This window comes from Mytilus californianus, unplaced genomic scaffold, assembly GCF_021869535.1.
Source record: "Mytilus californianus isolate M0D057914Y unplaced genomic scaffold, xbMytCali1.0.p SCAF_7, whole genome shotgun sequence".
Classification (NCBI taxonomy): domain Eukaryota; kingdom Metazoa; phylum Mollusca; class Bivalvia; order Mytilida; family Mytilidae; genus Mytilus; species Mytilus californianus.
Window position 1 is genome coordinate 70,362,722 of NW_026262723.1, and position 72,089 is coordinate 70,434,810.

A 72,089-nucleotide genomic window follows, 5' to 3' on the forward strand; every position below is an offset into this window, starting at 1 on the left:
AAAGGATATTACCAATTAAAGACAACAGTACTATACCGCTGTTCAATAGTCATCAATCGATTAAGCAAAAACAAATCAGGGTTACAAACAAAAACCGAGGGAAACACATCAATTATAAGAGGAAAACAACGGAACAACAGAAACACTGAACTGCTACAAAAAAAAAGACAAAACAAAACGCCAACATACATATAAATGGACTATTTGATAACAACTGCCATATTCCTGACTTGGTACAGGACATTTTAAGAAAAAATGGTGGGTTGAACCTGGCAAAAATGGACAAAACTAGTAAAGGTTAATAATTTACTAAGACACATAGAGGTAATCCCATAATAGTGTGGACAACCATAATAGTTATGTTTTTAATAATACTGAATCATTTACCTTTAACTTGATTGTCATCGGCTTTCGATAATAATGATTTTACACTCACTCAGTTTGTCAGAGGCCTTCCAGCGAGATTTAAATAATAATTGTTTCACATTTTGTACATAAACATGATAAAATTAAACTTTCTTTCAACAAAATTTTAAACATTCTTTTTATCAACACAATAAATGTGCAGAGCTAATATCATAAAATTATGGGAAAATATATGGAATCTAAAACATGTCGATTTTTATCAGAAAAAAAGCTTCAAGTTTATGAAGTTATTTCACGAAAAAAAAATATCTTACATAGAAAAAAATACCCCCATGTTTTGAACATTTAAGAATAATCTACCGTTTATTCAATGGATACAATTTGTTTGTGAAAACAGCTCAGGATAATGAAAAACATACCTTCCTATCTTCGCATGGCACATCATTTGAATCGTTCGGTCATTTAGAAGACTCGTACGGTCAGTTTGCCTTGGATATTCAAACATATTAGACTACTAAATTGTCTCTAATTAAGTATATTTCTAAAGGTATATCTGAATAAGTAAAAGACTTTTTCTATTTGTATAATGCTTTGTGTAAAGGGGAAACTGGTACAGTTTATTAGTAGCAAAAAAACAGAAATTTGAAATGAATGAATAAATTAAAAATCAAAAGAAGTAATATATTAACAAAAAGAATTCTATTATTTTTCAATTTTTAGTCTATTTTACGGAAATTTTATAATCGCTTCCCCAATTTTACTAGATTACTGAAAAGTTCATGCGACTCCCGTTTTCGGAATCTGGATGCATCACTTATTTGTCTTTTGAGTTTTTGTGTCTCTGTCTTTGTCAATTGGCTGCTGATGCATGAACGAATATATTTAGTCTGTGTGTTCATCCTTGTGATTGTAGCTCGGGTATTTCGCATTTTCGTAAAATAATGGCTGAATTTTCTTTGTGTATATTCATAGTATAAGTGGCTATGGTTCGAGACACTTTTTTCTATGTAAAGTCAATATGCGTGAATTTGGACACAGAACAAAATATTGTGTATCATAAATGTAAACACAAATGAAGAAAAGATATAAAGATGAAATCTTTTTTCGGCAATGTGTTAAAAATTGTGTTCTCTTTCATGAATTGCAACTCATTCAGTGGATTGGTCGGTCAATTGCCCAGAAAAAAAGTATTATTTGTAAACAAACACTGATTTATGTAATTATGTAATGGCGGAAACAGTAGAATGCTAAATATTGCATATCCGTATAAGAAGTTCAGATTCAGATCCAGTATTTTGAAAATGAAAAGATGTGGGGGGGGGGGACTAGACAACTTTAGGAGTAGGACAAGTAAAAACTATATGCATTAATCATGTATGAAGCTTCATAAGGGGGAAGGGGGGGGGAGCTCACCTTTTGTTATTTCAGTCTGGGCATACAACTTATTCTTTATTAAACGTAGACACAAAAGAATAAAATGTGAGTTGCAGGTCACTGAAAAACGCACGTGTTTTCGATAAAGTACGTAGAAGTCCATCATGCATTGCAACCCATTCAATGGATTGGTTAATTCTCTGAGTCAATAAATATTGCTTATTATGCAATCAAACAATTATATTAGCGGGAACGTTAGTATGCCAATGAATGATAGTGTACCCGACCTGATTAAATGTATTTATGTTTCGGAGGGATACATACTTTTTTAAGCGGTCCTCAATCATTCAGGAAAAAAGGTGAAAAAAAAAATAATCTCAATTTTGAATTAGGGACAAAAAGAAATACGACACTGAGATTGAAAATTACTGTTCATGTATGTTCCTAAGAAACGAATATAGGCAACAGTAGTATACCGCTGTTCAATAGTCGTAAATCGATTTAACTGAAACATATCCGAGGAAAACACATCAACTATAAGAGGAAAACAACGGAACAACATAAACACTGAACTGCTACAAAAACAAACACCAACATACATAGAAACGGACTATTTGATAACAATTCCTTTTTTTCTTTTTTTTAACCAACTTCAGATATTTTATTTCACTCATAGTTGTTAACAATGTCCCTTAGTGTTACAGCAATGGCAATAAGGTTCCTCCCTGTATTGTAAATTACAGTGCAATCTGTCTAATCCGACACACTAAGGGGCCAGAGAATTGTGTCGGATTGCACAGGGTGTCCATAACAATATAATAAGTTATAGGATGAAATACATTTAATATAACACATATACCACAATAAATATTTTACACCAAATTTGTCGGAATACTCAAGTGTCGGATTAAGCAAGTTGCACTGTACTAGGGGATTTCATTAGCAAACTTCTTATACATCTATATATTATTACGTGTCAGTTTCAATTTACAGAGTAATTCTACAAACATGTATACTTTTTGGTGGCATATCGAATGAGATACTACGAATAAGAAAACGTAGCGTTTAGTTTCAGATTTTAGAAACGAAAGTAAAAGCATGGTTCTTATCTTTTGGATTGAAAGGTCAGTAAAATTTAATTTATCACGATTGTCTTATAGATAATATCTTATCATTCAATTACTTCAAACAAAGAATAATATACGATATATGGTATTTAAACAAAAATGAACAAAGGAGTAGTTCTTAATGAGCATTTTCCTTCCTTTGTTTCAATGATTTTTTTACTGTGGTACTAAGCAATCCAAATGCAAACAAAAGAGATAAAGAATCAAATTTCAAAGATTCTCTTATGAAATTTTCTCAAAAATGAATTTTTCGGATGATATAAAATTTGTGTTTCAATTTCATTTTTTAGGACTGACACCAAATTTACATATTTAGTTCTCTTTTCTGAAAAATAAATGCATTTATAAATCACAAAGCAAACAATTGTTATAATATGATTAATTATATTATATTCAACATCTTCAATTTTATATCCTATTACAAGATTTTTAAGACAAAAAACATGTTGACCAATATCAGAATACATAAATATTTTGTGTAATTATGTCCAATAGTTTTAAACCCATATGTATTCAAAGAAGAAATGGTTGTAATTATCAGATTTGAAACATAGCTCACAGTTTTAACTATTTACTACTTTCCAACGATACATATTATGGTTGATTGCTAAAATGTTTTGCAATGGTTTCCATCTAAATTTCTCAATCTATTATCTTTTCAAAAAATGAAAAGTAAAAGAAAGATTTTTCTTTATAAAAAAATTAACATTTTCACATGATAAATGGTTTTTCCATGAGAAAAAAACCTACTGGAAGCTCTTTTTTTAGACCTGATTATATTATATCATAAATTTCTTTAAACTTAAGTTTGTCTAGATTGTACTAAAATCCTTGACAAAACATTTTAATGTCTTGTGTTATGTTAATTTTAGTATGTTTTGATATATTACTCTTTAATTTTTCGTTCCAACTTTTGGGTAAGGCTTTTCGAAGAGTTCATAGTTCAGCGATCCAGTTTTGTTTCTTTTTCAGTTTAACTTATACTTTATGAGAAATTTCTCCTTTATCATCAATTACATCATTGACAAAAATTATATTTTCTCTTACCCAACGACAAAAATATAAACTTTTGCCATTAATATTTTTATATATATTTTCAAATATCACTTGTTTTCTTATATCTCTATAATTATCAGGTACTATTGTCTTTCCCCTCCATTTTTAATCCAACATTTTAAAATTTCAAAGTAAAAAGTAGGTTAATTATTTAGGTTTTCTAATGAGAACAATATTCATTTTAAATATCAAACTCCCTGAAATAATAGTTACTTCAGTTAATCTTTTAACCCAATTTATTTTGATAGCCTCAATGTATGCATCCAATATCTGTCCTTTTCAATCCCCCTTCAAACTTTTCTTAACACTGTGCGTTTAACTTTATCACTACCACAAACCAAAAATAATTAAATAAGAATTTTTAAAATTGGTTTATAGTCTCTTTGCTTAGATTCATCAATGAAGCAACATATGTTATATTTGGAATAACTAGTGTTTTGATTATAGTTATCTTTCCAATCATACTCAATTTTCTTTTCTTCCAATCGTTTAGTATTTTTTCTGTTTAGCTTTATTAAGTGTTTCACATTCTCGGTTGTTAAGGCCGAAATAAATGCCACGACTTTTCACTTTATCTTTCCAATTGATACTTTCAAATTTATCTTTGCAATGTCTAAGTTTACCTAGCCATATACCTTCTGTTTTGTTTCTATTGCTTTTAAGTCCAGAGAAAGATCCAAAAGTTTCAATTAAATTTAGTGCATGTCTTATTTCATCTTCTGATCTTAAAAAGAGAGTTGTATCATCTGCTAGTTGTGAGATTTTTAGGCTATGAGTTTTTTATCAATTTTTTTTTGTGTCCCATCCTTTATTCTACAAGCCAGTATTTCGACTCATAAAACAAACAATAAAGCGCTTAAAGGACATCCTTGTCTAATTCCACGTTGAATCCTAAAGGTTTCAGAGATCCACCCGTTATTTAACATGCATTCTTTTATATCATGATGTAGTTTTGACCCACTTTTGAAATGACTCATTAAATCCAGTTTTTGTAATGATTCCAGCATTAAGTCCCATTCTAGTGAGTCGAACGCTTTAAAAAAGTCTATGAATAGTATAGCTCCATCCATATTGAAGTTTTAGCATAATCTATAATATCTTGAATTTGACGTACGTTGAATCCTATATAGCGATTATTTACATAACCATTTTGATCTCTGTGTATGATTAGGGGTCAAAAAAATTTAAGTCTTTGTGCTAAAGTATATGTAATAAGTTTAACATCTGTATTCAACAAAGTGATTGGATGGTAATTATCTAGGGGCAAAGGGTAATTTTTTTTGGAAGATCAATGATATAATCCCAATCTTTTGCGTGTCAGATAGAATTTCTTTATCATAACATACGTTAGACACATTCAATACAATATGCCTTAATTTTGTCGATAGAACTCGACAGTTAAACCATCTTTGTCTCGAGTTTTGTTTAATTTCATATTATAAATAGAAGATGTTAACTCCTCTATGGTTAATTTACTATCCACTTGTTTGCTTTCACAAAGAGTTAAAGAGTGGTCAATGTGGGTATTATCCATATATGTCTTTAACATTTCAGTTTCAGGACATGTGCTTTTGTACAGAGATTTATAATACTTTTTACTTATATCTAAAATTTCACTTTGATCTACAGTTACCTCACCCTTTTTTGTCGTTTATTTGTTACTATATTTTTTAGCTTGTCTATTCTTTTCTAAGGATAAAAAGTACTTAGTATTTTTTTCACCCTCTTCGACTCATTTTATTCTTGATCTAACCTGGGCCACTTTTGCTTTTAAAGAATATATATCCTCTAGTTTTTTTTTAATTTTGTTATTTGATTAAAAAGATTATTTTTTTTTCCATCAGATACATTGTTTAATCTTCCATTTAAAGTTGTCAGTTTGTTTTCCATAACTAAAATGTTGTTTTTCCTTTTCCTTTCTTTAGTTTTAGATTCACAGTATTGGATAGTAGACTCTCTTATGTCAGTTTTGAGCAGATCCCACTGATTTAGGACATACTCAAAATTTTTTTTTTAATAAAGTTTTGCTCATACTTTTCAATTAACTTATTTATTAGTTATATGTACTAGGTATCAGTTAATATACTATTATTCATTTTATATAAAATAACCTTTTCCACGATTGTTTGCATAAATATCTAGTTTAATCGAAATAGCTAGGTGATCTGTGGATGAAATTTGTGCTGGCCTGATGTCAGCAGATACAGTATTCATGAGTACTTGTGTGCTTATTATAAAAAAAAATCTATTCTACTAGCCTCATTTGTGGAATTTTTCCTTTTCCATGTGTAGTGTTTTTTATCTTGATTTAATTGTCTTTAAATGTCTACCAGTTTATGTGTCTTAATTAATTGTTTCAAACTGTTTACTGTCTTTTTAAACTTTTTATATACTTTATTATTTTTTGTGTCTAAAGTTGCGAGTAATTTATTCATATCTCCCCCTACTATAAAAGCAACACACAGTGTGCTCTTCAACTAATCTACTTACTTTTTTATAAGATTGGCTTCTTGGATGAACGTCATTTGGTGCATACAAGCTTAATAAAGTTTCTTATCTTGAATTTCGATATTGATTATGATAATTCTCCCTTCATTATCACAAAATTCATTAATTAATTTAAAATCAAGTGAAGAAACATACTCTACTCGAGTTTGTTGTGCCTAGGCTATGAAGATGTTTGCCCTGGAATTCATTATTAATTTGCTATATCATATCATTCCACAAGTCAGTTTCTTGTGCCATTAAAATGTCACACTTCTGTTGTTGAAACCAAGAGATTAATCTTAAGCGTTTTTCTTTTCTCGCTAGACCTTGTTTTCATTATAATATTAAAGTATTTTAATTGTTATTCTGTTGAACGATCTATTTAAATCTATCAAAGTGTGAAAACCTATAGATTGCAAAAAACAATTATTTCCCCATAGGCGACAATAATAGTCTTTTTCGAGATACAGACTTTAGAAAGTTGATTTTTTTAACGAAACCTTGCTACAATTAAAGAAAATTATTCGGACAGTATTATTTGGTCCACAAAATATAGGTTCCCGTGGCTTTTCTTAACGTAATTTGTACTTATCTCCCTTGCCTATCAATTTTGCACTTAAAACACGTGTCTCATCCTAGCGTAGAAAAGACATCTAAGATCCGTTAGGGCAAAGGAAAATATATTATTTTGCCTTTGGTATAATGCAGAGTGCAAAAAGTCTCTAATTATAATTAAAAAAAAATACGGGTGCACATATCGACCAATCAGGATTAGCCATTCTCTTATTTCGGAATACTATGTTATCTTCATATGATGGCTTCGCCAATAATATTTAATGCAGATTGTAACCTATACTGTCTATCGTGACCCAGATAAACAAAGCTATTTTTAGACCTATAAATAGGATTTGTAAAGTTAATTTCTATTTTAGCCTCATTATTGACTTTCCGAAAACCTCTTGTATTTTGTAAACATAATATACATGCTTTGATAACCATCTCTTGGTATTAAAATTGTCATATGCTATAATTGTAATATCTCGGAAAATTCTTATGTATTTACAACTTTTCTTTTTTTTTTTTCAGATATGACATAAATTTGTTATTAGCAAAATGACTTTACTCGAAATGCGAATTTATTGAACTATGTGTGCAACGGAAGTGTGTGGGATGTAAAATTTCAAGAACTGAATAATGTTTTTGGCTGTTTCTCTGATGTTTAACATATGTATGTGGAAATGTATTAGGGATTCAGCATATATATTTAGATTGGTGATTTCAACTGATGTTTTCCGTTTTTTATAAGCTTGTCTGTTTACATCCTGAAGAAAAGGATATCTGGAGATTGACATTTACTGATATTGCGCCCTTACATTTAATGAGGACTGTCTGTTTTTGCTGGATTTCGTGAATCGCTTTTGACAAAAGAATAAAATACAGAAATGAAAGAAAAACTTCTAGATGACTATGGGAAGTAATTGTGATTTTTTTAACGTGGTTATCTTACTGGTCGTTAGTTCAGTGCTCAAATCAATGAAAAAAATATTATTTGTTTGAGATGCACGTGGAACAATATTTTTTATCCAAGCGGTTTTACAAACTTTAAATTCATAATCTATACATTTTTCATTAGCAAATTTTTTATATATGCAATATTTGAGTCAATATCCCTAATGGTCCTCAAAATGAGGAACTCAAAAGTTGTGTGTAAACAAAAAATCTCTGTGTAGTGATATGTGACACGTTTCTATGATAAATAAGTGACTGAGCTTAACCATTTGTGTTGATTTAGAAAGAAGGGGAACATAGAATAAATGTGTAAAAACTATGGAGCTATTAAATGTGTTCAAAGTATTAAATTTTCAAAGAACTTATTGTGTTAAAAAAGGGATTTTTACCACGAGGAGCCGCATCACGAAAGGATTTTCGGGGTTTGCTAATTTACGGAAAAAGTAATCTCACTTCGTACCCCGAAAATTTAACCACATATGTGAAAATGTCTAAGCTTCGAAACGAGCCATCATACATATCCAAGTTAACAATATGGACTGAGCAACTGAACAAAAGATTACCATTACCGCCTATGGAGAAACATTTGAGAACATTGACCCAATTTACAACGAGATATTCAGCAGCTCTCAGACAGATTTATGAATAATTGCACCTTGTACACCAGAGAAAATTGTGAAAATGAAGGTGAGTTGTCTTTTATATATACATAGTTATCACAGCTGGTTCTAGATAAACATTATCTATAAAGATCGGCCACTATTTCGCTTTTGAAATGCATTACTGGCACGCGGCTGAAGGCTTCTTTTAGGCACAATCAAATCTCTGTTTTCCCGAGAGATCCGAAAGGCACTTGTTATGACTGGAAAAAGGCATGAACGAACTTACAATATTATTAAATTGTAATTAAACATGACACAATAAAGTTATGTTTTGTAATTATCATTCTAGTCTACAGGAACTACTGATAATATAGGAAAATAACACACTTCATACGAGTAAAATTAGATACATCAGTCATTATTACATTTCGTACATGTGCGTGAAACCAATAATTTGACCCCTGGTCATTATAGATTATATGCGAATAAACAGACAAACATGTCATAAGAAAATCATGAACTATTCTATTTTAATGCACACAAGCAAATCACAAGATATTGTCTTTTTCTCAGTGAAAAAGGGGGAGGGTCAAACTTTTTGAAAACATAGTGCTGCACCTATTCAACTATTATAATTAAGATACTACTCATTGCTCCTCATATAAAAGGTTTAAATGAAGGTTAATAAGCCACAAGGAAGAAGCATCTCTCTTTTTTTGTGATAAAACTTTTAAGAATTAGATTTTTTCTCTCTCAATAATACTTATGTATTTATATCAAATGATAACACAGCCTGAGTAATTTTTTTGTCTTATTTCAGTGTCAGACATATCATTACTATTTAACCTGAGACGGCAAACTAGAGGTTTTAAAAAGTTCTGAATAACTGGTAAGCATTTTTTTTTATTAGGCAAGCTATAAATTGTTTATTTATGGTATTTATGCAATTGAAATTACAGTCAGTATGTTGAAAATATGCTGATATGAAAACTGTTGCTATGGTCTTGATATTATATAAAAATGCTTACTTACTGATCTTTTCGACTCGACATTTCGAGTTAAACCTTGAGGCAACTGTTCTTCATGTAGCACTGCAAACTGTAATTAGCATTATTTTGATACGTCGTTATTTAATGATGTCATAATGCGTGTGATGTCACAATGTTTCCTTTAAAACCTCATGTGCATTTCTCACTGATAAAGGGTTTTCACTGAAATACATCTAAAAAACCTTTTTTTTTAAATAGAATTATGTGAATGGACAAGTTTTGAAAATTTGTACTTCATTGCACTCTAATTATATGATAAAAATGACATTCACGGTAGTTTAGAGTGGATTCTATAGTTGAAAATACCAGATTTCCACTGGTAAAAATATTTAAGTATTTTGATGTCTTTTTTTATGAAATCTACATTTTTGCATAATTTCACAGTCAAAATGCACTTTTAGGCACCAGAAAATTTTATTGAATGCTTTAACAAGGTCTGTGTATTGTAATTTAAGGTTATCATCAGATGTTTTGTCCATATTATGACTAGTGAAGGTATATTGGAAAAAAAATAATTATACGTACACGTTGTATTTAAAATAAATAAATATAGCGATAAAAGGGTCATTGCCTTATAGTGCTGAAACAACTTAATTTTTTTTCAGAAATGGACAATAATACACAGATTTATTCAGAAAGTCATACCGATGAAGATCACACAAGAATATTTGGAAAAATTAGAACTATGGATTTCAATATGGGTCAATATCCCTAATGCGCCTCAAAATTAGGAACTCAAAAGTTGTGTGTAAACAAAAATCTCTGTGTAGTGATATTTGATACGTTTCTATAATAAATAAGTGACTGAGCTTAACCATTTGTGTTGATTTAGAAAGAAGGGGAACATAGAATAAATGTGTAAAAACAATGGAGCTATTAAATGTGTTCAAAGTATTAAATTTTAAAAGAACTTATTGTGTTAAAAAGGGATTTTTTACCACGAGGAGCCGCATCACGAAAGGATTTTCGGGGTTTGCTAATTTACGGAAAAATTAATCTCACTTCGTACCCCGAAAATTTAACCACATATGTGAAAATGTCTAAGCTTCGAAACGAGCCATCATACATATCCCCAAGTTAACGATATGGACTGAGCAACTGAAGAAAACGCAACCATTACCGCCTATCAAAGAAACATTTGAGAACATTGACCCATTTACTACATTTTTAAATAAACAAATATGTAGATAATTCTCTTTTGAATGTATGCTATCTACAATATAGACATCACATTCGCAAATTATGATTTTGTTCACCTGATAAACACAGTCTATGTTTATGATACAAAGTAAACAAAGATATATATACAATATATACAATATTAAAAATATGAAGATTTATAATTGGTAGTAATTTCCTTGAGCTTAAGATTTTGTTTATTTCACAGGCCTATCAGTAGGAGTACTTGCAGTTTATTACGTGTTGTTTGCTCTTTATTGGTTTTATGCGAGGGAGTTCTAAAGGCTTCTGCTAAGAAACGTTCCATGCTCGGCTGATCATTATATATATTGTTTGTCTTTTTTATGTTTTGCCCGTTTAGCTCTTTTGACATGTCTTTTTGCTTTTTACTCACTTTGATTTGATTGATCATCATGATTGTTCACGACATGTTTGTCTACATCATTACGTGACTGCTTATTGAACGTGAAGCTAAGTGTTTATGTTTGATTTTCTGCATCAGATGCTTGGTTTGCTTATAGCTTTTCATTTTGACTGCTTTCCGGATGGGAAGAAATGTCTGACTCCGACTCAGATTCTGATTGGCTATCTTCACTAGAAGAATCAGAGTCTGCGTTGCAGTATTTTTCCGTATGACCAGATTTCCCACAAGTCTGACATACCCTATCGTTCGGACAAGTAGTGCAATAGCTTGCTTTATGACTACTGCCGCCAAATGCTCTACACACGCAGTCGTTTGGACACTGAAATTATTTATGCCCATCTTGTAGACATTTATTGCATTAGATGTTTGTACTATTATCTACTTTACCCCGATGGAGAACTACAGCTATATAATTACCAATAGTTTAAGTTCTTGGCAAAGGATCGAGTATTTGGTCACATATCACAATGCGGTCACCAGTCTGACAATTTGACAAACGTTCGTCAACTCTTAACCTTTCACGGAATAACGTATGTACAACACAATTACACTCCTCAAGAGCTCTCTGAATTTTACCGACGTCCGCTGAGCAGGGTATATTTTTCACTCTTGCTCGAACATTAGAAGCAACCATGTGATTTCTTGCATATGTTTGTATTAGCTTTTACGAATAACAATACCATTTGTTAGTGTTTTATTTCGGTCTTCATGATTGTCAAAATATGATCTCCATAAACCTCTTACTTTTTGTAAGCCTTTTAAATGGCTTGGGTTCACAAGATTACCATCAGCTTTGTATAGCTCGACATTAGGTATTGGTCTTGTGAGGGCTTACTAGTCCCAAATAAATCTTGTTCCAAGATGAAGATTGAGATTGGTCTCCGAAGAAGCTATTTCAGCATAAGACTTAGACGAACTTTTTGGATCTGTCTTTGAATCCGCCATATTGAAAATCAAAACAACTTCAAAAGTTTCAATCTCTCAATAATTTACATCAATGTATAGTCAATCACCACTAAAACTTTATCTACGAAAGGCATATTGTCTATTCAGATCACAATACTCAAAAACGTTTGGAAACACTTCATTAAATACCAAAATCTAATTTTTTTTCGGAGAGCCCTGCCTACCGTAGTTATGGCATTGGCGCATTCAACGAACAATTCCTGTTTGTTCATAAGAAACGAACCAAGATTACCATCAGCTTTGTATAGCTCGACATTAGGTATTGGTCTTGTGAGGGCTTACTAGTCCCAAATAAATCTTGTTCCAAGATGAAGATTGAGATTGGTCTCCGAAGAAGCTATTTCAGCATAAGACTTAGACGAACTTTTTGGATCTGTCTTTGAATCCGCCATATTGAAAATCAAAACAACTTCAAAAGTTTCAATCTCTCAATAATTTACATCAATGTATAGTCAATCACCACTAAAACTTTATCTACGAAAGGCATATTGTCTATTCAGATCACAATACTCAAAAACGTTTGGAAACACTTCATTAAATACCAAAATCTAATTTTTTTTCGGAGAGCCCTGCCTACCGTAGTTATGGCATGGGCGCATTCAACGAACAATTCCTGTTTGTTCATAAGAAACGAACCAATGCCCCCCTCCCCCCCCCCCCCCCCCCAAAAATGAATTTAATTAGATTGAAATATAACGCACTCTCATAACAAATGAGTGGTATGTGTGTTATCTTGAATTCAGGAATACGGTTCTGCAACCAAACATGGGTTTTCATCAAATAAAGTGGTTAGTAGAGAGATTCCAGTTTCACATTCATCAAACTATAATGTATTATTCTAACTAATTTAGTCTAAACGCTGAGTCAGTCAGTAATTTGAATTTTTGCTTTCCAGTAAATAAATTTATTCAATAATTAATCATATCTAGATATTGAATTATGCAATCAAACAAGTATATTAGCGGGAACGTTAGTATGCCAATGAATGATAGTGTACCCGACCTGTTTAAATGTATTTATGTTTCGGAGGGATACACACTTTTTTAAGCGGTCCTCAATCATTCAGGAGAAAAAGGTGAAAAAAATAATATCAATTTAGAATTTAGAAAAAAAAATACCACACTGAAATTTAAAAATACTGTTCCTGTATGTTCATTAGAAACGAACCAATGCTGAGTCAGTCAGTAGAACGTTGGACCAAGTAATTTGAATTCTAGCTTTCCAGTAAATAAATTTATTCAATAAATAATTACATCTAGATATTTTAAATCACTTTTAAGTCCGAAAAAAGTTATTACTTGCACATTCATTACTACTTTTGAAGCGAGTGAAATTGTATTTTAATGTTTAAAGAACATGCGGTATGATGAATAATTTTATTATCGATTGTCGGTAAAGTATGTCAGAATATTTAATGTTAATCAATACATCTGTAGTAGTTTTTTCGAGTTACTTCTTTTCGGGCGTTGAGAAACCTCGTACTTTTAAACGTCCCTTGTAAAAACAACGTGTTAAGTAGGCGTAACAGTAACTTTTATATATATAAATGTAAATCAATTAGTTATTCAAGACATTTACATCAAAACTATTTGAATTGATAATTCTTTTGTTATAAAAAAATGACAGTGAATTTCAAGCCAGAAAAAATCTCTTTATTGAAAAACTATTAATTAGAGGATATAAACTGAAATTGGTAGAACACATTCTATCAAAAATCAAATTCCAAGACAGACAAGATAAATTAAAGAAAAAGAACAAATTTGAAAATAGATATAATATATCATTCATTACAAATTATCATCCTCAAGCAGAAAAACTTCAAAAAGTATTCAGGAAATACTGGCATCTGATTAAACACAGATTCTACAATAGGTGCCAAATTCCATAAAAACCTATCAATAGGATTCAAAAGAAACAGAAACATTGGTGAATTAGTGAGATATAATTCGCATCTAGATGGGTGGATATTGGATCAATTTCTATGAAATTATGTCTAGGCCAGAGACATGATTCGCACCTAATTGGGTGGATATCGGATCAATTTCTATGAAAAAATTTTCAATAGTAACTTTTATATATATAAATGTAAATCAATCAATTACTCAAGACATTTACATCAAAACTATTTGAATTGATAATTCTTTTGTTATAAAAAGATGCAAAAGTAATCACATCAACCCGCTTTACTCATAATATCAGCTAAAGAAACATTGTACAGTTTAGCTTTAGACGTAGCTGCAGATCTCACTAAATGAGCAATAAATTGTCGAGTGTCTATACCCGATGTTTGCAAAACTACTTTAATCCAACGGGAAATAGTGCTGCATATCACTGCTTTGTGCGGCTTAAAGTTACTAATAAGTTACTGATTTGTGTTAACACTCAAAAGTTCAGTACGTTTTATATATTCTTTTAAAAAAGTATATACACACAACCTCCTGTCTGGAGGCAAAGCTTTCTGTTTGATATCTGGATTCTTATATCCTGGTCTAGACTGTTTTAATAAAACATCTAAATGAAAAACAGATTCATCCCTCAATTTGTCCATACAGTCAACACTTAAAAACTTCAGTGTTTGTACACGAGTAGCATTTGTTAATGCTATCAACATAACGAGCTTCAAAGTCACTTCTTGTAAAGTTAACATATATACAGGTGAAAGTTTTCTCAAGTAATTCAAAACTAATGATACATCCCATACACAAATGTTCTTAGTTTTTGTTGGTCTAAGATTATAAACTCCTTTCATAAATCTGACTACTAGAGGATGTGCTCCTACAAGGACATTATCTATAACTAAACCAAGTGCAGAAAGAGCAGATCTTGCTGTATTTATGGAACTGTAGCCAAGACCATTTTCAAATAAAATATTCAACAAATCTAGCACTATATTTATAGAAATTTGAACTTTACTAATTTTCCTTTCACGACAGTAAGAAAACCAAATTTTTGACAAATACTTTGTACTGTTTTTTAGTGCTTTTTTCTCCAAGAGCATAATATGATGCTCGCAGTTTTTGTTGAAATTCTTCTGTCAATAAACTGTTTCCTGATACAGAAAATATCATTAAATTCATTGTTGTGTTTAATGGATGGACAGTGTCCTTGTAAGAAAGAGTCAGTAGATTTTTCCTTGCCAAAATCAGTATGGGTGTATCGATCAACATCTGCATCACCAGAGTAAACCATGCTTGATTTGGCCATAACGGCGCTACTAAAATCACTGTTGTCTTGTCTTTCAAGATCTTCTGTACACATCTGCCGAATGAACTGAAAGGAGGAAATAAATAACATTTAAAATCACTCCAGTCTTTGGAAAAAGCATCTATAAAACTAGCATCAGGATTAGATTTCCATGAACAAAACCTCTTTAATTGTGTGTTGAGGCGAGATGCAAATAAATCAATTTGGGATTCACTCCACAGTTCACATATATCACAAAAAAATCTCTTTGTTTAACTGCCATTTGACTTGATCATTGAACTTTCTAGATTCAGCATCTGCAATAGTATAACTTCATTTCCAGCAATGTGGCTAGCAGTGAGCCAAACGTTTTGTTTCTTAGACCAAAACCACATAGATTTTGCAACATAGTTACAACATATTGACTTAATTCCACTCATTTTATTGACATAGCTTACTGCTGTAGTATTGTCAGTTAATATTTTCACATGTGTAAAACATTTAAATTGAAATTCAAATGATTGCAAACCATACAAAATTGCAAGTAATTCTAAATAATTTATATGATATTTTTGTTCATCAGGGGTCAATCTACCACCTGTTTTGTTGTCATTAAGTACTGCTCCCCAGCCAGAAAGTGAAGCATCAGTTTGTAAAATAATTTGTGGATTATCCCTGTCCAAAACTCTGGACGGTGTATAAATATTACTTGACTACCAATGTATTTCTTTTTTCAGTTTATCAGTTATTTCCAGTTTGACATCAAAATTGCCCTTTGCCATCTTTAAGGCATGTATTTTTTTTCTATTTCAATATCTCTGTAATACAGTTGACCATAATCAACAGCAGAAAAACTTGAGATTAGCAAGCCTATAAACTAGCAACTTCTCTTATTTTAGAATTTTGTCTTGAAAGCAATTTCTGACTTTCTTCATGTATCAGTTCTTTTTTGTCTTGTGGTAAACATGTTAAAGTGACAATCATTTTTCAGAGTCTATCGAAAACCCTAAAAATTGTATTTTCTTTGTAGGTACAAGAATCGATTTTTTCTCATGTACAATGAATCCCAAATCAGAAACCAATTTTACAGTATCTTGATATTTAGACTAAACTCTCCAATTGTATCTCCTATCAATAAAGAATCATCTATATAACCTATGTTGATATGACCAGATCTCTGGAGTGTAGCATATGCAACTTTCATAAGTTTTGTAAATAAACGTGGTGCACTTGCCAACCCATTTGGTAAACAAGTGTACTGATAAATAGAGCCTTTCCAAATAAATCTCAAATATTTTTGATATTGCTCATCAATTGGCACTGAATAATACTCATGGCGAAGATCGACACTAGCCATGTAACAGTTTTGTTTTATCAAATTTAATGCCATTTCAAAAGTGTCCATTTTAAAATGGTGATACTCTACATGTTCTTTTAACGTTTTTAAATTTAGTATCATCCGATATTCACCATTCTTTTTAGGTGTCACAAATGTTTGTGAAATATATTCTTCTTCAATAGATTTTACCTTTTTCAATTACTTTGATATTCAATAAATTTTGAATTTCTGCATCTATAATTCTAGTATCATTATTATTTGCTACTATATTTCTAATAGTTGCTTGATTTTGAATTGCGTTGTCAGTTTATTTTCGATTTATGAGTTTAAATGTCCCTCTGGTATCTTTCGCCCCTCTCATATATAGATATAAGAAGATGCGGTATGAATGCCAATGAGACAACTCTCCATCCAAGTCAAAATTTATAAAAGTAAACCATTATAGGTCTTCAACACAGAGCCTTAGCTCACACCGAACAGTAAGCTATAAAGGGCCCCAAACATTACTAGTGTAAAACCATTCAAACGGGAAAACCAACGGTCTAATCTTTATAAAAAACGAGAAACGAGAAACACTTATGAACCACATCAACAAACGACAACTACTGAACATCAGATTCCTGACTTAGGACAGGTGCAAACAAATGCAGCGGGTTTAAACGTTTTAATGGTACCAAACCTTCACTCTTTTTCTGAAACAATAGTGTAACATCACAACATAGAAAGACACACTATAAAATATCAACTGAAATAGCTTAACTCAATCAAAGGACATATTAACACCATTGAACATACACTAAACAAATAAATTTGACCTATGATACAATGTAAATACAAAATAAATAAACTAAGGGAAGAATAATAAAAGGAACATGTTATATCGGTATGAAATGTTAAACAATTAAAGAAAAACAATATGCTCGAACAAAAATATCAGCCATTTGCAATAACTTTAAACACAGGTAAATGAAAATAATTTTGTTGTTAGGTATACGTGTACAGTTCCAATAGAGAAAGGAAATATTTTTACAAAATAAATAATTTTGATGTTAATAGTACGAAGTGAAAATTTATAGTAATACCAAACACTTATCAAAGCTGGTGTATAGACCAGATATAACCCTGAATAACATTAAATAACAAAAAAAGCAATACAATTAGTATCAACAGGTCAAATAAACAAGAAAGTACGATTTGAAAGTACTCGCAGTCACTGATAGCTAGTTAAAAGCCATAACAATTAAAAATAAAAAATCATGCACCAGAGACTAAAATCAACTAAAACACATCCCAGGGATTTAGTATTTTAACGTCATGGACAGTCAAAGAAGACATGACTTGTGCAATGCCAAAAATAAATGTATCGACAGACAGTAGGATAGTTAGGAGTTTAACCTCTTTATAGATCAAAACGAACGTGGGTGTGTCTTTATACATCCCGTTTGAAAAGAATACAAATTTAGTTGTGTTTTAATTTGCTGATGACAAAATCGATATTAGTGCCAATGTAAACTATATTCAAAGATCTAATTACAACATTGGTAAGATAACCTTTACTAATAAGTTTGTTTAAAGGTTCGATGAGTTTACACGGATCACATAGTGATTTCCGCGCTTTAAGTACAATATTACCGTAAAATTTAGGATGTGAAATACCGTTTTTAATCAGTTTTCTACAAGTACAGCCAAATTTACTAATAAAATCTTTGTATCTTTGAAAGAGCTTAGCAAACGTTTTACGTAATTTTTGGTAACGAAATCCCTGACTTAATAATTTACCAGTGTTGCATTGATTACGTTCGTTATTATACTCACAACATCATGTCCGCTTAACCATCAATAAACACAATGAGACATTTATGATCAATATCTTAAATATTACTTTCTGAAGAAATTTCTTCCCATTTATTTATAAATTTTTTTAATCTACCTGCTACAAACTTAATACTCATAACATCAAATTGTAGTATCTGTATTTGTTGTGAGTCCACCTGGAGAGTTTTGATTCTCCATTCTTATCTGAGCCTGCACGAGATGCTCTTCCACGGCCAGTGCCTCTACCAGAGATCATGAAATACCAAGGTCTACGACCTCCTCTAAAGCCACTGTTGAAGCCACCCCTTCCTCGGATTTTATTTGATATTCTACTGCACTTGCCAATATCATCAACAGTTTTGACCACATCACCACCAAACATGTTTTTATCATGAGAGACACTAGCAATCAGCAAATGTCCATATTCACCAATTATATCATATTTCATAAGAGTTCTTCTCATTAGGCATACCAATCTGTTTGCATGCCCCATAAGAGCGAGTGAATCCATACAATCGTCTAACATATTATTATGCTCAGTACACTCCTCTTTCTCCGACAGTATATCTATTGTATTTATCACTTAAGCCATAACAGTAGCTGTCTAAACAACTACAGACTGAATAGTTTTCATTTTATTATCAACTGTTTTTGTCTCAGGGCTTACAATATCCAAAATAACCTGGTCAGTTTGAACATTAACGAGACCGTCACAATTCTGGGGTCTCTGTAGTTTCTCATCCTTCGTGAGATCTGAAAATCTATCTTGGGAAATCCCATTTCTAAAAAAATATCAGTTATATTATTAGTCAACTGTTCATTTATTGGTGGGGCACACTTTTCATCAGACCTGAATTTCTTGCTCATGCTAGCAAATCTCGTCTCTTCACAAAAGTCAGATTTTTGTTTTTTTACTAGGGAGTTCATCCCTTTTTTTCATTGTCTGCTTGGACATCGTCACAAGCGTCATCATAACAATCAGACTGATTTTCATCAAAATCATATTCTTCATTACATTTATAAAGAGCGTCTATCCTCTTATTCATAGTATCAACCCTGTGGTTGGTTTTAGTCTGTTCCTACCAAATCTGCTTTAGAATATTAAGCATTTCATTATTATTAGCGTCACCACTGACACAAGACGTACTCGAGGAAGGGTGCTTACCCTGAGCAGCAGGCTTGGACGAAGCTTTGGAAATTTTCGACCTAGTCTTAGACTCTTTGGGTTTATCAAAGAGTAATGCGTCTTCATCATCTAGTCGTAGAAAGTCATCATCTATACTAGTTGCCTTCTATCAGGCGTACCCGGACTTTTTGTCACCACGAATCTGAATCATGGCGTCCGCCATTGTTTACCTTATAGAAATCTCAAACCCAAACGAGAATGAAATTAATTACTATAAAAATTATAAACTAGATTCAATCACATTATATCTTCAATAAGTGTATAATTGACTTCCTCGGAGTCATAAAAAAAATAACAAATCAATTTACGAGGTTCCAATACGAGGTTACTAACGCCCGTCAGTCACCAACGAAAGTTGACAGTACACTGAGGTTGCGGTTGCGCAGTGCTTTTCATCTCATTGCAGATGTGATTTGACGTAATAGAAATCAAATTGGGAGCTATTAAAATAAAAATGTAAACCACAGCAGGTAATTCTGTGGACTTTCTAATTAAGATTTGATAAGAATGCGTGTTGTTGATATAAAGTAAAAGTTTTTCAACAAATACCAGATCAATCATTTTCGACAAGTGATACATGCAATATAATTGTTATGTTGAGAACATGATACACTAGAAAAATCTTTGTGAAATCATTCATACTGGAAAGGTGTAAATAGTATCAACAATATCAGATAAACATTCTGCATAATAGATAGATATAATGTTACTAAATATAGATCGGATAATGCTGAAAAGGTACGAACAAGGGAAAAAGGGAAATAGAATATGGTATGTCTTGATTTTCAAAGTCTTACATTAAAGCTATTGGTATCAACGTTTACAAACAGCTGAAAACCAGTATATCTATATTTCTTGATAGGGAAAATGTTCGATTCTAACTAACATTGTTTATTTGTAATAACAATAAATTTAAGAATCAACCAAAACTAATGTATTCTCATACAAACCCTTTAAAGGTGCCTTCTGTATGATGCCATAGCTATAACTATTGTCATCACTAATGTACTAAAGTTTAGTTTTGTATCATCCCAGTTATATGACAAACAAAGATTGAAACCGTAAAGTATACATTTCAAGGTCTAATTTGGCCAAATTAAGCCACTATTACATTCTACTAGATAAACAGTATAATTAAGGAGCAACTGTACTTGGGGCTTATTTGGCCCTATGAATTCACAGAAAATTAACCAAAAAACTTGTTAGATTTATTTTTGTAAGCTTTAAAAGAAAGGGTACATATAGTTTGTTAACTTTGACGATGTCATTAAAGTAACGTCATATACGCTATTTTTCAAGACTTAGGTTAATTTTAGAAACATTTTGGCTATTTTAAAATGTACAAAGAGCACACACGTCGCCGAACCTGGTTTATTTTTTATAATACATGTAGATAAAGATAAATTGAGAAACTGTGGAAATGAATATTTGGTTGACGGTTGGCATCTTTTATTTTCTATATTCGCAAATCAAAAAATCAAAACTTTGTGCGCTTTACTGTCATGTTGTTGCTGTAATTCCCAAAAATCAAAATTTGCAATGTTTATTAATTATATATAAAGTTAATAGATAAAGTATTTGATTTTTCAGAGACAATGGAACATTTTATATGCATGAATATTGTAAATTCAGAAATTATCCGTGTATTTATCATTTTGATTATCAATGCGATATTATTATTGCGATTTCAGGAAATACTGCATAAAAACAGTGCTTTCGAAATTTTAAATGTGAGATGTTTGTTTTTGCAAACATATTCCGACGCAATTTTCGAAACAATAAAAACATCACAATTTTACAGTAGTAGAAATAGTTGTATATGTATACATTTAAACTTTTGAAATGTTTGCATCTGATTGTTTCTGATGAAGAATGTTAGAATGTAGAAATATAGAATGTTAGTTAAATTGAACATTTGATCCTGTCTTCCGTTCTTTCAACTTTCACCCGGTCTTGCAACCTGTAGAGTTCATGATATTCCCTGAATTTTTGTTTGTTATCTTGATTTTTATCTTACTATCTTCATTAATGATTAATGATATTTGAGAGAAACTAGTATTGCCTAAATGTCTTAGATTACCACTTAATCAACACACTATCATTTTGTGGTTAGAATTCCAAGAAGATAAGAACATTTACATTAAACGGAACAAAATATTACTGCAGAAGATGCGCATGTCGATAATTAATGTTTCTTTGAAGCTCGAGGCAAAAAAAGTTGAAAATTCAAAACCTTGTAGCTGATATGACCGAACGTTACTTACATCTGCATGATAGCCGAACCAAGGTTTTCCATTTAAGAGTTTAGCATGAAGGGTATAAACTCCTAAATTCGATAGGATTTCTTAAATTTTGTAACGTCAAATTTCAACAAAACAATATCTGTATTTCATGGTAACACCGTGATACAATATATCTTGATGGCATATATGTTCTGTCGATATATGCAAGTTAAAGCATCATATATTGACAGTTTCTACATTACAATTACCAATAATATTGCCCAACTAATGAGGAGCTTATTTTGCATGTTGGAATAACGGAGTGATGTTTAACATTATATTTCCTATCATGATTTCCTTGATAGAGTGTTGTTTTCACAAGGAAGCTATTAAACTAAGAGTTCCAAGTGGTGAAGTTGAAATCATCCCTTCGTAAGTTTTAGGGTCGCAATCACGAGTTGGTTGACCGTTATGGAATATCCGTTTCACTTATAATAGCAAATATGTTCCTAATGTCGTAAGTACAATCCCGTACCCCTTTTCCCGAATGCGATCTACCGAATTTGACTTATTACCGGGTTTGTACTAACATGAGCAACACGACGGGTGCCACATGTGGAGCAGGATCTGCTTACCCGTCCGGATCACCTGAGATCACCCCCAGTTGTTGGTGGGGTTCGTGTTGCTCAGTCTTTAGTTTTCTATGTTGCGTTTTGTGTACTATTGTTTGTTTGTTTGTCTTTTTCTTTTTTAGCCATGGCGTTGTCAGTTTAATTTAGACTTATGACTGTTCAGTGGTTGTTGTTTGTTTGTGTGGTTCATAAGTGTTTCTCGAGCGCTCGTTTCCTGTTTTTTATATCGATTAGATCGTTGGGTTTCCTGTTTGAATTGTTTTACACTAGTCATTTTTGGGCCCTATTTGGCTTGCTGCTATTCATATTATGAGTTTGAATGTCTCTCTGGTATCTTTCGCCTCTCTTTTACTGAAGACATTTGGCGAAGGTCTTTCATTTAAAGTTGTTTTTTAAAATTCAACAATGGAGTCGTATTTTGACATTTGGTATTTACCGCGGATATCTCTGTAGTTCATCATTAAGTTTTCATATTAAATATGTTCATTCATGACTATGAAAGACGTTACTGAAAATGCCTACATAGTCTGCACAAAATTATGCAGAAAATTATAATCAGGCTGGAATGTTACCAAATATGATATCAAATAACATTAACGGTACCAATGTTTCTACACCAGATGCGCATTTCGACAATAAATGTCTCTTTAGTAATGCCCAAGGCAAAACGTTTCGAATAAGTTTCCCTCATAGAATACTACCAATAAACGGGTTGATTCCTAATAGGCATGATTTTCCATATTATAAAAAATGTAAACAACAAATAGACAAATAACATTCTACAAATTACGACATAGAAAAATAAAGACTGAACAACACAAACCCCATTAAAAACCGGCGGTGATTTTAGGTGCTCATGTAAGCAGATTATGCTCTACATGTCGCAACCGTAGTTGCTCATGTAAAAACCAATTCGATGCTTAAAATTTTTTGGAATGTGGTTATGTTAACACATTCATCGTCATCTTTGAAATAAATAGTCCATAACAGTCATTCAACTCGTCATGAAGTCCGTAAATCTCTGATGCATAACTTCAACTTTATCACTTGTAACTCTTTGCTTAAATGTTACGAAAAAATTAGAAAAACAAAAATACCGAACTCCAAGGGAAATTCAAAACAGAAAGTCTTTAATAAAATGGCAAAATTAAAAGCTCAAACACATCTAACGGATGGAAAACAACTGTCATATTCCTGACTTGGTACAGGCATTTCCTTATGTAGAAAATGGTGGATTATACCTGGTTTTATAGCTTACTAAACCTCTCACTTGTATGACAGTCGCATTGAATTCCATTATATTGACAACAATGTGTGAGCAAAACAAACAGACATAATAGGTAAAAACATTAAAAATTGGGTCAACATTGTAATTTAATCTTAATCACTATAAAAAAAAACAAATAATTAATTCAACAAAGACACACAAAATGGCATATAGACAAAGTACAAAAGCAAAAATGGAAGACAAGAATTCATAATTGACCATAGCACAATAACAAAATGGCGGGATGTATAAGTACCGAGCCACGTCATGAGTATAATCAAAAATGGACTAAACAGTAAGGGTTAAAAATATACAAGGACAAAAAAGGGGAAACTTTAACACGTTATTAAGATCATAAACAACGTCACTACCTAGAATCTATACTTCATGACCATCATTCATTATTTGTGAAGTTGATATGGAATATTTATTAACAAGGTCTTGGTATTTCCAATGAACTTTTTAAGAAAAAGGACGAGACGTTCTTTGACATTACCTTGGCTCATCAACTTTCTACTCAGACACTAGTGACGTTTTATAAAGTCTGAGTAGCAGCTGCAAGCTCTTGAATAACGACTGAGTTGGGAAATGTATATCCCATATGCAGGTGAAGTTGGTTTATTACTGCTAAGGTGGGGAAAATTTATAATTTCAAAATTAAATCGTCTCGCTTGTCATAGATTCTGGTATTGAGATTACCGCTTATGTCAAATTCGAGGTATAAGTTTAAAAATGAGGCGGAGGGAGCCGTGTCTTTTGTTTCTTAGTTTCTAGTCCTGGAGGATATATTAATGGAACCCAATCAGAAAAGTTTGGATTGTTAATGGAAAGAGCATCATCAATTTATCTGAATGTGAAAATAAATGATGGGGCTTCTTTGATTTTCTTGTTTTTGACAAGTGTTTGAAGGAACGCACTCTAAAATATATCGCGATGGAGGTTTTCGCTTAAATCGGTGTTACAAAGGAACCATGTTCCAGAGTAAACAAGTAAACAAGTGTATAATGTTGACATGGATTGGAGGAGGTAAGGGAATATTACCGGAGGTCAACGTTATTGTGGATTTAAGATGAAAGGATTAAGACAAAAATACAGTTTAGGAGAGGAAATTCTACATATAAACTAGTGTAAATACTAGAAAGTAATACTCGCATGCATAGTTATAGCAAAGCGGGAGAACACGATTGAAGGTCTCTGATCATTTTTTTCTTAATCATGGTTTAGTTGTTGATTATACAATATTTTCGTCTATTTATGGCGGAAATGTTTGTCCTTGAATTACAAAGAAATGACAACAAGGATCCCGTCCTCCTTTCCTCCTTTGACCTACCGATTGAGTCTTATTTGTACTTATATGAGCAAAACGACGTGTGAAGCAGGTTGTGTTTACTCTTCCAGAGCACATGAAATGGGGTTCTTGTTGTTCAGTCTTTAGTTTTCTATGTTGTGGTTTGTACACTGTTGTGTGTCTTTTATTCGTTTGTTGCTTTTTTGCCATTGCGGTGTCAGTTTGCTTTTGTTTTATGAGTTAAGATGTCCTTTCGGGACTTTTTGCTTCGGTTTCATGTGCTTTCAAAAATTGTCGTAGTCAACTCAAAATAAATACTTACAAATAGCTCATAAGTTTCAAAAATACATAAAAACGATGATAGTAATTACGAAAAATACAACAGACCACAACAGAACGCAATATATATATACTAAAGGTGTGAGTTCAAATCCCGTTGAGGGAAAAACGTTTGTCAGTATAAAAATTTAATTCTAATACTGCATGGTTTAATTTCAGACTTGTATATATTTATATATATATATTAAATATTAAGACTTGTTTTATTACTGTTTAAATTATGTCTACAAAAATTAAGACATTCGATATTTCTTACATGTTCTAAAAATATATGGTTTTGTATATGATTGTATTATAAAGTGTCTGCATAAATATATTAGACTAAAATAAGTTTTAAGCTATAAAAAGAAAGCATTATATTATCAAAACTTATAATTAATAAACACACAAAAATATAAAGTATTAAAATTGATTTTATTGAAGAATAGTGGATACATTGATTTTCAAACAACCAATGGTATAAATACTAATTTATAATGTGTTTTAATACGATGATTAATCCTTTGCATATATTGTGAATCTTCTATGTGTATACATGTTTTTCGTTATTCCATTATTGAACTATTAATTCTACAAAACACTCAAAAATGAGACTGAAATTTACTGTTTTCATCATAACTGCTATTCTGTCATTTAAACACATTGCTGGACGTAGTAATACTAACGTATTTTATTCAAACAAAGGTTACAACATTGTTGGGATCAGCAGTCTTATATTCTACGTTTCAAGAAGTATAATTGAATGTGCATGTCAATGTGCAATCGAGGAAGGATGCCGGACTTCAAGTTTTGACAACTCAGCACAAAAGTGCTACCTTTATGTAACAGATGTGTGTCCCGAAATAAAAGCTTCACAGACAAGCTCTGTTTTAAATATTGGAAAAACAGGTTTGTTTTATTTCTTTATCCTTCTTGCTTTTCGTTTGAGTAGTTTACACTATTTACATAAAATGGCAGTTGATAAACAGCTGGGACCATATAGTGGGTTCTGGGTATTTTATTTTTATCTCATTTATAATAACTGACTGGACCTAACATAGACAAATATATATATTCTTTAAATAAAAAAAACTGACCCTCATCAAACCGCTTTCATTATTATTAAAACTTGACTGGTTTACACATTTATGTAGTCAAAAGCTTTGAAAAAGAATATACAAAATGACACAGTCCTATGTTGAACTGTTAAAACTGAGCAAAAGAAAGTAAGTATTTCAAGAGAATCAAGTGTTAAAATTCTAATTGAATCCAGTTGGATTTTGTAATGTTACAATAAAAGATTGTGATAATCTTTTGTTTTTGTCTGACATTTGAAGAGTTATAACACTCTGGTTGTACTCTGAATTGATACACATACAAATACAAATATCTTCTCTTCCAAAATATAGTGCCCATTCAAAAGAGAGAGTTTTTGCATGCACATTTAATTAATGACTTACCTCCTAGTTTAATTAGCCAATGACTGAAGGCAATTTTAGGTACCATTTTTGCTTAGACGAGTAATTTTCCAATACAGATAGCAAAAGATATGGCATTTCATATTTGTACAAATATTCATTAGAACAATAAAACTTTTGTTTCAAGTTTAAACGTAAACACCGTTTTGAGAAATAAAATTGTAACCTATTCATTCTTTATTTTAAACCGCCTTATATATGTTTCTGAGAAAAATACCTTCGTCATCTGCATGCAAAAGACAACGAATTCTGTTAATCGTCAGATCAGCAGGGTCAACATAAATCAAATGTTTCTGGCAGATCATTATAATAACTTAAAAATGTTGGGGCTTCTTACATCGGTTGCGTTGTCTAACTCCTATAAAAGATCTGAAAATATGGATTCATTAATTTTAACTGTGAACAAAAACTCTTCAAAGATTTACTAGGCTCATAATGTTGTACGCCAGACGCATGTTTCTTTAACAAGACTCATCAATGGCGCTCGAATAAAAAAAGTGTACATGTATAACTGTGCAAAATGCTTCCTTAAGATCTACAAAACAAACAAATTATAGTCCGACCTATCTATTTATCATTGCCTTATTTTCTATATCAGTCGGTTTTTTTTCAACAAATATGAAATAAAAAATTGTTGATGTTTTGGTTCTTATACATCCTTGACTTTCAAATGTTCGGCTTTGAGTGTTCCTAATTCACAACGTGTTGTTTTCATTTTTTTAGAGTCTTAGCAGAAGAGAGTTGAATTCTATGGAACCTGCACTCAAAAGTTTAGCTTGAATTCACCTAATCGACATACTTTTCCACATTTTAGTGGCGATATGGATTCAGATATTTCTTTTTTTGAAATTCAGTAAAAATATTTGTTTATATAAAAAACGTATACTTAGAAAGAAATGATTAATCATCTAAATTATGTATAGCATTTATCAACAAAATCATATATTTTTTCTTTGCAGATGTTGAGTGCATTGATCCTTGGAAGGCTTTCAAAACCAATTGTTATTATTTTGGGACGAATTCCCTGTCAATGAATGACGCTCAGGTAACTTCATTATTTCATAATATCTTACTAATAACTACTTACTATAGGATTAAACACATTTTTTTCTAGAGGACTTTTATGTAAAGTTTGTGAGTCAGCGACCCAACTTACACATCAATAACCTCTAGAAAAAATGTGTTTAATCCTTATAATTCTTAACCCAAACATTTGCAATTTTTGATTTACAATTTTAGGTACATTGGTTACTATTTACTATCAAATGCACAATTGACATTTCGTAACTAAGGAGTAAGCCGCCATATTGACTTTCTGAAATCCATTAATGTTCGATTAATGCAATAGAATCTAAAATGAAATAACACCTACCTCAAAAACTTCATTTCAATGACATATCATATAAATTTGAAGCGTACATGAAACGGAATAATCTTCATCTTGAGAGTTTTCATTCGTATGACGTCAAGTTTTCCCATGACGCTAATGCGCCAAGCTCATTCATGAAATTTTGCGAATTTTATTTTATTGTAAATTTATACATTTTCCAAGCTTTAATGTATTATTTCTTTTTATTATTCATTAGAATAGAAATGACAGTAATGTATTTAATTTTTCAATCTCAATTTGCTTGAACCCCTTAATCCCATGCATCTGTATCGCGCATGAATAAATCACAATGAAGATTACGAAAATAGTTTCGGCAACATAGTCTATTGAAGTGTAAACCAAGGGAAAAAATGCTAACGGACCAATCAAATTCAAATATCTGTAGATATGCAAATCATATAAGAATTATAGAGTTACATGTTTTGTTTAATCATGACTAGTCCATATAGTTAATTTGGCTGCTGGCATCACTTTGCGTCCTTCGTTAATTTAAATTAACATCACCTCCTCTAAAACCAAAACAGGCTTTTTCAATCAAACTTATCAGGAATAATATATCGAAGGTTTTGATTGTTTTTCTTCATGTCACTGATTGGATCTTAACATTTTGTTTGGATGGCAAAAAATGCGGCATTGGTAACACAATGTTATCACCAAAACTCTATGGAAAATCACATTTGCTTCAAATTGTTAAGTTGGAATGATGTATGGTAGATTTAGTACAATAATCCTCATGTCGTGCTCATCAGATGAAAAAAATAGTCGCTAGGGGTATTTTTTTATTCCAATTAACCATATATTTTTTTTTAATTTCACCCTATGAAATTTAACTACAAAGCGAAATGTTTGAAACTTCAGGGGTTTGATTTGAAGATTTTTTTTCTTTAAAGGATCATCTTTAAAAAAAAACAGATCTATATAGGGCATCATATAACCACCAATACACGACTCCGTCGAAATAAAAAAAAACCAGAGAGACAAACACAGTCAAACATTAACATAGAGCACATGGTCCAGATAGCATGACTTGGCATACAAATTGCGGAGTAAAACCAGTTTAAAGTGCACACCAACGCCCCTTTAGTCTCACTTTACTATATATCGTAAAAAAACTGAAGCATATAATAATATATCTGTGTGCACAGTGCTGCTACCAAAAGTATGACCACTGACTTGAACAAGGAACAAATCAAAATATAATTTCTAAAGCAGAGTAAAAAAAAGTGCGCGCTACTACAGCATGCTAGATAAAGTGATAACAGCAATTGGCTGAATACTGCAACAAAATGAAAATTAGTAACAAACTGGCACTGCCAACAAATTCTCCCATTTGAACCACCCCTCCACCCCAAACTGCACATTTATAACAGAAAGCAGAAATGAGAGCCATTTATGATTGTGTTGTATTTCAAAGGTACAAAATACTTTTTAGGATTGACATAGAAAAAACAGATATTTACTTCTTTTGGTATTTTTCTGCTTTATCAAATTTGCCACATTAATGGAACAAACAATAGAACACAATTGAAAATGACTAGACCAATCAGATTAATACGAAACACAAAACAACTGAACCATAAAAACATTCAGTACCTTAAAAGGAGAGTAGGTAATAACATGCACACCCCTTTACCTGTTTTACACGGGAAAATGTTTTGAAATTTAGGGGGATTTCGAATTTTCGGGATTGAAAACAAACCATACGCTTCTTAATGTCAAAAGTTATCTTTTCTTGACATGGAACAGAATGAATTTCTCAGGCGGCCGATAACTATGCACAATCAATTTGTAGTACATTTTGTTAGATCAATAAATGCAAAAACAAAATCCACCTGTATTTTCTTAATATGATTTCTACAGTGTAGTGCACTACATTTGGGACAAATTATATAAACATTATAAAAACGTCATCGGCTCTTACTCTATATATAAACAGTTTTATGGTGAGGTTGACTCAATAATACACCAGTGTGACGGTTCTTTGACTAAAGTGAACTAGCTTGACTGCTAATAGCGGAATGTTATTTCTTTATTCCGCTTCTGTAAATGTTTGAAACAAACAAAAATATATCTTTAAATCGAATTCATGATCATAAACTATGGTAATTTTTTTCTAATCAGAATTTTTGTGAAGCAATGAATGGGAAATTAGTGAAGATAGACAATTCAAATGAAAACGAATGGATTAAATCAATGGTACAAACATGTAAGTATGTTGTATTTTACCACGTGTACTCCGTGTAAACTTTAGTCATCAATTGGTTAACACTGTACATTATCCGTATGGCATCCACTAAATCATCTTTAAAACAATTTTATCAAGAATTTTACCTTAATTGCTTAATCAAGAAAAACACTAAATTCTCATAAACATACTGAAGGTGGATTAACTGTATATCATCATCTTGGATTGCTAAATAGCAGTTCACAAGTGGTCTTGTTCTTTGCTTAAATCTGCAAATTTTGAGACAGGTTGGCAATTAATGGGTAAGGCTGTTTAATGAAATAAAGACAAAGTAAATGTTTTATTGCATTATTCAGACTGATTTATCAAATACCAAATATTTGTGTTTGTTCGAATCAAATTGTCAACTTACCAATTTAAGGGGAGACAACTCAAATAATAAAATTTTTATAAAGGAATGATAGAGAAATTTTATAATTTTTACTTGTAGCAAGAAAACAAAGTCAGTGACACCAGTTTATTTAAAGCATATTTTATTTCAAAATTCTATCTCTCAGACTTTTTTTTTTATTTGCAAAGAAATGTGTATTTTCTTGAACAATCTATGCAAATTTGGGTAGTTTTGCACGACATATAGCTTGAAAAATAGTATGACTTATATAACATGATAAGAAATACAAGCCCTGGAAAATCGTATCAACTGGAAGATATATATATTCCGTATGCAGGCGCTGCTGGAATGTTGCTACATAGGAATGGAAAGTTCACAATTGGGAAGCTAAAATCATCTATTGTCCTGTACCAAGTCAGGAAAATGGCCATTGTTATATTATAGTTCGTTTCTGTGTGTGTTACATTTTAATGTTGTGTTTTTGTTGTGTCGTTGTTCTCCTCTTATATTTTATGCGTTTCCCTCAGTTTTAGTTTGTAACCCGGATTTGTTTTTATCTCTATCGATTTATGAATTTCGAACAGCGGTATACTACTTTTGCCTTTATTTATCATAAAGTTTTGTTTTCAACCGACCATTCTTGTTAATTTCTAGATGTAAGTCAAGATATGAGACAGAATAAACTGTATCTGATGTATCCATTATCTCAAGTTCGATGAGATAGATGCGCTCAACATAATGAGGAAACCTGTTTTCAATAACAGCACGAATCTCAAATTCATTTATAGCAGCAATATAGCAAATTTCTATTAGACAACGCAGTAAAAGTATTGATGGACTTACCAATGTTAATTACAGTAAATGAGATAGTGTTATAGCACAATTCTCTTTCTTCTTAAGTTTTGTGCCTACAGAAAATGTACAGCTTTAAGCATAACATCATTGATAGTTATTCGAGATAGTTAATATGTAAATGTGTATCTAAAATGATATATGGAAAAAATTGATGGAGCAAATTTTCATTCAACCAACAGCCGCAACCCGAAAAACATACCTCTAAAGAAAAAAACTTCATCCAGCTTTGACCTTTTCTCTAGGATCATCACTGATATTCCGTTGAAATAAAGTAAAAAATTAGCCCACCACTATTTAAGATTTTGAACATAACAAGGCAATGCTGTTACTGTAGCTTGCAGAGTAATTGGATTTGATCTCATTGCTTTTATTTTCAGATAATCATGCGACAAAATAATAAAATAAAAATAAAGTCCCTACGAGCTGATGTGCAACGGCCTGAAAACCGCCGGGTTGACCGATGTATGCTATCTGCTAATGTTGATAAGCGTTCGACGTATATTTACACGGGTTGTTGGCGTGTTTTCGAAGTAAAATGAAACCATAGCTGTCGGTGATTTAAGCAGCTCATTCGACTTTTACTTCTGGTTATGTAATATTTACCTGATCATTCAATAATATCTTACATTCGTAAAGCTCGGGTGGTAGGCGATTCAATTTACTCTACCCTGATAGATATTTATCAATACTGAGTATTTTTCAATACTCCTTATTCATTCTTTTTATATTTCGATGGCGTTTCGTCATCAGGGGAAATCATTGGAACTATACCTACTGTCCCCATTACTTTTGATAAACCTGTCATTGGGGTAGTTATATTTTTGAAACAACTAAAAATGAACTAAATGGCACTTACCTTTATTCGTTTTCGCTTGGTTGTTTTCCTCCGTCCTACGCAGCTCACATTAGTTAAAATTTAAAAACAAATCCTGGTCACACTGCACTAAATTACCATGTGACGTAATGATTTGTAAAGACAAATGTTCATATAAACTTTTAATAAAATGACATATAGATAAACATAAAAAACAATATGATATAAAAATGTCTCTTTGTACACGACAGAGGTGCGTAATAACATACACTCAGTAGCACAAATGTTTCTGGATATGAATTATATTATGAGATCTTACGTATTATGTGTTCCTTAAATGCAATTTTCATAGTGGTTTTTGATTGGCTTTGGCTATGATTTTGTCCTGTTCGTTTTAAAAGCTCATCATTTTTGATAATTTATGAATTTTCAAATAGTTTCACCTCGAGTATCACTGAAGAGACATGTATTGTCGAAATGCGCAACTGATGAGGTAAAATTTGTTCCGTTAATTTTCTTTTTCTTTTGGAACTGGGAGCACCAAATATAATGATTAAATCCTCTTGTGATGTAAGTAAACATATAAACATATTTTTCGTTAAATAATCAAGAATTCTCTAAATATACTGCTGAAATTTACCCAAAGGAACTTACATTAAATAAATCTAATATCAACAGCAAAAACTGTCCTTTCCTAGATTTAGATATTTCAGTATTACACCAGAAACTCTATACAAAAATTTACGACAAAAGGGATGATTTTTCTTTCCCTATTGTTAATTTTCCCTTTTAGGACGGTGATGTTCCTTTTGCACCGTCATACGGTGTTTATATATCCCAACTCGTTCGCTATGCTCGTGTCTGAAGTGACGTTTTGGATTTTAATGAGCGTAATCTATGTATTACTAGTAAATTATTAAGTCAGGGATTTCGCTACCACAAATTACTTAAAACCTTTACTAATTTCTTTCATAGATACAAAGATTTGGTCTGCAAGTTTGGCTGTACCTGTAGAAAACGTATTTCAAACGGAATAGTACATCCTGAATTTTACGGTGATGTTGTAAACCGAGCCCGGAAATTTAGATACGATCCAGGCAAACTTATCAATCCTTTGAATAAACTTATTCTTAAAGGTTACCTATCCAAGACTGTAATTAAATCTTTGAATATTGTTTTTATTGGTATAAATATTGATTTTGTTCTCAGTAAATTAAAACCATACTAAATATTACACATATGTACTTTCACGGTACTACAATCTGTCGTTACTTATAGTTTGGCATTGCACAAAGTCATGTTTTTCTCTGACTGTTAATGACGTCTTTACTACACTAAATCCATTGGATGCTGGATGTGAACTGATTGATATTTTAGTCTTAGATACATGATTTTTTCATTAGTTGTTATTGGCTTTGAACTAGCTGTCAGTAACTGCGAGTTCTCTCAGATCTGTACTTAGTGTCTTTTTGTTTTTGGGATGTATAGGTACCCGTCTACGTCCACTCTGTGTTTTTGTAAGTTGTATTTCTATTTGTACCCATCTGATGAGTTAAGCCTTTTTCAACTGATTTTTATAGTTTGTTCTTATGCTGTACTGTTACGCCACTGTCCAAAGTTAGACGGAGGATTGATCGCTCACAAACATGTTTAACCCCGCCACATTCAGTCAGGAGCCTGTAGTTCAGTGGTTGTCGTTGGTTTATGGCTGTCATATTTGTTTTTCGTAAATTGTTTTGTTATAAATTATGCCGTTAGTTTTCGCAATTGAATTGTTTCTTATTTTTTCATGTCGGGCCTTTTATAGCCGACCATACGGTATGGGTTTTTCTCATTGTTAAAGGCCGTACGGTTGCCTATAATTGCTTACATCCACTTCATTTGAACTTTGGTGGATAGTTGTCTCATTGGCAATCATACCACATCTCCTTATCTTTATATAAATATAAAAAGATAACCAGCACATGGAATTGGATTTACTAGCTTTGTTTGATTTCATATTATAGGTTGAAAAAATATGTTGATCATCGTTTTTACCTGTATAAAAATGATTTTTTGTGGATCGAACCAGTCAACAAAATTGTTCACCCTTGTTTCACTTTCTATGTTAATATATGTTAATAGCTGAAAGTAAAATAACAAAAATACCGAACTCCAAGTGAAATTCAAAACGGAAAGTCATAAAAATAGCTCAAACACATCAAACGAATGAAAAACAACTGTGGAACAGGCCTATTTTATGCGAAACTGATCTCTAGCTAGTAGAATCTTAAATGTTACGTGACTACAAATTCAATGATGTTAAAATTATTGACTTGCAAGTCAATAATACATCAGCGATGTTTTTGAGCTTATTCTGACAAATAAGTGTCAAACTGACTGCTTATAGTGAAATATTATTTCAAATTCCGCTTTTATAAATACCCCAAAAGAATCGTATTTTACAGTTTAAGGGGGCATTTTGTTAAAAAAATAGAATTTTATTTTTCTTTTTTTTAAGTCATCTGGTGAACCTATGTTGACACCTAACATCAGTGACTGCTGTTAGCATAAATTAAATGTTCATACTTTGTCGTTAGTTCATGTCTGTCATATTTGTTTTTTTTTGTTTGTTAACTGTTTTGTTATGAATTAGGCCGTTAGTTTTTCTCAATTGATTCGTTTCATAATTTTCATGTCATTGGCATGAATACACTTCTTTTTCATTAATATAATCTATACTAAATCAACAAGACTTTTGCATGGTCACTCAAAATATGACGTCCTACCGAAAAAATATAGATTGCACCAAAGGCATCAGTGTCATTATAAAGACGCATGATACGGTGCTTTTTGTCCGCAATTTGCTTTATGTCCGCTTTTGCTTTTTGTCCGATAATTTTGCTTTTTGTCCGACACTTTTGCTTTTTGTCCGTTGCTTTTTGTCCGTTTTGCTTTTTGTCCGATTATTTTTCTTTTTGTCCGACACTTTTGCTTTTTGTCCGTTGCTTTTTGTCCGTTTTGCTTTTTGTCCGATAATTTTGCTTTTTGTCCGACACTTTTGCTTTTTGTCCGTTGCTTGTTGTCCGTTTTGCTTTTTGTCCGCTGATTTTGCTTTATGTCCGGTATAAAAATGTGTATATTTTTTGCAGGTTTCATTTTAAACTTCGAAACACTATGCCCTTTTTGGAGTTTACAGACCATACTCACTTTATAAATGATTTGTACATGAAATATTCGTTTCTTTCACTAGATATAAGAAGATGTGGTATGAGTGCCAATGAAACAAATCTCCATCTAGTGTGATCAATATGTTCTGAATTTACTTACGTTTAAAATGATTCATTGGAAAAGTTTTAGAAGATGGTTATTATGAGCATTTATAATTTTGACATACATTTAGTTTCGCCTGAGAAGTGCGCAACATAATCACGGGTGTCATTCGGTTTATCGAGAGATATGAAAGAAAACCTTACGGTGGTCAAGTATTACGATCGGAAGCTTTTGTACAGGATCTTGAATTCAATCGTATCGAGAAGACATGTGCAAGGTCAATTAATAATCTGATATAATGAATTATACGGAAAAATTTACAAAAAAATAAAACTGTCTGTCAAATGGTTCAACATGATGGTCAGTATCTGAGAAAAATCAAGGTTTAACAGTAAACCGTTCTTACAAAACTACAAAAGGCAGATTGCTCCTCGACATTTCAATGACATTAAATATGTAAACAAACAAGATTTTTTTCATAATTCGAATGACTAAACAACTTTGCTTTGACAAATGTCATTCCATTTTAATGATTCAAATGGTTCTAACATTTATTTTGTGTTAGTTTAATCAGAAATTTTGCAAAAAATGGAAATATTTATAAAAAACTGATTTTTTAGATCGTGAAGATCGTGAACCGCTTTTTGAAGATCGTGAAAAGGATCTTGAAAGATCTGATGCTACGATAACGTTCCACTCATTATTTGATTATATGGTAATTTATATTTCTAATTGGTATAGCAAATATTGGATTTGCATGACTCATTCCGGTTCTCTTTTGTTGGTGAATCATTTAAATCCACTGGATCTGATTATCTTATAATACCAAACCGACTAGGTGCCTTATAACAATATCAGTCCTATTTTCCGTCCTCATAAGTTTTGATTTCTTATACAAATTTAAGATTGAGAATAGAACCTAATTTGCTAAATAACAGTTCAAGCTGGGCATCATGCACAATCGATCGCGAGGTACGTTGATTGGTAATTTCCCCCACTAAGTTGGTACAATGATATATAGTATTGTGAACAGACTGATCAAACAATCAAGTATAAATAATGTTTTCTTGGTACCTTTTTAGTTTATGTCAGCGCAGCCACGAAGTAAACAATAATTAGCCAATATTGTCATACGATGTACGCATGAACGATACTCCTTATTACTGAAGGTATCATCTCTTACACACACAAAAAAAAAGCAAAAAAAATAACGTACACATGCATATTTTTTCAGGGCGGATGCATTAAGCATTACAGATACATATATACTTTTATTTTACGCTTCTGCAGGTCCTTTTATCTTGGAGATCTACTTATCTAGACACGTTTTCAGTTATTTTAATAACTTTGAAGGAAAAGTGTTGAATTGAAAAAAAAGTGAAACAAAATGAAAGCATTAATGTCCATTCTTATCAAAATAATTACACGCTTCAGCTAGTTGCAGGTATATCAAGTGGTAAAAGAAATATAATTATTGTTTTCTGAGTATTTTAAAAGTCTGGTCCGGCGCGGGACGTTTGCGCTTTTTGACAGGACATTTGCACTTTCAAAAAAGGACATTTGCACTTGTTCAATAGGACATTTGCGCTTTCTAAACAACATAAAAATCATTAAATATAAAAAAAAAAACACACACACACAAAACACAAAACATTCATACATTTATATACAGCTAAAAGCTTCAACCTTTCCCCATCATGCTTTTGTCCATCCATTAAAGTTTTGTTTTTTCTATCGTTTACCGTCTACCGAGAAACCCATGCATTACATTGCACGCATAACCAGTACATTTGCGCGAAAAAAATCGTCACGTTTGCGCACAGCTTTTGATTACATTTGCGTGCATTCTTTTAGAGATAAACTCTGGTAAATAAGGTAGATACATATACTTATTTATTAATTGAACTATTGTTTTCGATCATGATAAGTCCGTTTTATTACGCACACGCACTTAGTCCTGGAACAATATACAGATGAAAAGGCAGAAAATATTATATCTGAAGATTAAAAGTACTTATTTCTCACGTCGTAACATGCTCAATACGTAGTACGCTTGGATTCTGCTGGATTCCCAAAGAATTGAAGGAAAATGGGAATTCGGCGAAATACCTTTGCAATTATTTACAATGCATCTCTATGAAATATCCCCTGACTTAAGTGTTTTGTCTATTCGGAAAGTAATTCCGTCGTACACCACTCTCCCCCTAATTTGTTTCTGACAAACGAAACTCCATGTGTGTGTCTTGGTGTAATTTTACAAACTGATTCAAATTATTCACTTCACTCTGAAATGTTCGCAAATGTAAGCAAAGGCTGCACGCAAACATAAACAGAAATTAAAAATCTAATAAGCCTTCAAAAAATGTATACTATATTCTTTATTATAAGTCCGGTTTACCCGATTATTTTTTTCTGAATTTCTCGTTTGTTCGGATGAACTTTCAAAGAATATGTGAACATCTTTCCATGACTTGGGAAATTTTCTGAAGATTACAGGTATACAACTTTATACTAGTAGTTAAAAAGCGCAAATGTTTTGTCAATTTTGTTCAGGTGTATCAAAGTTAAAAGTGCAAATGTCCTTTAGTGTTACAGGTAAAAAAATCAAAAAAGTCCTGCGTCTCTCTGGTCACCCATTGTCTTTCACGATCGAGGATTCGAGATAATGCGTTGCCCGATCTTTCACGATAAATTTTTATGAAAAATCAACAAAATTCAGTGTTTTTGAAAACAAAATGAAGGGTTTTAAGCAAAAAAATACTTTCATCTTATTGTATTATCGGTCACACCAAAGATTCAGTTTCAAATATATCATTGTATATTGAAATGTAGTAATTATAGGTACAAAACGTGTTCCTATTTTAATAAATCCCATAGACTTGTGTTGCGCCTTTTGTGTTTTCTCCTAAAGTACTGCATATTTTATTTATCTTATTGCATATGTAGTAATATTGAGCAAGTTGAATCATTTTGACAGACATAATTTTTTTTCCGGATTTGTTCCGTGTTTTGAAAATACAACAGATTTTTCAAAGATTTTGAAGTAAAATTTCAATAAATTAAATTCACGATCCGATACCAGATCTTTCACGATCCGATCGCAATGCTTGACTACCGTTAGGTATTCTTTCACGATCATTTCCCTCGATAAACCGAATGACACACGTGAAAATGCAAAATATGGGTATGCAAGTCCGACGTCATTACCTTTTATTATACTTCACGTTAAAATGCCATATTTTGATTGGCTAATACGAGGGTGTTAATTTACTCTATTACCATTCATTGAGACGCTTGATCAAGTGTGTGCTTTATTAAATACGACTTTATCCTATGGCAAATACTCTATTACCCTTCACGGAGACGCTTGATCAAGTGTGCGCTTTATTATATACGACTCTATCCTATGGCAAATACGGATGGTTGTTATGTACAAGACGTCATAGTTTATTGCTTTGAATTTGAAATTTAATCGACAGTAATAACAAAATATTCAGTATAATAAATTAAATAACACATATCTGAGAGGGTGATAGAGCAGATTGTTACCCCTCGAAAAGACATTGTCAACCTTGGCTTCGCCTCAGTTGACAATGTTTTCTCGGGGTAACAATCTAAATTTTGCATACTAAAGCTTTATGTTTCAATGACATCATTTTCAATTGTCCTTGATTTATTTTTCGTTGTTTCGTTTGTGTATAGTCTGATTGTAGGGTGCACATGTCCGACCGGTAGGTTTCAACTAACCTTTTGTCAATGTTATATTTTTATGGTTCGGTTTTTTATCTGATGGTTTTTAAGCAATGGGTCAACTACAATTAGCGTATGCAGGGCTTGTTATTTCTACTAGAATATTGAACGGTGTTCATCTAACATTGACCTTATTTTCATGTGCTTATTTTTCATGAGATTTTAGTGGGTTTTTTTAATAAACTCATGGTAGACCAAGTATATTTTCTGAAATGATTGTAATGTGAACATACTATTCGCAAATAGTATATCTGAAATTTAATACATTTTTATAGTTTATTTGTTTGTCTTAATGAGTGTGGTATCTTAGATAATAACCAATAGTTGGACAATATTGGTTGTATTGGATGATTGCAATATATAGATGTCTAATTGCATGTAAACTGACACTGCCCTTACTTTCGTCATTCATCGATCAATCATGAGTTTTCGACATAGGCTAGATTTAATTTATGTATGATTTACATATCCGACAAGAAGTGGCAATCTGACCTTGACCTCAGTTTCATAGTTCCTTGGTCAATTTTAAGTATTGGTGGTTATAGGTCTGTATCTCGGATAATAATTAAAACATTCATGAAAGATACCATGCAGATGTATAACTGTATTCTCCAAACTCGCGTTTCCCTACAAAGGATTCATCAGTGACGGTCGATTTAAAAAAAAAAATGGAACTTAGAATAATTGGTAAGATTGCCAAAGAAACCCCTCTCTACAAGAGACCAAATGTATTTGGTGATAGAGACTACATGACACCGTACGACACTCAACGCTTCACCTCATAGACAATCAAAAACGTGAAAATCGTCGGCATCATTTATATTGCATAAACCTAAAAACCGAAAAGATAGCGTCAGAATAGATATAAGAAGATGTGGTATGAGTGCTAATGAGACAACTCTCTCATCCAAGTCACAGTTTGTAAAAGTAAACCATTATAGGTCAAAGTACAGTCTTCAACACGGAGCCTTGACTCACACCAAACAGCAAGCTATAAAGGGCCCCACAAATGGCATGTGTAAAACCATTCAAAGGGGAAAACCAACGGTCTAATCTATATAAAAAACTAGAAACGAGAAACACTTATGAACCACATCAACACACGACTGAACATCAGACGTCTGTTTGACCTTGATCAATATTGTTATAGTCAAGTTTTTCCGATACTTTTACTAATCGGTAAACTTGACTTATTTTGTTGACCCATTTTCTTCAAGACTATTTTGCCGACAATAATAATAATTTTCCAATCATGAGTTCTTTGATAGAGGGTTGTTGCTCACAAAGAAGCTGTTAAACCAAGAAATCCAAGTGGTGAAGTTGAAATCATCCCCTCGTAAGTTTTACGGACGCCATCAAGAATTGGTTGACCGTTATGGAATATCTGTTTCACAGATGATAGTGGATAGGTTTCAAATGTCCTAACTACAAGCCCGTCCCGTTTTCCCTGAATGTGGCCTACCGAATTAGACTTGTTACCGGCTTTGTACTAACACGAGCAGCACGATGAGTGCCACGTGTGTAGCAGGAACTGCTTTTAAAAAAAGAAGATGTGGTATGATTGCCAATGAGACAACTCTCCACAAGAGACCAAATGACACAGAAATTAACAGCTATAGGTCACCGTACGGCCTTCATCAATGAACAAAGCCCATACCGCATAATCAGCTATAAAAGGACCCGAAATCACAAATGTAAAACAATTCAAACGAAAAACTAACGGCCCAATTATTATACAAAAAAATTAACGAAAAACAACAGCAACAAACACCAACCACTGAATTACAGGCTCCTGACTTGGGACAGAAAACATACATACAGAATGTGGCGGGGTTATACATAATACCCTTCCTGAGCACCTGAGATCACCCCCAGTTTTGCTCAGTATGTTATATTTTTTGTACTTTAAGTGTTTGTGTGTTTGTCTTTTTCTTTTTTAGCCATGGCGTTGTCAGTTCATTTTCGACTTCTGAGTTTCAATGCCTTCTTGGTATCCTTCGCCTCCCTCTTTTGATGGAATATTTCTGCTTGAAACCATAGATTTTCCATTTTCCTTATCTATCTGTAAGCTTGAAACATTGTGTATGGTTTTATCCTGAGAAAATGCAAAGCATCCTTCAATTTCGTTCAGATTAAGAAATTTTTGCCAAAGTTGAAGGACTTAGAATAAATAATTGCTCTGAAATGTCAATTTTACATCTTTTTTGTATCGAGGCATAATTATTAATAATTAATTTCAGTTTAAGATACAAGTATTGTTACGATTTGCATGCATAAACTAACGAACTCGTGGTTGCAAATTCAGAAAATGCCATTAGCGTTAAATATCGATCATTCCCGGGCTTGAGCGAGCTTTTTTCTGTGGTATGAGGTTTACTCACTGTTAAAAGCCGAGCGAAAACTGGTTTATAATGATCACATTTTTGATTATTGGCTTTACTGGAGAGTCATCTAATGTACAAATATACCATACAAGTTTTACACGAAACCATTGGATTGGCATGAAATTTCTGATGTCTTCTGATATTTTTAGTCAATAAGAAGTTAAACTTTTCGCTATACGGTATTTGCATGTATAGATTAAAATACAAACATAAGAAATAAAAGATTCTGATAAAAAAGTTTTAATTAAAGAAAAATACATCTTCCTGATGTGTAAAAACACGGTAAATACATTTTGAAAAGTGTCTTTTGTACCACCTTCAGAGGTATCTTTCCTTAAAAGTCAAAACGTATAGTCAAATTGGTAAGAAAAGAATTGTTAAAATTATATGACATTAATATGTGTTCTTAAACATACAAATTCCTCTTATTGTTTAAAATGTTATATATGTTTGAATGAATTGTACAAGTAATCCGTACCTTCACGACTACCCTCTGCCATTAAGGGCATACAATACAATTACAGGGAAGGTAATGGCGTTGCTAACGTAAAATGTAATTTTCGCGAGGTCAAACTATGACATATCAAGAAATGACTGGTTTTTTTTGTGTGATTTAAACTGATTTAACATGAAAACGAGTACATGCCCCCCCTTTTTTTTTTAATTTCATTATGTTTGATTATGGTTGATACGTATGAAGATTATTTGTACCAATTTTAATGAAAAAGTCAACATTGATTTTTTTTTTAAATTTGATAAATATACCGCAAAAATGTCGTTTTTCCTAAGATTCCGAAACTAAGTTAAACATTAACTATTTTCAAAGAATTGTTGACTGAGATACTAAGAGATGAGTAAAGAAGGTTTTCATAATTTTTTAACAAAAATCCGCTTGTGTTTATCTGTTGAAATAAAAAAGTTAGGTGTGTCTATCAAAAGGATAGAAATGTCCAAAAAACCGAAATTTTGACCCCTTTTATCTCTTAAAGTAGCACATGAAGGTATATTTTTATTGCATAATTGAATTGCTTAGGTGAAAAACTATAGCTTGTATGCAAATTTTTGTGAAAAAAAAGCATCATGGATCGAAACTGTATTGTATGCCATTAAAGAAAAACTATTTAATTTTTGAATGACCAGATTAATGTTAAATATACTTGAAAGTTCATTCACTTTAGCTTAAATGTTTTACATAGTATATGCAAATCCTTTTTTGATACCGGTAGGTGTAATCTACAAAATCCCACAAGGTAGTAAAATTAAAAATTTCTCCGTTTTATCTTCTTATGATAAGGGGTCCCAAAAAAATCTGATAACCTCTACATAAATCTCCATAAAAAGTAAAATTCGTAAAAGTTAATATTTGTATACATCATATCAAAAACTTTAAATGGAAAGTTAAAAAGTAACACAACTTCAAATAAAAAATGTTGAAATTAATTTAAAAAGCACCTCTGGCAAAAGGGAAACAAACTACTAGGCTGTACCAACTGGTTTGCTGCCTTACCTAAGGTATACTAATTGGTGATTGAATGGGGGCAGCAACCCAAAAACGCGTTGTCTGATGTGTCTGAAAAATTTCGAGCAGATATACCTTGACCTGATGAACATTTTTACCCCTTGTCAGATTGGCTCAAAATGCTTTAGTTTCAGAGATATAAGCCAAAACCAACATTTCACCCCAATGTTCAATTTTTAGTCCTCTGGGCCAGGTGAGCTAAAAAAGAAAAACGGACAAAAAGCAACGGACAAAAAGCAAAAGTGTCGGACAATAAGCAAAATTATCGGACAAAAAGCAAAACGGACATAAAGCAACGGACAAAAAGCAAAATTATCGGACAAAAAGCAAAACGGACAAAAAGCAACGGACAAAAAGCAAAAGTGTCGGACAAAAAGCAAAATTATCGGACAAAAAGCAAATGCGGACAAAAGGCAAATTGCGGACAAAAAGCACCGTATCAGACGCACACGTAATCACCTTGATGCACACTAAATCATCAGGCGTACACGAAATCACCAAGACGCCAGCTTGATCACCAAGAGGATAACTTAAATCATCAAGGTGGATATGTAATAACCAAACACACTGAATCAACGAGACACACACTAAATCAAGGCGCTCACGAAATCATCAAGGTACATAGTTAATCATCAAGACACACTGAATCAACAATCACCAAAACACGAATATAAATCATCAATATAATGAATCATCAAGTCGCATATCAAATCATCAAGACATACTAAATCAACCTGACGAATGAATCATTAACAAAGACTGTATCGACAAGACAATCAAGAAATTACCAAGACGCACACTCAATCATCAGAACACACGCTCAATCATAAAGACACACTGGATTAACAAGACGCAATTCCGCCAAATGTCAGTCAACCGGAACCGTACACAAGTTCAATATGTAAGTCACCATCTTACTCTAATGTACTATCAAAATCCCCTAAAATTCTGTAGGTATAACGAAAAAGTCAGGACTTGTATATTTTTGAAGAAAAAAATAACGAAACTTTGGACATGGCATACTTCGGATACGACCGACCCACATAACAAATCATACTCATCAGAGAATTGTCCATAGTCGATTTAAAATACGGTTCACTTGAGAACTAAAGATAAAAAAACCATTGCAAATTACCGTCACATCTTTATTATCAGGTATGGTGTTGTTAGATTTCATGAATTATATAGATAGTACTTGTTATTATCAAATGATGGTATTGTCAGCTTATATAAGTAAAGGTTGATGCAAATACTTTTTAGAAACATTGAAAGAAATTATTTGGACGACTTTATTTCATAATACTATGTTATTTCATTTCAGTGGGGACACCTTTTAATTATTGTATTGGTCTGCAGAAAGTCAATAGTAAATGGAGATGGCTATCTGACAATTCTATACCTGGTTTTACTAATTGGAATACTGGACAACCATCAGGAGACGGAAGTTGTGTACGTCTTACTAACAACTTTGCTTGGAATGATAATAGATGTGGAATTACAGCTAAATATATTTGTGAAAAATGTTAGTTTTGATACAAAGACTATGATTAATACACTGAGTGGCAATAGCAAAGTTTAATACAAAAATTAAAATTAATATATCGAATGTAAATAGGAAAAGTTGATACAAAAACTAAGAATAATAAACTGAGTGTCAACAGAAAAGCAACATCATTATTTTTCCATCTAGAAAGTTTTTACCAACAAATCGTCTCTGAGAATAGACTAATAGATGCAATATTTAAACCAACAGATCTTCTTTTATATGACAGGTGATTTCCATTCGTTTGATGTGTTTTCAGCTTTTGTTTTTGCCATTTGTAAAGAGAATTCAAATTTAGATTTTCCTTGGAGTTCGGTATTTTTGTTATTTCACTTTTGACTGTTGACCAATAGTTTTGTATGATGAGCAGGTTGAATGTTTCTAGCTATTTTTAGAAACTAACGTTGTCATAATCCCATTTCCAACAAACACAACCTGCACGTTGGATAAACATTTCTACCATAATGAACACTTCTAACAATTAAAATGAGAAAAAAAATAATATGACAAACAGCAACAAACGACAATCACTAAAGTAAAGGATCCTGATTGAAGAGAGGCACACATATAGAATGTAGAGGTGTTAAATATGTTTGTTAGCGCTCAATCTCACTAACCTGAAACACTGGTGTAACACCAGACTGTAAAAATAAGTTGGAAATGGCTAATCTTCAGATTGGAAAACACACAAAAGACCGATTTAACAGTACTGACAGTTACTGAGATCTAGTTCAAGGCTAATTGCAACTAAATTATGTTCTCCCAGACTTATGTATCAATGAGTACCGATAAAATAATATTCAAAGATTTTACTATGGTTGTAAATAGATAACCTTTTAAAATAAGTTTATTCAAAGTACTGATGAGGTTACAGGAACAGTAAGAACTATTTCGCATTTCCATTGACAAGGGGCTCAAATGATGTTGTTTGTTTTACTGCACTTTTTATAAAAGAATAAATATGCTCCGAAACAAAGGAATGAATAAATTCTGAACTTCTGCGCTTGTTTTGAATATATTGGTCGAGTTAAAGATTTGTTCGGAATTTGATGATATTTGAGAAAAACTTTATCTATTGTGTTATTGTGCTATAATCAATTTTGAGTTCTTGTCTATCATTTTTTGCTTATGTACTTTGTCTATATGACATTTTGTGTTTCTTTGTTGAAACAGTTATTTCTTTTTATAGTTACAAGTATTATCGTTTATATAAATTTACATTGTAGTCCAGCTGATTCGTGCATATTTTTAGAAGAATTGTGGGTTTGATGATAAAAGCATGAAACTTTGCACAATTGTAGATCTATATATGGTAGTCAATTTAAGCTATGGACCAGCTCTGAAAAATCCAATATGGCGGCAATTTTCAAGATGGCTGTCAATCAGTCAAAATTTCACCACCATGTATAAACTAAAGTAAATAATATTCAAATCAAATCTTTTAAAGGCGTATAAAATGTAATCCAATGTTTCTAGAAAGTCATGGCGGTATATTAGATATTAAAACGTTTTTTTAAATGGAGGAAAATTTCAAAATGGCCGCCAAAAAGTGAAAATGAACTAAAATAAACATGACTCTGCTGATATTCATTTCTTTCATAGAATTGCACTTTGCGGTTCATACGATGTTCTAGGGATTGGGTTTACCTTATACATCGATGCTGTTTGCAAGACAATTTAATCAAATATCCCATAAATGGAAACATTCGAACGTTTTTAGGACGCCTTTAGGATTTGTTTGACTGTGTACCATCTGAGTCACAAATGATAATTTATATGTTCCACTTCTCCTTGCTACATTCCTATCTATTTGCTCGACTGTGGATCAAGATGATCAATAAATACAACTCATCACCGACTTTCTACATGCAATGATTAACACCACTCGTGCTAACAGTTGGCCAGAAACTACACCCCCTTCTGGAACACCTGCGTTGTTCTTTATTTTTGAATGTCTGTTTTGTCATCCAGTGAAAGTCGTGTTTATCCATTGTTCAGACACGGAAAACCTTATTTAATTTTAAACTTTCACATTTGGTAAAATTTTAGATAATTTACATATACCAACATGTTTTAAATTTGGTGACTCATCAAGCTATTTAAACAATAGTACCTAGGCAGCTGACCCTTCTTGAGCACCTGATATCATCTCTTGTTTTATGATGGTTGGCGTTGCTCAATTTTTAGATTTTGTGTAGCGATGTCTTGACTGATGTTAGTCTTTTTGCGTTTTTTTATTTCAAGCTGTTGTCTGGTTTTGTTTTTCTAAAGATTGATGATTGCCTTGGTGTCTTCGTCATCTTTTTTATCATCTAAACAACAACATATTTCCACAGCAGTTTTCAAAATGTTTATTAATGACAGCCCATTTAGTCTTTGCACAACTCCTCGCCACATTTTAAACAGCACTGTGCATACCATCATTGTCCTCGCACATTTTTATCTACCGTTTTAATATCTTTCAACCATATTTTATTAACTCATTTCAAAATGCTGATACTTTTGTGATAAATGTCCAATAGGGTATATACCATCCGCATTTACTCGAAGAAGCACTACGGATAAAAGGCTGAACCTAAAGGTTCCATATGCTTATAAGGTGGATTGAAACTTTTTAATTACTATAGCCATTTCTGGACAAGACACCATATTTATAATCCGATTGCCCAACCTTCTCCTTTTACAAGTGTGTAATTCTACTCATGGCTTGATCTACATTTACCATTTTCAAATTACATTTGCAACACTTGAACTGTATAGTTAAATTGCACAATATCGCACACGGGTACTAGGAGCCATAATGTGGATGGGAACATGCAAAGAACCACTGCATAAGCAGTATAATGACACATATATATACCCAGATGGAACATTCTCTTAATGATCTCACATCAAAATATCAAGTTCAATTTTTAATGTTACAGACCACTTGTGGTTAAGTGCACTCAATTTCCTCTTATTAATCCATTCTTTGAATGTAACATAGTTTTGACCAGGGTCTCGTTCCTCAGCAAAAATTATGTTAGGATCTTTGTATAAGAATGAAAAGTACACCTACTGTAACCTCATGGAAATGTCTTGTTCATGATGCATGAGTGCCTCTAAAAAGAATCTGCTATTCATGAAGTACTATGTTTCCTTGATTGAACACTTGTGCAATTACTGTTTTCTAACCAATCACATAAGGTTTTCAATAATGCCAATCCTATATGAATACCTAAAGCAAAACTACTCTTTGTTGTGCTAAAATATGTTTGCCACCTTTCCGATTTGGCAACCGCAAAAAATCGCAAATGATAATTGATACCTCTCGGAAAACAATTAAAAAGTAAAATCACAAAAATACTGAACTCCGAGGAAAATTCAAAACGGAAAGTTCCTAATCAAATGGCAAAATCAAATAATTTAACACATCAAACGAATGGACAACAACTGTCATATTCCTGACTTGTTACAGGCATTTTCAAATGTAGAAAATGGTGGATTGAACCTGGTTTTATAGCGCTAAACCTCTCACTTGTACGACAGCCGCATCAAATTCCGTTATGTTGACAACGATGTGTGAACAAAATGTCACAAATAGGGATACCACAACAACACGAACCCCACCAAAACTGGGGATGAATTCAGGTACTCCGGAAGGGTAAGCAGATCCTGCTTCACAAGAGGCATCCGTCGTGTTGCTCAAGTTATTACAAAGCTGGTAAATAGTCTAATTCGGTAGGTCAAATTACGACATAAGGAACATATCCGATATCATCTGTATAACGGATATTCCATAATGGTCAACCAACTCGTGATGGCGTCCGTAAAATGTACGAAGTGATGTTTTCAACTTCATCATTTTGAACTCTTGATTTTTAAAATGAAAAGTTCACAATTGGAAAGCTAAAATCATCTCATATGTCGTAAACTTTTGTTTTCAACCGACCCTCATACTCAATTTCTAGATATGCCATATTCCTGACTTGGTACAGGCATTTTCTAATGTAGAAAATGGTGGATTGAACCTGGTTTTATAGCACTAAACCTCTCACTTGTATGACAGTCGCATCAAATTCCGTTATATTTACAACGATGCGTGAACAAAACAGACATAATAGGTAAAATAGTCACAATACACAATATGGGTACAGCAGTCATCATTGTGTCACAATCTCAAAACAAAAAAATATTTAACAAAAAAGCACAAAAAAAGTAAAATCACAAAAGTACTGAACACATTGCTGGATTGTTTTACGGAATGTCGAATCGTAGTGACAGATTCGATCTCTTCCTGAAACATTGTTCAATGCGGACTGATATATAAAGGCGGATGGCCATTTGTCGTGGCACCACATGCGTGGAATGATGTCCTGACATACTTAATGTTTTCATTGTCATCTGCTTCAAGCCATCTGTGTTATTATTTTGTTAATTTATGTATACCATGTATAGAGTTGCACAATAAACTAATTATACCAGGTTGTCGTACATGTATTTCTGGTTAGACAATTGACAGAGTGCATGTCCATAAAACGGTTATTACTTAGATGTAAGTATGAAACGCATGGTTGTATTTGGTTAGTGCTAGGATATATCTTAGTCTTTACTAATATTATTAGTTACTAAGTTATAGCAATAATACGAACAGTTGTGCTGGCGCGTAATATATTGGTTAAAGTATGAGAGAATATAAGAGAAATGCATATATTTTAAAGCATTAGATTATGACGAATTAGCCAAGTTAGACCTAAGAAAATGCTGAAATATGGAAATGCTCGTACTATGTGACGATTCTTTAGCCGTAGTTGAACTCCTGTTGTTGTCAATATTGTCCACGGCTGATATCGTAAAACCACCAGGATTCGCGGAAGGATCCACATATTCAATACTGAATGTTTCATAGATGGAATCTTCTATTACTGTAGCTAAATGGATGATGGATCATACATAAACGACCAATGTAAACTGTACATTTTGTCATTAAGTACATCCTGTAATAGTCCTAGCATCCAGTAGAAAGGCCATATACATTAAGAGATGGTTCTTGTTGAGTTGAATGTAGTATTGAAGAAGAATAAAATGAAGCAACTTCGAAATGGATAGCGTCGTATTTGCCTCAATGGAATAATTCTACTGCATCTAAATATTTGTCAAAACGATAATCAACTATTGTTTTTGAAGACTGTGGAAAAGACTCTTGCCTACATCATATTTTTTTGAACTACCTGTATGTGCAGCTTACTGTAAATTCAGAAATTATTGCGTGCATTTATTATTGCGATTTTGTCATTTTAGACTAAAATGCGATTCTAATTTTTGCGATATTGAGAACAATCCTGTTTAATTCATATAAGATATTTCAAAATGCGAGTTTAAATTATTGCGATTATAACCCTGTCGCATTTTTCGCAATAATAAAAACATCGCAATAATTTCTAAATTTACAGTATTCGCGTATCGTTGTCATACAAGCAGATTTTTGCGGTTGCCTGTCTAATTTCAACACCAACATAATCATTAAACAGAAGTAAGCAAATGCCTTGTTAATGGCATGGCAAGCCTCAGATTACTGGAATTTTGTTTAGATTTATTACAATGTCCTCTTCCACCTGATCATAAAGAAAACTGTTCGAGTCAAGAAGTTTTCATTTTAGTTGATATAAATAAGAAGATGTGGTACTAGTGCCAATGAGACAACTATCCATCCAAGTCAAAATGTGTAAAAAGTAAACAATTATAGGTCAAAGTACCGCCTTCAACACGGAGTCTTGGCTCACACCGAACAGCAAACTATAAATGGTCCCAAAAAGACTAGCGTAAAACAATTCAAACAGGAAAACCAACGGTCTAATCCATATTAAAAACGAGAAACGAGAAACACTTATGAACCATACAAACAAACGACAACCACTGAATAACAGGCTCCTGACTTGGACAGGTGCATAAAAATGCAGCGGGTTTAAACGTTTTAACAGGCGCCAACCTTCACCATAACCTGAAACAGTGGTATAACATTACAACATAAAAAGACACACAATAAAATATCAATTGAAATGGCTCGATCAAAAAGACAATACACGAAAACAAGTAAATATACACTGAACGAATAAGTTTGATCTATGACACAATATAAATAAAAAAGATGTTTCCATGTCAAAAAGACAACTTTAACCTAGGACAAAATGGTATTAAATAAAGTAACGTACACAGGTAAATTTAAATATAACAATAATAAGGAGTACAGAAACATTTTTTACAGAATACATTTGTTATTCATAGTACGAGTACAGAAGTGAAAATGTTTTCGTCATACTAAATATGACTACATAGAATTCAAATTAAACTTCAACTTTAACCAAGGTAAGCCTCGTTTAATTTAGTAATTCTATTACGTCATATCACTTCCGCAATTTTAAGATTTAAAATAACACTCAAAAATTATTATAATAGTTACTTTTATATATATAAATGTAAACCAATTAGTTATTCAAGACATTTACATCAAAACTATTTGAATTGATAATTCTTTTGTTATAAAAAGATGACAGTGAATTTCAAGCCAGAAAAAATCTCTTTATTGAAAAACTATCAATTAGAGGATATAAACTGAAATTGGTAGAACAAGTTCTATCAAAAATCAAATTCCAAGACAGACAAGATAAATTAAAGAAAAAGAACAAATTTGAAAATAGATATAATATATCATTCATTACAAATTATCATCCTCAAGCAGAAAAACTTCAAAAAGTATTCAGGAAATACTGGCATCGTAAAACGGATTCTACAATAGGTGCCAAATTCCATGAAAACCTATCAATAGGATTAAAAAGAAACAGAAACATTGGTGAATTAGTGAAACGAGCTATAAAATAATTTATATAAACCTCACAGTTCCTACTAAATGTTTAATTGTGCAGAACTAATTAATGACCATCGTGTAAACATCACATGTAAACTGATATTCTTATGAGGACACTTTCTTACTAAGAAACACGCAATTAATTCAACATTGGTTGAAAAAGTTAGAAAAACAAAAAATCAAAATGCAAATTCTAATTAACAAATTAAAAAATGTAACTATTAAAAACACAATTCAAAAACTATTTAAAAAATTACAAATTAAAACTGTAATAAATTAAAGTAAAACAGTAATAAAAAAGAAATAAATGAAAAAAAAACCAAAAGGGGTGGTTTCTGATTAAGGTTTCCCTGGAATAAACACATTTCCGAAATAACCCGAAACATTGCGTACATAGCACAGTATCAATGTAAGGCCAAAGATATGATTCGCACCTAAATGGGTGGATATTGGATCAATTTCTATGAAATTATGTCTAGGCCAGAGATATAATTCGCACCTAATTGGGTGGATATTGGATCAATTTCTATGAAAAATTTTTTAATAGTAACTTTTATATATATAAATGTAAACCAATCAGTTATTCAAGACATTTACATCAAAACTATTTGAATTGATAATTCTTTAGTTATAAAAAGATGCAAAAGTATTCACATTTGTCCAACCCGCTTTACTCATAATATCAGATAAAGAAACATTGTACAGTTTAGCTTTAGACGTAGCTGCAGATCTCACTAAATGATCACTAAATTGTCGAGTGTCTATACCCGATGTTTGCAAAACTACTCTAATCCAGCGGGAAATAGTGCTGCAAGTCACTGCTTTGTGCGGCTGAAAGTTATTAATAAGTAACTGATTTGTGTTAACACTCAAAAGTTCAGTACGTTTTATATATTCTTTTAAAACATTATATACACACAACCTCCTGTCTGGAGGAAAAGCTCTCTGTTTGACATCTGGATTCTTATATCCTGGTCTAGACTGTTTGATAAAACATCTAAATGAAAAACAGATTCATCCCTCAATTTTTCCACTTTTAAAACTTAAAAACTTCAGTGTTTGTACACGAGTAGCAATTGTTAATGCTATCAACATAACGAGCTTCAAAGTCACTTCTTGTAAAGTTAACATATATACAGGTTGAAATTTTCTCAAGTAATTCAAAACTAATGATACATCCCATACACAGATGTTCTTAGTTTTTGTTGGTCTAAGATTATAAACTCCTTTCATAAATCTGACTACTAGAGGATGTGCTCCTACAAGGACATTATCTATAACTAAACCAAGTGCAGAAAGAGCAGATCTTGCTGTATTTATGGAACTGTAGCCAAGACCATTTTCAAATAAAATATTCAACAAATCTAGCACTATAATTATAGAAATTTGAACTTCACTAATTTTCCTTTCACGACAGTAAGAAAACCAAATTTTGACAAATACTTAGTACTGTTTTTTTTAGCGCTTTTATCTCCAAGAGCATAACATGATGCTCGCAGTTTTTGTTGAAATTCCTCTGTAATTAAACTGTTTCCTGATACATAACATATCATTAAATTCATTGTTTTGTTTAATGGATGGACAGTGTCCTTGTAAGAAAGAGTCAGTAGATTTTTCCATGCCAAAATCAGTATGGGTGTATCGATCAACATCTGCATCACCAGAGTAAACCATGCTTGAGTCGGCCATAACGGCGCTACTAAAATCACTGTTGTCTTGTCTTTCAAGATCGTCTGTACACATCTGCCGAATAAACTGAAAGGAGGAAATAAATAACATTTAAAATCACTCCAGTCTATGGAAAAAGCATCTATAAAACTAGCATCAGGATCAGGTTCCCATGAACAAAACCTCTTCAATTGTGTGTTGAGGCGAGATGCAAATAAATCAATTTGAGGTTCACTCCACAGTTCACATATATCACAAAAAATCTCTTTGTTTAACTGCCATTTGACTTGATCATTGAACTTTCTAGATTCAGTATCTGCAATAGCATTTTCAGTTCTAGCAATGAGGCTAGCAGTGAGCCAAACGTGTTGTTTCTTAGCCCAAAACCAAATAGATTTTGCAACATAATTACAACATATTGACTTAATTCCACTCATTTTATTGACATAGCTTACTGCTGTAGTATTGTCAGTTAATATTTTCACATGTGTAAAACATTTTAATTGAAATTCAAATGATTTCAAACCATACAAAATTGCAAGTAATTCTAAATAATTTATATGATATTTTTGTTCATCAGGGGTCCATCTACCACCTGTTTTGTTGTCATTAAGTACTGCTCCCCTGCCAGAAAGTGACGCATCAGTTTGTAAAATAATTTGTGGATTATCCCTGTCCAAAACTCTGAACTGTGTATAAATATTACTTGACCACCAATGTATTTCTTTTTTCATTTTATCAGTTATTTCCAGTTTGACATCAAAATTGCCCTTTGCCATTTTTAAGGCATGTTTTTTTTTTTCTATTTCAATATCTTTGTAATACATTTGACCATAATCAACAGCAGAAAAACTTGAGATTAGCAAGCCCATAAACAAGCAACTTCTCTTATTTTAAAATTTTGTTTTGAAAGCAATTTCTGGCTTTCTTCATGTATCAGTTCTTTTTTGTCTTGTGGTAAACATGTTAAAGTGACAATCATTTTTTCAGAGTCTATCGAAAACCCTAAAAATTGTATTTTCTTTGTAGGTACAAGAATAGATTTTTTCATCATGTACAATGAATCCCAAATCAGAAACCAATTTTACAGTATCTTGGATATTTAGACTACACTCTCCAATTGTATCTCCTATTAATAAAGAATCATCAATATAACCTATGTTGATATGACCAGATCTCTGGAGTGTAGCATATGCAACTTTCATAAGTTTTGTAAATAAACGTGGTGCACTTGCCAACCCATTTGGTAAACAAGTGTATTGATAAATAGAGCCTTTTCAAATAAATCTCAAATATTTTTGATATTGCTCATCAATGGGCACTGAATAATACTCATGGCGAAGATCGACACTAGCCATGTAACAGTTTTGTTTTGTCAAATGTAATGCCATTTCAAAAGTGTCCATTTTAAAATGATGATACTCTACATGTTCTTTTAACGTTTTTAAATTTAGTATCATCCGATATTCACCATTCTTTTTAGGTGTCACAAATATTGGTGAAATATTTTCTCCTTCGATAGATTTTACCTTTTCAATTACTCTGATATTCAGTAAATTTTGAATTTCTGCATCTATAATTCTAGTATCATTATTATTTGCTACTATATTTCTAATAGTTGCTGGATTTTGAATTGCGTTGTCAGTTTATTTTCGATTTATGAGTTTGAATGTCCCTCTGGTATCTTTCGCCCCTCTCATGTATACCATCAATAAACACAATGAGACATTTATGAGCAATATCTTAAATATTACTATCTGAAGTAAAAATGTTTTCGAAAACTGAAATTAAATCCATGTAGGAAAAAGATAGAGTGAAAAAACCTCAACTTGTGTTTTCATAACTATGCAGACCATCACTTTATTAAGATTTTAATGGAGTTAAAGAAGTCGCCAAACCCATTTGTTTATACATTTCAAATGATTAAAAAAAATTTAACAGGTAACCACTATAAAAGCTCAAGAAGTTGAATTTTTTTTGTAATCCTACTTGTATAATGCAATAAACAGTTATGCTTTTTCGCAAAACATTGACTCATTTAATCCTCTGATAAATATACTTTTAGCGGAGGTAGAGATTTTGAACCAGCTTTAAAAACTTTCCAAGGCATTTTTCTGAAAGACGTAAACACAAAATTAACTGTGAACCTTGTTAAAAGTAAATTTTGTCTTTTTAAGTAGAATGTTTTTATCAAATTGTTGTCAAATTTGTTGTATAGCTATTTCTAGTCCTTTTGAGGAAATAGGCAACATATATATGTTCATAAAAATGTCAACATGCTTTCGATAATGTACAAGCTGTTTTACCGGTTCTACTATACATGCTATACAATAGTTGAAATTCTTCAAAACAATTCAATTTTCAAAAGGGCAAGATTAACATACGTAAGCCCATGCGTTTCATTTTATAAAAACAAATTAATGTCAAAATAATTATGAAAAAATAGAGAAAAGGTTTTGATTTGTTGTAAGCTTTATAACATGTATGCATTTATATTACAGTGAATAGAGGGTTACTTTCTACGCTTTTGAAACTGATACTACTCTATAAGATTTATCTGCCCGAACACTGTTGTTCTTGTGCCCAATACGTCGTATGCTTCAGATCTAATTCAAAAGTAAATCTCTTGAACTAAAAACATCAATCAAGCTTCGCATTGTTTCAAAGGCTGCTAATACGTTTTTCTTAATTTTCATATTGGATTAAATTTGCAAATAGTTTTACGCGCTCTACCCTTAAATAAATCGTAAGTAAAGAAAAAAAAATACACAGGCTTGTGTAGGTTGCATTTTGGAAGGCTGTTTCACAAACCATGCATTTTTAAGGAGATATATAATATTCATAGATATTTTGTTTTGTTTATCCAGCGGTTCCCAGATATGATCTCTATGTTTTATCTCATAGAGACACAACTTGGAAATTTTAGCAGTATAAATACACATGGATATCGGCCAAATTGAATTCTGAGGAAGACAAAAGGAAAGGGAGGGGTAGTACAGAATTTTAGTATAATTTTAAACTCTTAGAGGTTGCACTTTGCAAATACAGCTGTTTAACAAGCCACGCCTCTTTTGGGGAGATATATAATAGTCATAGATATGTTAATTTGTTAACGTACTGGTTCCCAGATATGATCGCTGTGTTTCATCTCATAGAGACATAACTTTGAAATGTTACCAGTGTAAAAAAAAACAGGTAGCGCCTAAAATTTAATTCTTAGGAGGTCCAAAAGTGGAGGTAGGGGTAGTATAGAATTTTAGTATAAGTTTAAACTCTTAGAAGTTCAGGGCATATACATGTTGAAAATATGCCGCACATATATTTTGACCCTTGAATAAAATAGTAGTGCATATCAACTTTCCGTTCTGGGATATAATTTTTCACGAAACTTCATAGTAAAAGTGGCACAGTTTTAGCCGCAAAGGGAGTTCCCATGGGAAATTGCATTGTCTATATTTACAGAATTGCATATATAGGGTGAAAAAAGAGAACATATAGAATTTACCATATCCGGTTTTCTCAGAGATTTGAATGAAATTAACTCAAATACAAAGTTTTATGGATATTTCATGGAGATTGAGAAAATCCTGGGCTTGACTATGATGACTCAGCATAAATTCACAGTTTATAGTATGCATAGTTTACGTAAAGACCTGAATTCAAAATAAATTCTTAATTTTATTAAATAATTTCCTTGATAGAGGATTGCTGCTCACAAGGAAGCTATTAAACCAAGAGTTCCTAATGATGAAGTTGAAATCATCACTTCGTAAATTTTACAGACGCCATCACGAGTTGGTTGACCGTTATGGAATAACCGTTCCACAGATGATATTGGATATGTTCCTTATGTCGTAACTACAATACCCTTCCCTTTTCACGAATGTGACCTACCGAATTAGACTATTTACCGGATTTGTAATAACATAAGCAACACGACGGGTACCACATGTGGAGCAGGATCTGCTTACCCTTCCGGAGCACCTGAGATCACCCCCAGTTTTTGGTGGGGTTCGTGTTGCTTAGTCTTTAGTTTTCTATGTTCTGTCATCTGTATTATTATTTGTCTGTTTGTCTTTTTATTTTTGGCCTTGGCGTTTGATACGGTGCTTTTTGTCCGCAATTTGCTTTTTGTCCGCTTTTGCTTTTTGTCCGATAATTTTGCTTTTTGTCCGACACTTTTGCTTTTTGTCCGTTGCTTTTTGTCCGTTTTGCTTTTTGTCCGATAATTTTGCTTTTTGTCTGACACTTTTGCTTTTTGTCCGTTGCTTTTTGTCCGTTTTGCTTTTTGTCCGATAATTTTGCTTTTGGTCCGACACTTTTGCTTTTTGTCCGTTGCTTTTTGTCCGTTTTTCTTTTTTAGCTCACCTGGCCCAGAGGGCTAAGTGAGCTTTTCTCATCACTTTGCATCCGTCGTCGTCGTTAACTTTTACAAAAATCTTCTCTGAAACTACTGGCAAATTAAAGCAAATATGGCCAAAATCATCCTTCGGAAATCTAGTTTCAAAAAAGTATCCGATGACCCCGCCAAATAAGATGGCCGCCATGTCTTAAAATTGAACATTGGGGCAAAATGTAGATTTTGGCTTATATCTCTGAAACTAAAGCATTTTGAGCCAATCTGACAAGGGGTAAAAATGTTCATCAGGTCAAGGTATATCTGCTTGAAATTTTTCAGACACATCAGACAACGCGTTTTTGGGTTGCTGCCCCATTCAATCATCAAAATTTGCATACAAGCTAAAGTTTTTCACCTAAGCAATTCAATTATGTAATGAAAATATACCTTCGTGTGCTACTTTAAAAGATAAAAGGGGTCACAATTTCGTTTTTTTGGACATTTCTATCCTTTTGATAGACACACCTAACTTTTTTATTTCAACAGATAAACACAAGCGGATTTTTGTACAAAATATATGAAAATCTTCTTTACTCATCTCTTAGTATGTTCAACAATTCTTTGAAAATAGTTAATGTTTAACTTAGTTTCGGAATCTTGGCATTTTTGCGGTATATTTATCAAATTTAAAAAAAATCAATGTTGACTTTTTCAATAAAATTGGTACAAATAATCTTCTTACGTAATCAAACATAATGCAATTTTAAAAAAGAGGGGTTCATGTACTCGTTTTCAAGTTAAATCAGTTTAAATCACACAAACAAAACAGTCATTTCCCGATATGTCACAGTTTGACCTCGCGAAAATTACATTTTACGTTAGCAACGCCATTACCTTCCCTGTAATTGTATTGTATGCCCTTAATGGCAGAGGGTAGTCGTGAAAGTGTGGATTAATTGTATAATTCATTCAAACTTTTATAACATTTAAAACTATAAGAGGAATTTGTATGATTAAGAACACATATTAATGTCATATAATTTTCACAATTCTTTTCTTACCAATTTGACTATACGTTTTGACTTTTAATGAAAGATACCTCTGAAAGTGGTACAAAAGACACTTTTCTAAATGTATTTACCGTGTTTTTACACATCAGGAAGATGTATTTTTCTTTCATTAAAACTTTTTTATCAGAAATTTTTATTTCTTATGTTTTGTATTTTAATCTATACATGCAAATATCGTATAGCGGAAAGTTTGACTTCAAATTGATTAAAAATATCAGAAGACATCAGAAATTTCATGCCAATCCAATGGTTTCGTGTAAAACTTATGTGGTATATTTGTACATGTTGATGGATGCAAATCGTAACAATACTTGTATCTACATATTTTCAAAGTTTCTTTCTTCAAGGGCCATAACTAAGGCAACTAATCACTAGTCTGAAACGAATTCAAAAATAAATTAAACAACTCAAATTAATTAATAATAATTATGCCTCGATACAAAAAAAAGATGTAAAATTGACATTTCAAAGCAAATATTTATTTCAAGTCCTTCAACTTTGGCAAACATTTCTTATTCTGAACGAAATTGAAGGATGCTATACATTTTCTAAGGATAAAATCATACACAATGTTTCAAGCTTACAGATAGATAAGGAAAACGGAAAATCTAAGGTTTCAAGCAGAACTGTTCCATCTAAAGAGGGAGGCGAAGGATACCAAGGAGGCATTGAAACTCAGAAGTCGAAAATGAACTGACAACGCCATGGCGAAAAAAGATAAAGACAGACAGACAAACACACACACAAACAATTAAAGTACATAAAACATAACCTACAGAGCAAAACTAGGGGTGATCTCAGGTGCTCAGTAAGGGTACCCCGCCACATTATGTATGTATGTTTCTGTCCCAAGTCAGGAGCCTGTAATTCAGTGGTTGGTGTTTGTTGCTGTTGTTTTTCGTTATTTTTTTTTGTACAATAATTAGGCCGTTATTTTTTCGTTTGAATTGTTTTACATTTGTGATTTTGGGGCCTTTAATAGCTGACTATGCGGTACGGGCTTTCCTCATTGATGAAGGCCGTACGGTGAACTATAGCTGTTAATTTCTGTGTCATTTGGTCTCTTGTGGAGAGTTGTCTCATTGGCAATCATACGACATCTTCATTTTTTAAAAGCAGTTCCTGCTACACACTTGGCACTCATCGTGTTGCTCGTGTTAACAAAGCCGGTAACAAGTCTAATTTGGTAGGCCACATTCAGGGAAAAGGGGACGGGCTTGTAGTTAAAACATTTGAAACCTATCCGCTATCATCTGTGAAACAGATATCCCATAACGGTCAACTAACTCTTGATGGCGTCCGTAAAACTTACGAGGGGATGACTTCAACTTCACCACTTGGATTTCTTGGTTTAACAGCTTCTTTGCGAGCAGCAACCCTCTATCAGAGAAATCATGATTGGAAAATTGGTATTATTGCCGGCAAAATAGTCTTGAAGAAAATGGGTCAACAAAATCAGTCAAGTTTACCGATTAGTAAAAGTATTTGAAAAACTTGACTATCACAATATTGATCAAGGTCAAACAGACGTCTGATGTTCAGTCGTTTGTTGGTGTGATTCATAAGTGTTTCTCGTTTCACGTTTTTTATATAGATTAGACCGTTGGTTTTCCCCTTTGAATGGTTTTACACATGTCATATTTTGGGCCCTTTATAGCTTGCTGTTCGTTGTGAGCCAAGGCTCCGTATTGAAGACTGTACTTTGACCTATAATGGTTTACTTTTACAAACTGTGACTTGGATGAGAGAGTCGTCTCATTAGTACTCATACCACATCTTCTTATATCTATTCTAACGCTATCTTTTCTGTTTTTAGATGCATTATAAATGATGACGATGATTTTTACGTTTTTGATTGTCTATGAGGTGAAGATTTCTGCTCCGCGCTGAGTGTCGTACGGTGTCATGTAGTCTCTATCATCAAAGACATTTGGTCTCTTGTAAAGAGTGGTTTCATTGGCAATCTTACCAGTTATTCTAAGTTCCATATTTGTTTTGAAATCGACTGTCACTGATGAATCCTTTGTAAGGAAACGCGAGTTTGGAGAATACAGTTATACGTCTGGATGGTATCTTTCATGAATGTTTTAATTATTATCAGAGATACAGACCTATAACCACCAATACTTAAAATTGACCAATGAACTATGAAACTGAGGTCAAGGTCATATTGCCATTTCTTGTCGAATATGTAAATCATACATGAATTAAATCTAGCCTATGTCGAGAACTCATGATTGATCGATGAATGACGAAAGTAAGGGTAGTGTCGGTTTACATGCAATTAGACATCTTTATATTGCAATCATCCAATACAACCAATATTGTCCACCTATTGTATTTATATCTAAGATACCACACTCATTAAGACAAACAAATAAACTATAAAAATGTATTAAATTTCAGACATACTATTTGCGAATAGTATGTTCACATTACAATCATTTCAGAAAATATACTTGGTCTACTATTTACTATATATATATAAAAATATTAATTTTCGCGAACCATTTAGGTCACGGAAATTCCATTTTTTGCCATCAGTAAGGAGAGTTGTACAAATAATGTGAATACACAGAACCCCGATCCAATTCATCTTTTGCTAAAAATATTTATCATTTTCTGTTTTATATCTCCTAACATCATTCCATTTTTCTCTAATTTCGATTAAAATATGCCAAAACCTGCAGTAAAAATAGATGTTTGCCCCAAATAAACATTCCCCGATTGGTTGAACTACTATGGCGTCAATGTAATGCAACTCAAGCCTCGATGTAAAGCAACGCAAGCCTCGATGTAAAGCACACGCTTCCCAAGAGTAAGGAGAGTTGTACAAATAATGTGAATTCACAGACCCCCGATCCAATATATCTTTTGCTAAAAGTGGTCATCATTTTCTGTTTTGTATTTACCAACAACATTCCATTTTTCTAAAATCCCGATTTAAACATGTCAAAACCTGCAGTAAAAATAGATGTATGCCCTAGGTAAACATTCCCCGATTGGTTGAAAAGCTGTAGCCTCGATGTAAAGCAACGCAAGCACACGCAAAAATTTCCGTTGATATGTTGAACTTCCGACCCCGGGCCGATTCACAAGGAGACTTTCTTGCGCTCAAATGTAATTCTAAGTGAAGTATACTGGGAAAGTAAAATTATATTCTTTAACAGAAATATTTACACATTTTATCATTAATGTATTGTCATGCTTTTGCATATTTACGCTGAGCTTTAGTAAAATATAATTCTATACAAATTTTGTTACGTCAAGCATTAAGAGTAAGAATATATTTCGCGCCTAAACAAGAAAATAATCTGTGTCACCAAATAAGTTTATTAGCATCTTTCTGAAATTTTCCAACAGAAAATAGCGTTAATTATAGAGAAATTTTGGTGAGAATTACTTATTAATGTTAAGGTTCTCCAGAGGTGGTTCTCTACACCTTCTTGGCGGTCAATTTAATCCCATTTATCAATTTTCCCCGATGGCGATGACACCCAGTCAATTTGTGTCATGAGTGAAAATCTTATCTATTTGATGAAATAACTTCTTCATTAACTGTACATGCAATATTTTTGTAGTTTTTGATAACCGTGCACATTCCCATTGCATGTCCGCAAGATAAATGGGTTATGCATTTTAGATTATTAAAAAAAAACACCAAAATCTCATGAAAAATAAGCATCGACCAATAGCACATGAAAATAAGGTTAATGTTAGATGAACCCCGTTTAATATTCTAGTAGAAATAATAAGCCCTGCATAAGATTATTGTTATTGACCCATTGCTTAAAAAGCATCAGGAAATAAAAAAGAACCATTAGTTGAAACCTACCGGTCGGACAAGTGTACCTTACAATCAGCCTATACACAAACGAAACAACGAAAATTAAATCAACGACAATTGAAAATTATGTCATTGAAACATAAAGCTTTAGTATGCAAAATTTGAAGCATTCGGATCTTCCTCACATCTGAAATAAAAGTAATATATACCAAAAGATAATGACGTCGGACTTGCAAACCCATATTTTGCATTATCACGGGTGTCATTCGATTTATCGAGAGAAATGATCGTGAAAGAATACCTAACGGTGGTAAAGCATTGCAATCGGATCGTGAAAGAAATTGTATCGGATCGCGAATGTAATTAATTGTTTTACTTCAAAATCTTTGAAAAATCTGCTGTATTTTCAAAACACGGAACAAATCCGGAAAAAAAAATATGTCTGTCAAAATGATTCAACTTTCTCAATAATACTACATATGCAATAAGATAGATAAAATATGCAGTACTTTAGGAGAAAACACAAAAAGCGCAACATAAGTCTATGGGATTTATTAGATAAAGAACACGCTTTGTACCTATAATGACTACATTCCAATATACAATGATATATTTGAAACTGAATCTTTGGTGTGACCGATAATACAATAAGATGAAAGTATTTTTTGCTTAAAACCCTTCATTTTGGTTTTAAAAACACTGAATTTTGTTGATTTTTCATAAAAATTTATCGTGAAAGATCGGGCAACGCATTATCTCGATCGTGAAAGACAATGCGTGACCAGACAGACGTAGGACGTTTTTGATTTTTTTACCTGTAACACTAAAGGACATTTGCACTTTAAACTTTGATACACCTGAACAAAATTGACAAAAAATTTGCGCTTTTTAACTATAATAGTTGTATACCTGTAATCTTCAGAATATTTACCAAAGTCATGGAAAGATGTTCACATATTCTTTGAAGTTCATCCGAACAAACGAGAAATTCAGAAAAAAATAATCGGGTAAACCAGACATATTATAAAGAATATAGTGTGACGGGATTGCTTCCCTTCATTAGTAGATACTTAGTCAGCCGTAAGCGGTTGAGCTAAGGAAGTACTTCTTTAGCTAAGTCGGTATACGCGCTGCCTTGTAACACAGAGGTCCCGGGTTCGAGTCCCGATGGAGACATACGATTTTGCAAGTAGAATCATGCTCTCCGGTTACATTGGCGCCCAACAATAAAAACCCATGGTAGTTAGAGAGGATTTCTAGCTAGGGTATGTGTGTGAGAGTCATAATGGTATGATGACTCTTGAGGTGGGAGAAGTGTGACGGGATTGCTTCCCTTCATTAGTAGATACTTAGTCAGCCGTAAGCGGTTGAGCTAAGGAAGTACTTCTTTAGCTCAGTCGGTATACGCGCTGCCTTGTAACACAGAGGTCCTGGGTTCGAGTCCCGGTGGAGACATATGATTTTGCAAGTAGAATCATGCTCTCCGGTTACATTGGCGCCCAACAATAAAAACCCATGGTAGTTAGAGAGGATTTCTAGCTAGGGTATGTGTGTGAGAGTCATAATGGTATGATGACTCTTGAGGTGGGAGAAGTGTGACGGGATTGCTTCTCTTCATTAGTAGATACTTAGTCAGCCGTAAGCGTTTTTTGAGGGCTTATTAAATTTTAAATTTCTGTTTATGTTTGCGTGCAGCCTTTGGTTACATTTGCGAACATTTCAGAGTAAATAGCATTCTGTTTCATTATTTCACCAAATGGTAATTTAATGAATAATTTAATTCAGTTTGTAAAATTACACCAAGACACACACACATGGAGTTTCGTTTGTCATAAACAAGTTAGGGGAGGAGGGGGTACGACGAAATGACTTTCCGTATAGACAAAACACTTAAGTCAGGGGATATTTCATAGAGATGCATCGTAAATAATTGCAAAGGTATTTCGCCGAATTCCCATTTTCCTTCAATTCTTTGAGAATCCAGAAGAACCCAAGCGTTCTACGTATAGTTTTGAGCAAATTACGACGTGAGAAATTAGTACTTTTAATCTTAAGATATACTATTTTCTGCATTTTCATCTGTATATTGTTCCTGGACTAAGTGCGTGTGCGTAATAAAACGGACTTATCATGATCGAAAATAATAGTTCAATTAATAAATAAGTAGATCAATCTACCTTATTTACCAGAGTTTATCTCTAAAAGAATGCACGCAAATGTAATCAAAAGCTGTGCGCAAACGTGATGATTTTTTTTCGCGCAAATGTAATGGTTATGCGTGCAAGTGTAATGCATCGGTTGCTCGGTAAACGGTAAACGATAGAAAAAACGAAACTTTTATGGATGGACAAAAGCATGATTGGGAAAGGTTGATGCTTTTAGCTGTATATAAATGTATGACCGGACTATTTGGACTGTGCAGTGTGAAAATAGTTTTAAACAACATTTTATGAATTCAATTGTTTTAATGTATATTCTTGTTTTGCATTTATTTTATTATTCTGAACTTTGTCGTAAATTTAGGCATAAGTGTTTTACACGGATTATGTGTCATAATCTTGGACAAAGGACTTAAATTCATTTACTCTATCCATTTAATTATTTATTCTCTGTAACAGTTTAGACAATAATTTACTTATACGTGTCGGACATTAATTACTCTTCTAATCTATTGTTATTTCTATTTGGCATATGTTAATCTTCTTAATCCTTTAATTGCTTGTGCTTATATATATTGTTATTGTTTGTATGTTACATTACATTTGGTTTGGAGTTTGTTGTTCGGTCTTGCCGGACTGCTAAAATAAAAGTTTAAGGAGCGAAATATTCCTTCTTGATCTCTATTTAGCCGGAACGCCATTTTACCCGGCTATATCTGGTGGAGGACCCGGGCAACGCATCTAGCGGATACCTTGTTCTACCTGTGAAGCTGATCTCCCAGCAAACAGAAAAATGGATACGCGGAAAACAAGAAATTTTGGCCGAGACTGGAGATACCAGATGTCTGATCATGGAACTACCTTTCAGACAAGAAATTTTCAACATATGGACAACTACCTATGTAAGTTTTGTGGAAAGACTGTGAACAATCAATTTCATTTTAGACAATGTTTAGCAAAAAAGTCATTTTGCTATAAGTGCAGAAATTTTGGACATTTCGCCAGAATGTGTAACTTTCACAAACAACCGGACGTGAAAGTTGTTAAAGTTAAATCCAAATCGAAATTACGTCGTGACGCAGAAAGAATGATAAAATTCAAAGAACAGAAAGCTATGTCAATTTTTCCTTGTGCGGAACTAAATACTATTGAACTGATGGACTTCTTTCCAAACTTAGATTATAACAAGGAATTCATAGATAACGTAAGACTCAGGCACGACCGAGTGAATTCCGAGAGAGTTAAATTCAAAATTAAAAGTGTACACTATGAAAAGAAATTTAAAGAATTAAATCAAAAGCATACCAGTGTTGTTAGCAATCTAGAAAAACTTCAAAAACAAAACACAGATGATAAAAAAGATATGGAAAAATTACGGGAACGCATTACTAATCTTGAAGAAGCTAATTTTCGGATTTACGATCAAAGATGTGAAGCAATCGACCAGCAATACTAATTACAACGCGATAAAGAACATATGCGGGATCGAATCACTAAACTAGAAGACGAATTGGACAATTTTAGGAAAAATACAAGAGAAGATAACTATTCAAACCAAAACTATCGTTACAGAGGACGCCACAACCACAGAAGAAACTTTCGGAACAATTTCAGATGAACAGTAAGACCCGGGTCGTGTCTTCAAGGGCCGCGGGAATATATGACCGGACTATTTGGACTGTGCAGTGTGAAAATAGTTTTAAACAACATTTTATGAATTCAATTGTTTTAATGTATATTCTTGTTTTGCATTTATTTTATTATTCTGAACTTTGTCGTAAATTTAGGCATAAGTGTTTTACACGGATTATGTGTCATAATCTTGGACAAAGGACTTAAATTCATTTACTCTATCCATTTAATTATTTATTCTCTGTAACAGTTTAGACAATAATTTACTTATACGTGTCGGACATTAATTACTCTTCTAATCTATTGTTATTTCTATTTGGCATATGTTAATCTTCTTAATCCTTTAATTGCTTGTGCTTATATATATTGTTATTGTTTGTATGTTAAATTACATTTGGTTTAGAGCTTGTTGTTCGGTCTTGCCGGACTGCTTAAATAAAAATTTAAGGAGCGAAATATTCCTTCTTGATTTCCATTTAGCCGGAACGCCATTTTACCCGGCTATAAATGTATGAATGTTTTGTGTTTTGTGCTTTTTTTATGTTTAATGATTTTTATGTTGTTTAGAAAGCGCAAATGTCCTTTTTTAAAAGTGCAAATGTCCTGTCAAAAAGCGCAAACGTTCCGCGCTGGACCAGACTTAATACTCAGAAAACAATAATTATATTTCTTTACCAATTGATATACCTGCAACTAGTTGAAGCGTGTAATTATTTTGATAAGAATGGACATTAATGCTTTCATTTTGTTTCACTTTTTTTCAATTCAACACTTTTCCTTCAAAGTTATTAAAATAACTAAAAACGTGTCTAGATAAGTAGATCTCCAAGATAAAAGGACCTGCAGAAGCGTAAAATAAAAGTATATATGTATCTGTAATTCTTAATGTATCCGCCCTGGAAAAATATGCATGTGTACGTTATTTTTTTTTTTTTTTTTTGTGTGTAAGAGATGATACCTTCAGTAATAAGGAGTATCTTTCATGCGTACATCGTATGACAATATTGGCTAATTATTGTTTACTTCGTGGCTGCGCTGACATAAACTAAAAAGGTACCAAGAAAACATTATTTATACTCGATTGTTTGATCAGTCTGTTCACAATACTATACATCGTTGTATCAACTTAGTGGGGGAACTACCAATCAACGTACCTCGCGATCGATTGTGCATGATGCCCAACTTGAACTGTTGAATTTAGCAAATTAGGTTCTATTCTCAATCTTAAATTTGTATAAGAAATAAAAACTTATGAGGACGGAAAATAGGATTGATATTGTTATAAGGCACCTTGTCAGTTTGGTATTATAAGATAATCAGATCCAATGGCTTTAAATGATTCACCAACAAAAGAGAACCGGAATGAGTCATGCAAATCCAATATTTGCTATACCAATTAAAAATATGAATTACCATATAATTAAATAATGAGTGGAACGTTATCGTAGCATCAGATCTTTCAAGATCCTTTTCACGATCTTCAAAAAGCGGTTCACGATCTTTCACGATTTAAAAAATCAGTTTTTTGTAAATATTTCCATTTTTTGCAAAATTTCTGATTAAACTAACACAAAATAACTGTTAGAAACATTTGAATCATTAAATGGAATGACATTTGTCAAAGCAAAGTTTTTTAGTCATTCGAATTATGAAAAAAAACTTGTTTGTTTACATATTTAATGTCATTGAAATGTCGAGGAGCAATCTGCCTTTTGTAGCTTTGTAAGAACGGTTTACTTTTAACCTTGATTTTTCTCAGATACTGATTATTATGTTGAACCATTTTGACAGACAGTTTTATTATTTTGTAAATTTTTCCGTATAATTCATTATATCAGATTATTAATTGACCTTGCACATGTCTTCTCGATAAGATTGAATTCACGATCCTATACAAAAGCTTTCACGATCCAATCGTAATACTTGACCACCTTAAGGTATTCTTTCACGATCATATCTTTCGATAAACCGAATGACACCCGTGATTGTGTTGCTCTCTTCTCAGGCAAAACTAAATGTATGTCAAAATTATAAATGCTTTTTAAACTTAAGTGAGCGGTAAATTCAGAACATATTGATCATATTAGATGCATGGAGAGTTGTTTCATTGGCACTCATACCACATCTTCTTATATCTAGTGTACAAATCATTTATAAAGTGAGTATGGTCTGTATTTAACTCCAAAAAGGGCATGGTGTTTCGAAGTTTAAAATGAAACCTGCAAAAAATATACACATTTTTATATCGGACATATAGCAAAATCAGCGGACAAAAAGCAAAACGGACAAAAAGCAACAGACAAAAAGCAAAAGTGTAGGACAAAAAGCAAAATTATCTGATAAAAAGCAAAAGAGTCGGACAAAAAGCAAAATTATCGGACAAAAAGCAAAACGGACAAAAAGCAACGGACAAAAAGCAAAAGTGTCGGACAAAAAGCAAAATTATCGGACAAAAAGCAAAAGCGGACAAAAAGCAAATTGCGGACAAAAAGTACAGTATCAGCGTTGTCAGTTTGTTTTCGGTCTATCATGAGTTTGACTGTCCCTCTGGTATCTTTCGTCCCTCTTTTAATGTATGCATATTTGTAAATTGAATTGTTAAGAAGTGCTTATATTTACTCTTCGCAGTCATTGAAACTCATAGATTCTTCCTGAATATTGTTTTTGGGGTGATTTTGTTCTGTTGATAACCCAAAAGTAAGCCGTAACACCTGAATGTGTTTTTTGGTGACCGCTGCATAAAAAAATACAAGCTAGAAATACAAAAATACCTCAATAAAACTAACAATAGTGTGTTCTATCCAAATTATGTACTGAATATTCCATATTCACAGAAAAAGCAGAATAATTTAGCAAATGTGAGGCCCCAGTGGCAAAAAAGCAGAACAATGCTTACCCCCTTGATCACAAAACAGATAGTTTAACCTGTAAATGCTATGATTTTATTATTTTACAGTTCTTTTGTATAGTAACAATAACTATGCTTTGAAATTATTCAAAAAACAGATGTTAGCAGTCAGTTCTATAAAACTTTTCATACATTAGACTGGTAACTTCATACATACACATTTGGAAAATATGGCTTTGTTTAAACACTTCTAGTTCATATATTAGCTAAATCATGTTAGATATATGGTTTCAGATCATAATGTTGTGACAACATTTCTACACTGACCATTTGAGGTAGAAATTGTTAACTTTAATTGACAAAAAGGCATACAGTAAGATGTGGATTGGAGACAAAAGCAGGATTGGATACTTCATATAATCATGAATGTTGGACTGATAAACTACTAAACTTTACATTTAAAGTATTCTGAAATGCTTCTAATTTGTTATAAGAATAGTTTCAAACAGGTTCTAGACATTTCATGTCAAAAATCATGCACATAGGGTAAGCTGACAATAATTAAAGTCTTGTTTTCAAATTCTTTAAAAAGTTGAAACAGGGGTGGGGGTATAAAATGTACTGTAAAAGAAAAGTTAGAGTATATGCAGTGATTTCAAGTGTTTTTCAAGAGTTTTCTATTTGAATAAATGTTTGTATAAGTTGCACTTTTTAAATACAGCTGTTTCATAAGCCACGCCTCTTCTTGGGAGATATATAATATTCATAGATATGTTAATTTGTTAACGTACTAGTTCCCAGATATGATCTCTGTGTTTCATCTCATAGAGACATAACTTGGGAATGTAACATGGTAGCGCTTAAACTTTAAAAATTCAAAAGTGGAGGTAAGGGTATTATCGAATTTTAGTATAGTTTAAACTCTTAGAAGTTCATGGCATATAAATGTTGAAAATATGCCGCACAGCCCTATGTTTTGACCCTTGAATAAAATAGTCGTGCATATCTACTTTCCGTTCTGGTATGTAATTTTTCACGAAACTTCATAGTAAAAGTGGCACAGTTTTAGCCGCAAAGGGAGTTCCTATGGGAAATTGCATTGTCTATATTTACAGAATTGCAACCTAGAAGTTCGAGGCATATAAATGGTGAAAGTATGCTGTGCAGCCCTATGTTTTGACCTATAAAAAAATAGAAGTGTATATGAACTATCAATTATCTCAAATGATAAATCAGATGTATTTGAATGGTTCTATTACGTTTTTCTTTTGTTTAATTTTATTAAGAAACTTTATTATCATTCTGAATGACCATTAGCAATAACAGTCTTCATTAGTTAAAATAACCAAAATGACTCGTGTTTCATTATTCAAACGGATAAATATATGGCCAAACAATCATGGTAAGTTTACTGGTCACGTAGAAATAGTTATGCGAAATAATTTTCAATACTGACTTACTGTTTTCTTTATATGAATATTCCGTTTTTTTTTTTTTTTTTTTTTTAAATCGTGCCGTCACAGTGACATATAGACCCCATCTCGATTTCCTAACATTAAGATGATAAAATACAATGTTTAAGTTTGTTTCGTCTTGAAATTTTGTATGTGGAATATCTTGTACTAATTAATTGAATAATAGTTTGAAATTTAACTGGACAAATATATGTTATCTAGGATGTCTATACAAACCGTTACACTTTTATAGATCAGTTTAATTATACAATAGATAACTTTCAATGAGTAGTTACATGAACAACACGACGGGTGCTACATGTGAAGCAGGATCTGCTTACCCTTTAGGAGCACCTGACTTTACCCTTCTTTTGTTTAAAAGTTTTCGTATTGCTCTTGTTTTAATTTTTAGTGTTGTTCTTTGTGCTATTTATTTTTTTAATGTATGTGATGTTTATACCGGAAACTGTCTTGTCCATCCTTTATCAAGAAAACCTTGTTTTAATTTCAAAAATTTCATACTCAGTTAAGTTTCAGACTTAAGAAATTTACAAGGCCGATGGTTTAAGAATTTGGTGATGTCTTAAGGTTAGATAGGAATTAATTACCAAGCCGATATTGCGTGATTCTCATCACTTGATAAAACTTATCAACATGTTTTTTAAAAGTATCAAACAGGTGCAACATGTGGAGCAGACAGAATCTGCATACTCTTCCGGAGCAATTGATATCACTTCCTTTTTAATAGGGTCCGTGTCGCTCAGTCTATATTTGTCTTTGCTGTGTTTAGAAGACTGTTATTTGTCTTTTGGTTGTTTTTGCCGTAGCATTGTCAGGTCGTTTTCGGCTTATGAGGTTTACCTTCCGTTTTGTATCTTCCGCCTCTCTTTTATAAATAATATCTTTATTCAACTGTCATGAGAGCTATGTTGAATTTGATCCTGAATCTGTATTGAACATCTGAATTCACAAAGAAATATATATTGTCTGCTGTGAAGGTTTATCCTTTTAACTTATAGGTACTTTAATGAAAAGTGAGACTTTTCAGTTGGGAACATGATTGCGAGAGTTGTCTCATTGGCAGTCATACATGTACCACATCTTATTTTTATATGGGGAATTAATTCATTTAAACAGCTTGAAACAATCTTTTTCTTTTTAAAATGAACTGAGATGCTCGTTGAATTTAGTATTTTGTTTAAGTATATACTGTTCCTATAATAAGCAGAGTTTCGATTCATTAAGGTTTAGTTTTTAAAAGATATATTTTGAGCTTTACTCAATAAATTTTACTGCAAATCTGTGGTTTATTATTATAATTCCATTCAAGTTTATTAT

The 72,089-nt window shown here is 32.4% G+C and overlaps 2 long non-coding RNA genes across 2 annotated transcripts; both read left to right on the top strand.

The window, feature by feature from the left end:
- Nucleotides 1-7,508: 7,508 nt before the first annotated feature.
- On the top strand, nt 7,509-10,913 carry LOC127710143 (uncharacterized). The gene is made up of 3 exons (XR_007986008.1): nt 7,509-8,606; nt 9,342-9,410; nt 10,176-10,913. It is a non-coding gene; the product is annotated as an uncharacterized LOC127710143 (long non-coding RNA).
- A 15,134-nt stretch (nt 10,914-26,047) lies between these two features.
- On the top strand, nt 26,048-45,879 carry LOC127710140 (uncharacterized). The gene is made up of 4 exons (XR_007986004.1): nt 26,048-26,298; nt 27,827-27,912; nt 30,379-30,463; nt 44,729-45,879. It is a non-coding gene; the product is annotated as an uncharacterized LOC127710140 (long non-coding RNA).
- The last annotated feature ends 26,210 nt before the right edge of the window (nt 45,880-72,089 follow it).